Source organism: Ovis canadensis, chromosome 3, assembly GCF_042477335.2.
Source record: "Ovis canadensis isolate MfBH-ARS-UI-01 breed Bighorn chromosome 3, ARS-UI_OviCan_v2, whole genome shotgun sequence".
Taxonomy (NCBI): domain Eukaryota; kingdom Metazoa; phylum Chordata; class Mammalia; order Artiodactyla; family Bovidae; genus Ovis; species Ovis canadensis.
The window spans coordinates 107,985,966-108,055,833 of NC_091247.1; positions in this window are offsets into that span (position 1 = coordinate 107,985,966).

Here is a 69,868-nt window from a genome sequence, read left to right on the forward strand (position 1 = left end):
GGTGGCACGACCCTGGAGTTCCTCTCGCCTTTCCTGTGGAGAGCGCCTCCTCTTGAGATGCGACGAGAACGCCGGGAATTCTTTCCCTACGAAACAGGGAAAGGATCCCCCATCTCGAGCTAGGAGGCGGAAATGGGGCTCCCCTGGATGTGTGCGGGACCCTCGTGCTTCCTCTCGAGTGGAGACGGGTATGTCGGGGAACTTCTTGAGTTGCAGCAAGGGTGTGAAGGACCCTTTGGAAGTTCCAGTGGTTAGATGTGATTAGCCTCGAGAAGCCTCAGCGGAAATGGGCCTCATCTCGCTTGGAGGGCAAAACCTCCTGGATTTTCTCGAGTTGCGGCAGGTGCTCTCGACTTACGACGGGGCCCTCAGGGACCCGCTCAGGTGGCCTCAGGAAAGGCCAGTCCCCATGCGAGTTCCTCGGGGGCCTCTCGGGATTCCTCTCCCGTCGATGCCGGGGCCTAAGACCTTGTGTGGAGTCGGGGCCGGAAACTGAGGATTCCTCTCCAGTGCTGACATGGATCTTGGGGTACTACTGGAGTCTCCCCAGGGGAGTCAGTCCTCGTCTCGAATGCGGGCATGCACTTGCGCTTTCCTCCAGAGCGGTAGCAGCAGTGTCACGCAGTCCGCCGCGTGGATCAAATGATCTATGGTTTTCCCTCGAGTCTTTCCCACGAGGCTTTCCCACGAGGCTTTCCCACAGGGCTGTCCCACTTGCACACGTGGTGGGAGTCGATCCTCAGCTTGAACGACAAGGCAGTGCAGGGAAAACAGGTTCCTCTGGAATGGACTGACATATCCGGGGGACTCTTGGAATGGTGGCACGACCCTGGAGTTCCTCTCGCCTTTCCTGTGGAGAGCGCCTCCTCTTGAGATGCGACGGGAAGGCCGCGAATTCTTTCCCTACGAAACAGGGAAAGGATCCCTCATCTCGAGCTAGGAGGCGGAAACGGGGCTCCCCTGGATGTGTGCGGGACCCTCGTGCTTCCTCTCGAGTGGAGACGGGTATGTCGGGGAACTTCTTGAGTTGCAGCAAGTGTGTGAAGGACCCTTTGGAAGTTCCAGTGGTTAGATGTGATTAGCCTCGAGAAGCCTCAGCGGAAATGGGCCTCATCTCGCCTGGAGGGCAAAACCTCCTGGATTTTCTCGAGTTGCGGCAGGTGCTCTCGACTTACGACGGGGCCCTCAGGGACCCGCTCTGGTGGCCTCAGGAAAGGCCAGTCCCCAAGCGAGTTCCTCGGGGGCCTCTCGGGATTCCTCTCCCATCGATGCCGGGGCTTAAGACCTTGTGTGGAGTCGGGGCCGGAACCTGAGGATTCCTCTCCAGTGCTGACATGGATCTTGGGGTACTTCTGGAGTCTCCCCAGGGGAGTCAGTCCTCGTCTCGAATGCGGGCATGCACTTGCGCTTTCCTCCAGGGCGGTAGCAGCAGTGTCACGCACTCCGCCGCGTGGATCAAAGGATCTATGTTTTTCCCTCGACTATTTCCCACGAGGCTTTCCCACGAGTCTTTCCCACAGGGCTGTCCCACGTGCACACGTAGTGGGAGTCGATCCTCGTCTTGAACGTCAAGGCAGTGCAGGGAAAACAGGTTCCTCTGGAATGGACTGACACATCTGGGGGACCCTTGGAATGGTGACACGACCCTGGAGTTCCTCTCGCCTTTCCTGTGGAGAGCGCCTTCTCTTGAGATGCGACGGGAACGACGGGAATTCTTTGCCTACGAAACAGGGAAAGGGTCTCTCATCTCGAGCTAGGAGGCGGAAACGGGGCTCCCCTGTATGTGTGCAGGACCCTCGTGCTTCCTCTCGAGTGGAGACGGGTATGTCGGGTAACTTCTTGAGTTGCAGCAAGGGTGTGAAGGACCCTTTGGAAGTTCCAGTGGTTAGATGTGATTAGTCTCGAGAAGCCTCAGCGGAAACGGGCCTCATCTCGCCTGGAGGGCAAAACCTCCTGGATTTTCTCGAGTTGCGGCAGGTGCTCTCGACTTACGATGGGGACCTCATTGACCCGCTCTGGTGGCCTCAATAAAGGCCAGTCCCCATGCCAGTTACACGGGGCTGGTCGGGATTCCTCTCCCGTCGATGCCGGGGCCTAAGACCTTGTGTGGAGTCGGGGCCGGTACTTGAGGATTCCTCTCCAGTGCTGACATGGATCTTGGGGTACTTCTGGAGTCTCCCCAGGGGAGTCAGTCCTCGTATCGAATGCGGGCATGCACTTGCACTTTCCTCCAGAGCGGTAGCAGCAGTGTCACGCAGTCTGCCGCGTGGATCAAAGGATCTATGTTTTTCCCTCCAGTCTTTCCCACGAGGCTTTCCCACGAGGCTTTCCCACAGGGCTATCCCACGTGCACACCTGGTGGGAGTCGATCCTCGGCTTGACCGTCAAGGCAGTGCAGGGAAAACAGGTTCCTCTGGAATGGACTGACACATCTGCGGGACTCTTCGAATGGTGGCACCACCCTGGAGTTCCTCTCGCCTTTCCTGTGGAGAGCGCCTCCACTTGAGATGCGACGGGAACGCCGGGAATTTTTTCCCTACGAAACAGGGAAAGGATCCCTCATCTCGAGCTAGGAGGCGGAAACGGGGCTCCCATGGATGTGTGCGGGACCCTCGTGCTTCCTCTCGAGTGGAGACGGGTATGTCGGGGAACTTCTTGAGTTGCAGCAAGGGTGTGAAGGACCCTTTGGAAGTTCCAGTGGTTAGATGTGATTAGCCTCCAGAAGCCTCAGCGGAAATGGGCCTCATCTCGCCTGGAGGGCAAAACCTCCTGGATTTTCTCGAGTTGCGGCAGGTGCTCTCGACTTACGACGGGGCCCTCAGGGACCCGCTCTGGTGGCCTCAGGAAAGGCCAGTCCCCATCCGAGTTCCTCGGGGGCCTCTCGGGATTCCTCTGCCGTCGATGCCGGGGCCTAAGACCTTGTGTGGAGTCGGGGTCGGAACCTGAGGATTCCTCTCCAGTGCTGACTTGGATCTTGGGGTACTTCTGGAGTCTCCCCAGGGGAGTCAGTCCTCGTCTCGAATGCGGGCATGCACTTGCGCTTTCCTCCAGAGCGGTAGCAGCAGTGTCACGCAGTCCACCGCGTGGATCAAAGGATCTATGGTTTTCCCTCGAGTCTTTCCCACGAAGCCTCCCCACGAGGCTTTCCCACAGGGCTGTCCCTCGTGCACTCGTGGTGGGAGTCGATCCTCGGCTTGAACGTCAAGGCAGTGCAGGGAAAACCGGTTCCTCTGGAATGGACTGACACATCTGGGGGACTCTTGGAATGGTGGCACGACCCTGGAGTTCCTCTAGCCTTTCCTGTGGAGAGCGCCTCCTCTTGAGATGCGACGGGAACGCCGCGAATTCTTTCCCTACGAAACAGGGAAAGGATCCCTCATCTCGAGCTAGGAGGCGTGAACGGGGCTCCCCTGGATGTGTGCGGGACCCTCGTGCTTCCTCTCGAGTGGAGACGGGTATGTCGGGGAACTTCTTGAGTTGCAGCAAGGGTGTGAAGGACTCTTTGGAAGTTCCAGTGGTTAGATGTGATTAGCCTCGAGAAGCCTCAGCGGAAATGGGCCTCATCTCGCCTGGAGGGCAAAACCTCCTGGATTTTCTCGAGTTGCGGCAGGTGCTCTCGACTTACAACGGGGCACTCAGGGACCCGCTCTGGTGGCCTCAGGAAAGGCCAGTCCCCATGCGAGTTACTCGGGGGCCTCTCGGGATTCCTCTCCCGTCGATGCCGGGCCTAAGACCTTGTGTGGAGTCGGGGTCGGAACCTGAGGATTCCTCTCCAGTGCTGACACGGATCTTGGGGTACTTCTGGAGTCTCCCCAGGGGAGTCAGTCCTCGTCTCGAATGCGGGCATGCACTTGCGCTTTCCTCCAGAGCGGTAGCAGCAGTGTCACGCTTGGCGCCGCGTGGATCAAAGGTCTATGGTTTTCCCTCGAGTCTTTCCCACGAGGCTTTCCCACGAGGCTTTCCCTCAGGGTTGTCCCACGTGCACACGTGGTGGGAGTCGATCCTCGGCTTGAACTTCAAAGCAGTGCAGGGAAAACAGTTTCCTCTGGAATGGACTGACAAATCTGGGGGACTCTTGGAATGGTGGCACGACCCTGGAGTTCCTCTCGCCTTTACTGTGGAGAGCGCCTCCTCTTGAGATGCGACGGGAACGCCGGGAATTCTTTCCCTAGGAAACAGGGAAAGGATCCGTCATCTCGAGCTAGGAGGCGGAAACGTGGCTCCCCGGGATGTGTGCGGGACCCTCGTGCTTCCTCTCGAGTGCAGACGGGTATGTCGGGGAACTTCTTGAGTTGCATCCAGGGTGTGAAGGACCCTTTGGAAGTTCCAGTGGTTAGATGTGATTAGCCTCGAGAAGCCTCAGCGGAAATGGGCCTCATCTCGCCTGGAGGGCAAAACCTCCTGGATTTTCTCGAGTTGCGGCAGGTGCTCTCGACTTACGACGCGGCCCTCAGGGACCCGCTCTGGTGGCCTCAGGAAAGGCCAGTCCCCATGCGAGTTCCTCGGGGGCCTCTCGGGATTCCTCTGCCGTCGATGCCGGGGCCTAAGACCTTGTGTGGAGTCGGGGTCGGAACCTGAGGATTCCTCTCCAGTGCTGACCTGGATCTTGGGGTACTTCTGGAGTCTCCCCAGGGGAGTCAGTCCTCGTCTCGAATGCGGGCATGCACTTGCGCTTTCCTCCAGAGCGGTAGCAGCAGTGTCACGCAGTCCGCCTCGTGGATCAAAGGATCTATGGTTTTCCCTCGAGACTTTCCCACGAGGCTTTCCCACGAGGCTTTCCCTCAGGGCTGTCCCACGTGCACACGTGGTGGGAGTCGATCCTCGGCTTGAACGTCAAGGCAGTGCAGGGAAAACAGTTTCCTCTGGAATGGACTGACACATCTGGGGGACTCTTGGAATGGTGGCACGACCCTGGAGTTCCTCTCGCCTTTCCTGTGGAGAGCGCCTCCTCTTGAGATGCGACGGGAACGCCGGGAATTCTTTCCCTACGAAACAGGGAAAGGATCCCTCATCTCGAGCTAGGAGGCGGAAACGGGGCTCCCCTGGATGTGTGCGTGACCCTCGTGCTTCCTCTCGAGTGGAGACGGGTATGTCGGGGAACTTCCTGAGTTGCAGCAAGGGTCTGAAGGACCCTTTGGAAGTTCCAGTGGTTAGATGTGATTAGCCTCGAGAAGCCTCAGCGGAAATGGGCCTCATCTCGCCTGGAGGGCATAACCTCCTGGATTTTCTCGAGTTGCGGCAGGTGCTCTCGACTTACGACGGGGCCCTCAGGGACCCGCTCTGGTGGCCTCAGGAAAGGCCAGTCCCCATGCGAGTTCCTCGGGGGCCTCTCGGGATTCATCTGCCGTCAATGCCGGGGCCTAAGACCTTGTGTGGAGTCGGGGTCGGAACCTGAGGATTCCTCTCCAGTGCTGACTTGGATCTTGGGGTACTTCTGGAGTCTCCCCAGGGGAGTCAGTCCTCGTCTCAAATGCGGGCATGCACTTGCGCTTTCCTCCAGAGCGGTAGCAGCAGTGTCACGCAGTCCACCGCGTGGATCAAAGGATCTATGGTTTTCCCTCGAGTCTTTCCCACGAAGCCTCCCCACGAGGCTTTCCCACAGGGCTGTCCCTCGTGCACACGTGGTGGGAGTCGATCCTCGGCTTGAACGTCAAGGCAGTGCAGGGAAAACAGGTTCCTCTGGAATGGACTGACACATCTGGGGGACTCTTGGAATGGTGGCACGACCCTGGAGTTCCTCTCGCCTTTCCTGTGGAGAGCGCCTCCTCTTGAGATGCGACGGGAACGCCGCGAATTCTTTCCCTACGAAACAGGGAAAGGATCCCTCATCTCGAGCTAGGAGGCGGAAACAGGGCTCCCCTGGATGTGTGCGGGACCCTCGTGCTTCCTCTCGAGTGGAGACGGGTATGTCGGGGAACTTCTTGAGTTGCAGCAAGGGTGTGAAGGACCCTTTGGAAGTTCCAGTGGTTAGATGTGATTAGCCTCGAGAAGCCTCAGCGGAAATGGGCCTCATCTCGTCTGGAGGGCATCACCTCCTGGATTTTCTCGAGTTGCGGCAGGTGCTCTTGACTTACGACGGGGACCCCAGGGACCCGCTCTGGTGGCCTCAGGAAAGGCCAGTCCCCATGCGAGTTCCACGGGGGCCTCTCGGGATTCCTCCCCATCGATGCCGGGGCCTAAGACCTTGTGTGGAGTCGGGGCCGGAACCTGAGGATTCCTCTCCAGTGCTGACATGGATCTTGGGGTACTTCTGGAGTCTCCCCAGGGGAGTCAGTCCTCGTCTCGAATGCGGGCATGCACTTGCGCTTTCCTCCAGAGCGGTAGCAGCAGTGTCACGCAGTCCACCGCGTGGATCAAGGGATCTATGGTTTTCCCTCGAGTCTTTCCCTCGAGTCTTTCCCACGAGGCTTTCCCACAGGGCTGTCCCACGTGCACACGTGGTGGGAGTCGATCCTCAGCTTGAACGTCAAGACAGTGCAGGGAGATCAGTTTCCTCTGGAATGGACTGACACATCTGGGGGACTCTTGGAATGGTGGCACGACCCTGGAGTTCCTCTCGCCTTTCCTGTGGAGAGCGCCTCCCCTGAGATGCGACGGGAACCCCGGGAATTCTTTCCCTACGAAACAGGGAAAGGATCCCTCATCTCGAGCTAGGAGGCGGAAACGGGGCTCCCCTGGATGTGTGCGGGACCCTCGTGCTTCCTCTCGAGTGGAGACGGGTATGTCGGGGAACTTCTTGAGTTGCAGCAAGGTTGTGAAGGACCCTTTAGAAGTTCCAGTGTTTAGATGTGATTAGCCTCGAGAAACCTCAGCGGAAATGGGCCTCATCTCGCCTGGAGGGCAAAACCTCCTTGATTTTCACGAGTTGCGGCAGGTGCTCTCGACTTACGATGGGGACCTCACGGACCCACTCTGGTGGCCTCATGAAAGGCCTGTCCCCATGCGAGTTCTTCGGGGGCCTCTGGGGATTGCTCTCCCGTCGATGCCGGGGCCTAAGACCTTGTGTGGAATCGGGGCCGGAACCTGAGGATTCCTCTCCAGTGCTGACATGGATATTGGGGTACTTCTGGAGTCTCCCCAGGGGAGTCAGTCCTCGTCTCGAATGCGGGCATGCACTTGCGCTTTCCTCCAGAGCGGTAGCAGCAGTGTCACGCAGTCCGCCGCGTGGATCAAAGGATCTATGGTTTTCCCTCGAGTCTTTCCCACGAGTCTTTCCCACGAGGCTTTCCCACAGGGCTGTCCCCCGTGCACACGTGGTGGGAGTCGATCCTCGGCTTGAACGTCAAGGCAGTGCAGGGAAAACAGGTTCCTCTGGAATGGACTGACACATCTGGGGGACTCTTGGAATGGTGGCACGACCCTGGAGTTCCTCTCGCCTTTCCTGTGGAGAGCGACTCCTCTTGAGATGCGACGGAAACGCCGGGAATTCTTTCCCTACGAAACAGGGAAAGGATCCCTCATGTCGACCTAGGAGGCGGAAACGGGGCTCCCCTGGATGTGTGCGGGACCCTCGTGCTTCCTCTTGAGTGGAGACGGGTATGTCGGGGAACTTCTTGAGTTGCAGCAAGGGTGTGAAGGACCCTTTGGAAGTTCCAGTGGTTAGATGTGATTAGCCACGAGAAGCCTCAGCGGAAATGGGCCTCATCTCGCCTGGAGGGCAAAACCTCCTGGATTTTCTCGCTTTGCGGCAGGTGCTCTCGACTTACGACGGGGCCCACAGGGACACGCTCTGGTGGCCTCAGGAAAGGCCAGTCCCCATGCGAGTTCCTCGGGGGCCTCTCAGGATTCCTCTGCAGTCGATGCTTGGGTCTAAGACCTTGTGTGGAGTCGGGGCCGGAACCTGAGGATTCCTCTCCAGTGCTGACACGGATCTTGGGGTACTTCTGGAGTCTCCCTAGGGGAGTCAGTCCTCGTCTCGAAAGCGGGCATGCACTTGCGCTTTCCTCCAGAGCGGTAGCAGCAGTGTCACACAGTCCGCCGCGTGGATCAAAGGATCTATGGTTTTCCCTCGAGTCTTTCCCACGAGGCTTTCCCACGAGGCTTTCCCACACGGCTGTCCCACGTGCACACGTGGTGGGAGTCGATCCTCGGCTTGAACGTCAAGGCAGTGCAGGGAAAACAGGTTCCTCTGGAATGGACTGACACATCCGGGGGACTCTTGGAATGGTGGCACGACCCTGGAGTTCCTCTCGCCTTTCCTTTTGAGAGCGCCTCCTCTTGAGATGCGACGGGAACGACGGGAATTCTTTCCCTACGAAACCCGGAAAGGATCCCTCATCTCGAGCTAGGAGGCGGAAACGGGGCTCCCCTGGATGTGTGCGGGACCCTCGTGCTTCCTCTCGAGTGGAGACGGGTATGTCGGGGAACTTCTTGAGTTGCAGCAAGGGTGTGAAGGACCCTTTGGAAGTTCCAGTGGTTAGATGTGATTAGCCACGAGAAGCCTCAGCCGAAATGGGCCTCATCTCGCCTGGAGGGCAAAACATCCTGGATTTTCTCGAGTTGCGGCAGGTGCTCTCGACTTACGACGGGGACCTCAGGGACCCGCTCTGGTGGCCTCAGGAACGGCCAGTCCCCATGCGAGTTCCTCGGGGGCCTCTCGGGATTCCTCTCCCGTCGTTGCCGGGGCCTAAGACCTTGTGTGGAATCGGGGCCGGAACCTGAGGATTCCTCTCCAGTGCTGACATGGATCTTGGGGTACTTCTGGAGTCTCCCAAGGGGAGTCAGTCCTCGTCTCGAATGCGGGCATGCACTTGCGCTTTCCTCCAGTGCGGTAGCAGCAGTGTCACGCAGTCCACCGCGTGGATCAAAGGATCTATGGTTTTCCCTCGAGTCTTTCCCACGAGGCTTTCCCACGAGGCTTTCCCACGAGGCTTTCCCACAGGGCTGTCCCACGTGCACACTTGGTGGGAGTCGATCCTCGGCTTTAACGTCAAGGCAGTGCAGGGAAAACATGTTCCTCTGGAATGGACTGACACATCTGGGGGACTCTTGGAATGGTGGCACGACCCTGGAGATCCTCTCGCCTTTCCTATGGAGAGCGCCTCCTCTTGAGATGCGACGGGAACGCCGGGAATTCTTTCCCTACGAAACAGGGAAAGGATCCCTCATCTCAGCTAGGAGGCGGAAACGGGGCTCCTCTGGATGTGTGCGGGACCCTCGTGCCTCCTCTCGAGTGGAGACGGGTATGTCGGGGAACTTCTTGAGTTGCAGCAAGGGTGTGAAGGACCCTTTGGAAGTTCCAGTGGTTAGATGTGATTAGCCTCGAGAAGCCTCAGCGGAAATGGGCCTCATCTCGCCTGGAGGGCATAACCTCCTGGATTTTCTCGAGTTGCGGCAGGTGCTCTCGACTTACGACGGGGCCCTCAGGGACCCGCTCTGGTGGCCTCAGGAAAGGCCAGTCCCCATGCGAGTTCCTCGGGGGCCTCTCGGGATTCATCTGCCGTCAATGCCGGGGCCTAAGACCTTGTGTGGAGTCGGGGTCGGAACCTGAGGATTCCTCTCCAGTGCTGACTTGGATCTTGGGGTACTTCTGGAGTCTCCCCAGGGGAGTCAGTCCTCGTCTCAAATGCGGGCATGCACTTGCGCTTTCCTCCAGAGCGGTAGCAGCAGTGTCACGCAGTCCACCGCGTGGATCAAAGGATCTATGGTTTTCCCTCGAGTCTTTCCCACGAAGCCTCCCCACGAGGCTTTCCCACAGGGCTGTCCCTCGTGCACACGTGGTGGGAGTCGATCCTCGGCTTGAACGTCAAGGCAGTGCAGGGAAAACAGGTTCCTCTGGAATGGACTGACACATCTGGGGGACTCTTGGAATGGTGGCACGACCCTGGAGTTCCTCTAGCCTTTCCTGTGGAGAGCGCCTCCTCTTGAGATGCGACGGGAACGCCGCGAATTCTTTCCCTACGAAACAGGGAAAGGATCCCTCATCTCGAGCTAGGAGGCGGAAACGGGGCTCCCCTGGATGTGTGCGGGACCCTCGTGCTTCCTCTCGAGTGGAGACGGGTATGTCGGGGAACTTCTTGAGTTGCAGCAAGGGTGTGAAGGACCCTTTGGAAGTTCCAGTGGTTAGATGTGATTAGCCTCGAGAAGCCTCAGCGGAAATGGGCCTCATCTCGTCTGGAGGGCATCACCTCCTGGATTTTCTCGAGTTGCGGCAGGTGCTCTTGACTTACGACGGGGACCCCAGGGACCCGCTCTGGTGGCCTCAGGAAAGGCCAGTCCCCATGCGAGTTCCACGGGGGCCTCTCGGGATTCCTCCCCATCGATGCCGGGGCCTAAGACCTTGTGTGGAGTCGGGGCCGGAACCTGAGGATTCCTCTCCAGTGCTGACATGGATCTTGGGGTACTTCTGGAGTCTCCCCAGGGGAGTCAGTCCTCGTCTCGAATGCGGGCATGCACTTGCGCTTTCCTCCAGAGCGGTAGCAGCAGTGTCACGCAGTCCACCGCGTGGATCAAGGGATCTATGGTTTTCCCTCGAGTCTTTCCCTCGAGTCTTTCCCACGAGGCTTTCCCTCGAGGCTTTCCCACGAGGCTTTCCCACGCGGCTGTCTCCCGTGCACACGTGGTGGGAGTCGATCCTCGGCTTGAACGTCAAGGCATTGCAGGGAAAACAGGTTCCTCTGGAATGGACTGACAAATCTGGGGGACTCTTGGAATGGTGGCACGACCCTGGAGTTCCTCTCGCCTTTCCTGTGGAGAGCGCCTCCTCTTGAGATGGGACGGGAACGCCGGGAATTCTTTCCCTATGAAACAGGGAAAGGATCCCTCATCTCGAGCTAGGAGGCGGAAACGGGGCTCCCCTGGATGTGTGCGTGACCCTCGTGCTTCCTCTCGAGTGGAGACGGGTATGTCGGGGAACTTCCTGAGTTGCAGCAAGGGTCTGAAGGACCCTTTGGAAGTTCCAGTGGTTAGATGTGATTAGCCTCCAGAAGCCTCAGCGGAAATGGGCCTCATCTCGCCTGGAGGGCAAAACCTCCTGGATTTTCTCGAGTTGCGGCAGGTGCTCTCGACTTCCGACGGGGCCCTCAGGGACGCGCTCTGGTGGCCTCAGGAAAGGCCAGTCCCCATGCGAGTTCCTCGGGGGCCTCTCGGGATTCATCTGCCGTCGATGCCGGGGCCTAAGACCTTGTGTGGAGTCGGGGTCGGAACCTGAGGATTCCTCTCCAGTGCTGACTTGGATCTTGGGGTACTTCTGGAGTCTCCCCAGGGGAGTCAGTCCTCGTCTCAAATGCGGGCATGCACTTGCGCTTTCCTCCAGAGCGGTAGCAGCAGTGTCATGCAGTCCGCCGCGTGGATCAAAGGATCTGTGGTTTTCCCTCGAGTCTTTCCCACGAGTCTTTCCCACGAGGCTTTCCCACAGGGCTGTCCCACGTGCACACGTGGTGGGAGTCGATCCTCGGCTTGAACGTCAAGGCAGTGCAGGGAAAACAGGTTCCTCTGGAATGGACTGACACATCCGGGGGACTCTTGGAATGGTGGCACGACCCTGGAGTTCCTCTCGCCTTTCCTGTGGAGAGCGCCTCCTCTTGAGATGCGACGGGAACGCCGGGAATTCTTTCCCTACGAAACCCGGAAAGGATCCCTCATCTCGAGCTAGGAGGCGCAAACGGGGCTCCCCTGGATGTGTCCGGGAACCTCGTGCTTCCTCTCGAGTGGAGACGGGTATGTCGGGGAACTTCTTGAGTTGCAGCAAGGGTGTGAAGGACCCTTTGGAAGTTCCAGTGGTTAGATGTGATTAGCCTCGAGAAGCCTCAGCGGAAATGTGCCTCATCTCGCCTGGAGGGCAAAACCTCATGGATTTTCTCGAGTTGCGGCATGTGCTCTCGACTTACGACGGGGACCTCAGGGACCCGCTCTGTTGGCCTCAGGAAAGGCCAGTCCCCATGCGAGTTCCTCGGGGGCCTCTCGGGATTCCTCTCCCGTCGATGCCGGGGCCTAAGACCTTGTGTGGAGTCGGGGCCGGAACCTGAGGATTCCTCTCCAGTGCTGACATGGATCTTGGGGTACTTCTGGAGCCTCCCCAGGGGAGTCAGTCCTCGTCTCGAATGCGGGCATGCACTTGCGCTTTCCTCCAGAGCGGTAGCAGCAGTGTCACGCAGTCCACCGCGTGGATCAAAGGATCTATGGTTTTCCCTCGAGTCTTTCCCACGAGTCTTTCCCACGAGGCTTTCCCACGAGGCTTTCCCACGCGGCTGTCTCCCGTGCACACGTGGTGGGAGTCGATCCTCGGCTTGAACGTCAAGCAGTCCAGGGAAAACAGGTTCCTCTGGAATGGACTGACACATCTGGGGGACTCTTGGAATGGTGGCACGACCCTGGAGTTCCTCTCGCCTTTCCTGTGGAGAGCGCCTCCTCTTGAGATGCGACGGGAACGCCGGGAATTCTTTCCCTACGAAACCCGGAAAGGATCCCTCATCTCGAGCTAGGAGGCGCAAACGGGGCTCCCCTGGATGTGTGCGGGACCCTCGTGCTTCCTCTCCAGTGGAGACGGGTATGTCGGGGAACTTCTGGAGTTGCAGCAAGGGTGTGAAGGACCCTTTGGAAGTTCCAGTGGTTAGATGTGATTAGCCTCGAGAAGCCTCAGCGGAAATGTGCCTCATCTCGCCTGGAGGGCAAAACCTCATGGATTTTCTCGAGTTGCGGCAGGTGCTCTCGACTTACGACGGGAACCTCAGGGACCCACTCTGGTGGCCACAGGAAATGCCAGTCCCCATGCGAGTTACTCGGGTCCTGTCGGGATTCCTCTCCCGTCGATGCCGGGGCCTAAGATCTTCTGTGGAGTCGGGGCCGGAACCTGAGGATTCCTCTCCAGTGCTCACATGCATCTTGGGGTACTGCTGGAGTCTCCCCAGGGGAGTCAGTCCTCGTCTCGAATGCGGGCATGCACTTGCGCTTTCCTCCAGAGCGGTAGCAGCAGTGTCACGCAGTCCGCCGCGTGGATCAAAGGATCTATGGTTTTCCCTCGAGTCTTTCCCACGAGTCTTTCCCACGAGGCTTTCCCACAGGGCTGTCCCCCGTGCACACGTGGTGGGAGTCGATCCTCGGCTTGAACGTCAAGGCAGTGCAGGGAAAACAGGTTCCTCTGGAATGGACTGACACATCTGGGGGACTCTTGGAATGGTGGCACGACCCTGGAGTTCCTCTCGCCTTTCCTGTGGAGAGCGACTCCTCTTGAGATGCGACGGAAACGCCGGGAATTCTTTCCCTACGAAACAGGGAAAGGATCCCTCATGTCGACCTAGGAGGCGGAAACGGGGCTCCCCTGGATGTGTGCGGGACCCTCGTGCTTCCTCTTCAGTGGAGACGGGTATGTCGGGGAACTTCTTGAGTTGCAGCAAGGGTGTGAAGGACCCTTTGGAAGTTCCAGTGGTTAGATGTGATTAGCCACGAGAAGCCTCAGCCGAAATGGGCCTCATCTCGCCTGGAGGGCAAAACCTCCTGGATTTTCTCGCTTTGCGGCAGGTGCTCTCGACTTACGACGGGGCCCACAGGGACACGCTCTGGTGGCCTCAGGAAAGGCCAGTCCCCATGCGAGTTCCTCGGGGGCCTCTCAGGATTCCTCTGCCGTCGATGCTTGGGTCTAAGACCTTGTGTGGAGTCGGGGCCGGAACCTGAGGATTCCTCTCCAGTGCTGACACGGATCTTGGGGTACTTCTGGAGTCTCCCTAGGGGAGTCAGTCCTCGTCTCGAAAGCGGGCATGCACTTGCGCTTTCCTCCAGAGCGGTAGCAGCAGTGTCACACAGTCCGCCGCGTGGATCAAAGGATCTATGGTTTTCCCTCGAGTCTTTCCCACGAGGCTTTCCCACGAGGCTTTCCCACACGGCTGTCCCACGTGCACACGTGGTGGGAGTCGATCCTCGGCTTGAACGTCAAGGCAGTGCAGGGAAAACAGGTTCCTCTGGAATGGACTGACACATCCGGGGGACTCTTGGAATGGTGGCACGACCCTGGAGTTCCTCTCGCCTTTCCTGTTGAGAGCGCCTCCTCTTGAGATGCGACGGGAACGACGGGAATTCTTTCCCTACGAAACCCGGAAAGGATCCCTCATCTCGAGCTAGGAGGCGGAAACGGGGCTCCCCTGGATGTGTGCGGGACCCTCGTGCTTCCTCTCGAAAGGAGACGGGTATGTCGGGGAACTTCTTGAGTTGCAGCAAGGGTGTGAAGGACCCTTTGGAAGTTCCAGTGGTTAGATGTGATTAGCCTCGAGAAGCCTCAGCGGAAATGGGCCTCATCTCGCCTGGAGGGCAAACCTCCTGGATTTTCTCGAGTTGCGGCAGGTGCTCTCGACTTACGACGGGGACCTCAGGGACCCGTTCTGGTGGCCTCAGGAAAGGCCAGTCCCCATGCGAGTTCCTCGCTTGCCTCTCGGGATTCCTCTCCCGTCGATGCCGGGGCCTAAGACCTTGTGTGGAGTCGGGGCCGGAACCTGATGATTCCTCTCCAGTGCTGACATGGATCTTGGGGTACTTCTGGAGTCTCCCCAGGGGAGTCAGTCCTCGTCTCGGATGCGGGCATGCACTTGCGCTTTCCTCCAGAGAGGTAGCAGCAGTTTCACGCAGTCCGCCGCATGGATCAAAGAATCTATGGTTTTCCCTCGAGTCTTTCCCACGAGGCTTTCCCACGAGGCTTTCCCACAGGGCTGTCCCACGTGCACACGTGGTGGGAGTCGATCCTCGGTTTGAACGTCAAGGCAGTGCAGGGAAAACAGGTTCCTCTGGAATGGACTGACACATCTGGGGGACTCTTGGAATGGTGGCACGACCCTGGAGTTCCTCTCGCCTTTCCTGTGGAGAGCGCCTCCTCTTGAGATGCGACGGGAACGCCGGGAATTCTTTCCCTACGAAACAGGGAAAGGATCCCTCATCTCGAGCTAGGAGGCGGAAACGGGGCTCCCCTGGATGTGTGCGGGACCCTCGTGCTTCCTCTCGAGTGGAGACTTGTATGTCGGGGAACTTCTTGAGTTGCAGCAAGGGTGTGAAGGACCCTTTGGAAGGTCCAGTGGTTAGATGTGATTAGCCTCGAGAAGCCTCAGCGGAAATGGGCGTCATCTTGCTAGGAGGGCAAAACCTCCTGGATTTTCTCGAGTTGCGGCAGGTGCTCCCGTCTTACGACGGGGACCTCAGTGACCCGCTCTGGTGGTGTTAGGAAAGGCCAGTCCCCAAGCGAGTTCCTCGGGGGCCTCTCGGGATTCCTCTCCCGTCAATGCCGGGGCCTAAGACCTTGTGTGGAATCGGGGCCGGAACCTGAGGATTCCTCTCCAGTGCTGACATAGATCTTGGGATACTGCTGGAGTCTCCCCAGGGGAGTCAGTCCTCGTCTCGAATGCGGGAATGCACTTGCGCTTTTCTCCAGAGCGGTAGCAGCAGTGTCACGCAGTCCGCCTCGTGGATCAAAGGATCTATGGTTTTCCCTCGAGTCTTTCCCACGAGGCTTTCACACGAGGCTTTCCCACGAGGCTTTCCCACAGGGCTGTCCCACGTGCACACGTGGTGGGAGTCGATCCTCGGCTTGAACGTCAAGGCAGTGCAGGGAAAACAGGTTCCTCTGGAATGGACTGACACATCTGGGGGACTCTTGGAATGGTGGCACGACCCTGGAGATCCTCTCGCCTTTCGTGTGGAGAGCGCCTCCTCTTGAGATGCGACGGGAACGCCGGGAATTCTTTCCCTACGAAACAGGGAAAGGATCCCTCATCACGAGCTAGGAGGCGGAAACGGGGCTCCTCTGGATGTGTGCGGGACCCTCGTGCCTCCTCTCGAGTGGAGACGGGTATGTCGGGGAACTTCTTGAGTTGCAGCCAGGGTGTGAAGGACCCTTTGGAAGTTCCAGTGGTTAGATGTGATTAGCCTCGAGAAGCCTCAGCGGAAATGGGCCTCATCTCGCCTGGAGGGCAAAATCTCCTGGATTTTCTCGAGTTGCGGCAGGTGCTCTCGACTTACGACGGGGACCTCAGGGACCCGCTCTGGTGGCCTCAGGAAAGGCCAGTCCCCATGCGAGTTCCTCGGGGGCCTCTCGTGATTCCTCTCCCGTCGTTGCCGGGGCCTAAGACCTTCTGTGGAGTGGGGGCCGGAACATGAGGATTCCTCTCCAGTGCTGACATGCATCTTGGGGTACTGCTGGAGTCTCCCCAGGGGAGTCAGTCCTCGTCTCGAATGCGGGCATGCACTTGCGCTTTCCTCCAGAGAGGTAGCAGCAGTGTCACGCAGTCCACCGCGTGGATCAAAGGATCTATGGTTTTCCCTCGAGTCTTTCCCATGAGGCTTTCCCACAGGGCTGTCCCACGTGCACACGTGGTGGGAGTCGATCCTCGGCTTGAACGTCAAGGCAGTGCAGGGAAAACAGGTTCCTCTGGAATGGACTGACACATCTGGGGGACTCTTGGAATGGTGGCACGACACTGGAGTTCCTCTCGCCTTTCCTGTGGAGAGCGCCTCCTCTTGAGATGCGACGGGAACGCCGGGAATTCTTTCCCTACGAAACAGGGAAAGGATCCCTCTTCTCGAGCTAGGAGGCGGAAACGGGGCGCCCCTGGACGTGTGCGGGACCCTCGTGCTTCCTCTCGAGTGGAGACGGGTATGTCGGGCAACTTCTTGAGTTGCAGCAAGGGTGTGAAGGACCCTTTGGAAGTTCCAGTGGTTAGATGTGATTAGCCTCGAGAAGCCTCAGCGGAAATGGGCCTCATCTCGCCTGGAGGGCAAAACCTCCTGGATTTTCTCGAGTTGAGCAGGTGCTCTCGACTTAAGACGGGGACCACAGGAACCCGCTCTGGTGGCCTCAGGAAAGGCCAGTCCCCATGCGAGTTCCTCGGGGGCCTCTCGGGATTCCTCTCCCGTCGATGCCGGGGCCTAAGTCCTTGTGTGGAGTCGGGGCCGGAATCTGAGGATTCCTCTCCAGTGCTGACATGGATCTTGGGGTACTTCTGGAGTCTCCCCAGGGGAGTCAGTCCTCGTCTCGAATGCGGGCATGCAGTTGCGCTTTCCTCCAGAGCGGTAGTAGCAGTGTCACGCATTCCGCCGCTTGGATCAAAGGATCTATGGTTTTCCCTCGAGTCTTTCCCACGAGGCTTTCCCACAGGGCTGTCCCACGTGCACTCGTGGTGGGAGTCGATCCTCGGCTTGAACGTCAAGGCAGTGCAGGGAAAACAGGTTCCTCTGGAATGGACTGACACATCTGGGGGACTCTTGGAATGGTGGCACGACCCTGGAGTTCCTCTCGCCTTTCCTGTGGAGAGCGCCTCCTCTTGAGATGCGACGAGAACGCCGGGAATTCTTTCCCTACGAAACAGGGAAAGGATCCCTCATCTCGAGATAGGAGGCGGAAACGGGCCTCCCCTGGATGTGTGTGGGACCCTATTGCTTCCTCTCGAGTGGAGACGGGTATGTCGGGGAACTTCTTGAGTTGCAGCAAGGGTGTGAAGGACCCTTTGGAAGTTCCAGTGGTTAGATCTGATTAGTCTCGAGAAGCCTCAGCGGAAATGGGCCTCATCTCGCCTGGAGGGCAAAACATCCTGGATTTTCTCGAGTGCGGCAGGTGCTCTCGACGTAGGATGGGGTCCTCAGGGACCCGCTCTGGTGGCCTCAGGAAAGGCCAGTCCCCATGCGAGTTACTCGGGGCCTGTCGGGATTCCTCTCCCGTCGATGCCGGGGCCTAAGACCTTGTGTGGAGTCGGGGCCGGAACCTGAGGATTCCTCTCCAGTGCTGACATGCATCTTGGGGTACTGCTGGAGTCGCCCCAGGGGAGTCAGTCCTCGTCTCGAATGCGGGCATGCACTTGCGCTTTCCTCCAGAGCGGTAGCAGCAGTGTCACGCAGTCCGCCGCGTGGATCAAAGGATCTATGGTTTTCCCTCGAGTCTTTCCCACGAGACTTTCCCACGAGGCTTTCCCACAGGGCTGTCCCACGTGCACACGTGGTGGGAGTCGATCCTCGGCTTGAACGTCAAGGCAGTGCAGGGAAAACAGGTTCCTCTGGAATGGACTGACACATCTGGGGGACTCTTGGAATGGTGGCACGACCCTGGAGTTCCTCTCGCCTTTCCTGTGGAGAGCGCCTCCTCTTGAGATGCGACGGGAACGCCGGGAATTCTTTCCCTACGAAACAGGGAAAGGATCCCTCATCTCGAGCTAGGAGGCGGAAACGGGGCTCCCCTGGATGTGTGCGGGACCCTCGTGCTTCCTCTCGAGTGGAGACGGGTATGTCGGGGAACTTCTTGAGTTGCAGCAAGGGTGTGAAAGACCCTTTGGAAGTTCCAGTGGTTAAATGTGATTAGCCTCGAGAAGCCTCAGTGGAAATGGGCCTCATCTCGCCTGGAGGGCAAAACCTCCTGGATTTTCTCGAGTTGAGCAGGTGCTCTCGACTTAAGACGGGGACCTCAGGGACCCGCTCTGGTGGCCACAGGAAAGGCCAGTCCCCATGCGAGTTCCTCGGGGGCCTCTCCGGATTCATCTGCCGTCGATGCTGGGGCCTAAGACCTTGTGTGGAGTCGGGGTCGGAACCTGAGGATTCCTCTCCAGTGCTGACTTGGATCTTGGGGTACTTCTGGAGTCTCCCCAGGGGAGTCAGTCCTCGTCTCGAATGCGGGCATGCACTTGCACTTTCCTCCAGAGCGGTAGCAGCAGTGTCACGCAGTCCACCGCGTGGATCAAAGAATCTATTGTTTTCCCTCGAGTCTTTCCCACGAGGCCTCCCCACGAGGCTTTCCCACAGGGCTGTCCCACGTGCACACGTGGTGGGAGTCGATCCTCGGCTTGAATGTCAAGGCAGTGCAGGGAAAACAGGTTCCTCTGGAAAGGAGTGACACATCTGGGGGACTCTTGGAATGGTGGCACGACCCTGGAGTTCCTCTCGCCTTTCCTGTGGAGAGCGCCTACTCTTGAGATGCGACGGGAACTCCGGGAATTCTTTCCCTACGAAACAGGGAAAGGATCCCTCATCTCGAGCTAGGAGGCGGAAACGGGTCTCCCCTGGATGTGTGCGGGACCCTCGTGCTTCCTCTCGAGTGGAGACGGGTGTGTCGGGGAACTTCTTGAGTTGCAGCAAGGGTGTGAAGGACCCTTTGGAAGTTCCAGTGGTTAGATGTGATTAGCCTCGAGAAGCCTCAGCGGAAATGGGCCTCATCTCGCCTGGAGGGCAAAACCTCCTGGATTTTCTCGAGTTGCGGCAGGTGCTCTCGACTTACGACGGGGCCCTCAGGGACCCGCTCTGGTGGCCTCAGGAAAGGCCAGTCCCCATGCGAGTTCCTCGGGGGCCTCTCGGGATTCCTCTGCCGTCGATGCTGGGGCCTAAGACCTTGTGTGGAGTCGGGGCCGGAACCTGAGGATTCCTCTCCAGTGCTGACATGGATCTTGGGGTACTTCTGGAGGCTCCCCAGGGGAGTCAGTCCTCGTCTCGAATGCGGGCATGCACTTGCGCTTTCCTCCAGAGCGGTAGCAGCAGTGTCACGCAGTCCGCTTCGTGGATCAAAGGATCTATGGTTTTCCCTCGAGTCTTTCCCACGAGGCTTTCCCACGAGGCTTTCCCACAGGGCTGTCCCACGTGCACACGTGATGGGAGTCGATCCTCGGCTTGAACGTCAAGGCAGTGCAGGGAAAACAGGTTCCTCTGGAATGGACTGACACATCTGGGGGACTCTTGGAATGGTGGCACGACCCTGGAGTTCCTCTCGCCTTTCGTGTGGAGAGCGCCTCCTCTTGAGATGCGACGGGAACGCCGGGAATTCTTTCCCTTCGAAACAGGGAAAGGATCCCTCATCTCGAGCTAGGAGGCGGAAACGGGGCTCCCCTGGATGTGTGCGGGACCCTCGTGCTTCCTCTCGAGTGTAGACGGGTATGTCGGGGAACCTCTTGAGTTGCAGAAAGGGTGTGAAAGACCCTTTGGAAGTTCCAGTGGTTAGATGTGATTAGCCTCGAGAAGCCTCAGCGGAAATGGGCCTCATCTCGCCTGGAGGGCAAAACCTCCTTGATTTTCTCGAGTTGCGGCAGGAGCTCTCGACTTACGACGGGGCCCACAGAGACCCGCTCTGGTGGCCTCAGGAAAGGCCAGTCCCCATGCGAGTTCCTTGGGGGCCTCTCAGGATTCCTCTCCCGTCGATGCCGGGGCCTAAGACCTTGTGTGGAGTCGGGGCCGGAACCTGAGGATTCCTCTCCAGTGCTGACATGGATCTTGGGGTACTTCTGGAGTCTCCCCAGGGGAGTCAACCTCGTCTCGAATGCGGGCATGCACTTGCGCTTTCCTCCAGAGCGGTAGCAGCAGTGTCACGCAGTCCGCTTCGTGGATCAAAGGATCTATGTTTTTCCCTCGAGTCTTTCCCACGAGGCTTTCCCACGAGGCTTTCCCACAGGGCTGTCCTACGTGCACACGTGATGGGAGTCGATCCTCGGCTTGAACGTCAAGGCAGTGCAGGGAAAACAGGTTCCTCTGGAATGGACTGACACATCTGGGGGACTCTTGGAATGGTGGCACGACCCTGGAGTTCCTCTCGCCTTTCGTGTGGAGAGCGCCTCCTCTTGAGATGCGACGGGAACGCCGGGAATTCTTTCCCTTCGAAACAGGGAAAGGATCCCTCATCTCGAGCTAGGAGGCGGAAACGGGGCTCCCCTGGATGTGTGCGGGACCCTCGTGCTTCCTCTCGAGTGTAGACGGGTATGTCGGGGAACCTCTTGAGTTGCAGAAAGGGTGTGAAAGACCCTTTGGAAGTTCCAGTGGTTAGATGTGATTAGCCTCGAGAAGCCTCAGCGGAAATGGGCCTCATCTCGCCTGGAGGGCAAAACCTCCTTGATTTTCTCGAGTTGCGGCAGGAGCTCTCGACTTACGACGGGGCCCACAGAGACCCGCTCTGGTGGCCTCAGGAAAGGCCAGTCCCCATGCGAGTTCCTTGGGGGCCTCTCAGGATTCCTCTCCCGTCGATGCCGGGGCCTAAGACCTTGTGTGGAGTCGGGGCCGGAACCTGAGGATTCCTCTCCAGTGCTGACATGGATCTTGGGGTACTTCTGGAGTCTCCCCAGGGGAGTCAACCTCGTCTCGAATGCGGGCATGCACTTGCGCTTTCCTCCAGAGCGGTAGCAGCAGTGTCACGCATTCCGCAGCGTGGATCAAAGGATCTATGGTTTTCCCTCGAGTCTTTCCCACGAGGCTTTCCCAGGAGGCTTTCCCACAGGGCTGTCCCACGTGCACACGTGGTGGGAGTCGATCCTCGGCTTGAACGTCAAGGCAGTGCAGGGAAAACAGGTTCCTCTGGAATGGACTGACACATCTGGGGGACTCTTGGAATGGTGGCACGACCCTGGAGTTCCTCTCGCCTTTCCTGTGTTGAGCGCCTCCTCTTGAGATGCGACGGGAACGCCGGGAATTCTTTCCCTACGAAACAGGGAAAGGATCCCTCATCTCGAGCTAGGAGGCGGAAACGGGGCTCCCCTGGATGTGTGCGGGACCCTCGTGCTTCCTCTCGAGTGGAGACGGGTATGTCGGGGAACTTCTTGAGTTGCAGCAAGGGTGTGAAGGACCCTTTGGAAGTTCCAGTGGTTAGATGTGATTAGCCTCGAGAAGCCTCAGCGGAAATGGGCCTCATCTCCCCTGGAGGGCAAAACCTCCTGGATTTTCTCGAGTTGAGGCAGGTGCTCTCAACTTATGACGGGGACCTCAGGGACCCGCTCTGGTGGCCTCAGGAAAGGCCAGTCCCCATGCGAGTTCCTCGGGGGCCTCTCGGGATTCCTCTGCCGTCGATGCCGCGGCCTAAGACCTTGTGTGGAGTCAGGGCCGGAACCTGAGGATACCTCTCCAGTGCTGGCATGGATCTTGGGGTACGTCTGGAGTCTCCCCAGGGGAGTCAGTCCTCGTCTCCCATGCGGGCATGCACTTGCTCTTTCCTACAGAGCGGTAGCAGCAATGTCACGCAGTCCACCGCGTGGATCAAAGAATCTATGGTTTTCCGTCAAGTCTTTCCCCGAGGCTTTCCCACGAGGCTTTCCCACAGGGCTGTCCCACGTGCACACGTGGTGGGAGTCGATCCTCGGCATGAACGTCAAGGCAGTGCAGGGAAAACAGGTTCCTCTGGAATGGACTGACACATCTGGGGGACTCTTGGAATGGTGGCACGACCCTGGAGTTCCTCTCGCCTTTCCTGTGGAGAGCGCCTCCTCTTGAGATGCGACGGGAACGCCGGGAATTCTTTCCCTACGAAACAGGGAAAGGATTCCTCATCTCGAGCTAGGAGGCGGAAACGGGCCTCCCCTGGATGTGTGCGGGACCCTCGTGCTTCCTCTCGAGTGGAGACGGGTATGTCGGGGAACTTCTTGAGTTGCAGCAAGGGTGTGAAGGACCCTTTGGAAGTTCCAGTGGTTAGATGTGATTAGCCTCGAGAAGCCTCAGCGGAAATGGGCCTCATCTCGCCTGGAGGGCAAAACCTACTGGATTTTCTCGAGTTGCGGCAGGTGCTCTCGACGTACGACGGGGACCCGCTCTGGTGGCCTAAGGAAAGGCCAGTCCCCATGCGAGTTCCTCGGGAGCCTCTCAGGATTCCTCTCCCGTCGATCCCGGGGCCTAAGACCTTGTGTGGAATCGGGGCGGAAACATGAGGATTCCTCTCCAGTGCTGACATGGATCTTGGGGTACTTCTGGAGTCTCCCCAGGGTAGTCAGTCCTCGTCTCGAATGCAGGCATGCACTTGCGCTTTCCTCCAGAGCGGTAGCAGCAGTGTCACGCAGTCCGCCGCGTGGATCAAAGGATCTATGGTTTTCCCTCGAGTCTTTCCCACGAGTCTTTCCCACGAGGCTTTCCCACAGGGCTGTCCCACGTGCACACGTGGTGGGAGTCGATCCTCGGCTTGAACGTCAAGGCAGTGCAGGGAAAACAGGTTCCTCTGGAATGGACTGACACATCTGGGGGACTCTTGGAATGGTGGCACGACCCTGGAGTTCCTCTCGCCTTTCCTGTGGAGAGGGCCTCCTCTTGAGATGCAACGGGAACGCCGGGAATTCTTTCCCTACGAAACAGGGAAAGGATCCCTCATCTCGAGTTAGGAGGCGGAAACGGGGCTCCCCTGGATGTGTGCGGGACCCTCGTGCTTCCTCTCGAGTGGAGACGGGTATGTCGGGGAACTTCTTGAGTTGCAGCAAGGTTGTGAAGGACCCTTTGGAAGTTCCAGTGGTTAGATGTGATTAGCCTCGAGAAGCCTCAGCGGAAATGGGCCTCATCTCGCCTGGAGGGCAAAACCTACTGCATTTTCTCGAGTTGCAGCGGGTGCTCTCGACGTACGACGGGGACCTCAGGGACCCGCTCTGGTCGCCTCAGGAAAGGCCAGTGCCCATGCGAGTTCCTCGGGGGCCTCTCAGGATTCCTCTCCCGTCGATGCCGGGGCCTAAGACCTTGTGTGGAATCGGGGCCGGAACCTGAGGATTCCTCTCCAGTGCTGACATGCATCTTGGGGTACTTCTGGAGTCTCCCCTGGGGAGTCAGTCCTCGTCTCGAATGCGGGCATGCACTTGCGCTTTCCTCCAGAGCGGTAGCAGCAGTGTCACGCAGTCCGCCGCGTGGATCAAAGGATCTATGGTTTTCCCTCGAGTCTTTCCCACGAGGCTTTCCCACGAGGCTTTCCCACAGGGCTGTCCCACGTGCACACGTGGTGGGAGTCGATCCTCGGCTTGAACGTCAAGGCAGTGCAGGGAAAACAGATTCCTCTGGAATGGACTGACACATCTGGGGGACCCTTGGAATGGTGGCATGACCCTGGAGTTCCTCTCGCCTTTCCTGTGGAGAGCGCCTCCTCTTGAGATGCGACGGGAACGCCGGGAATTCTTTCCCTACGAAACCCGGAATGGATCCCTCATCTCGAGCTAGGAGGCGGAAACGGGGCTCCCCTGGATGTGTGCGTGACCATCGTGCTTCCTCTCGAGTGGAGACGGGTATGTCGGGGAACTTCCTGAGTTGCAGCAAGGGTCTGAAGGACCCTTTGGAAGTTCCAGTGGTTAGATGTGATGAGCCTCCAGAAGCCTCAGCGGAAATGGGCCTCATCTCGCCTGGAGGGCAAAACCTCCTGGATTTTCTCGAGTTGCGGCAGGTGCTCTCGACTTCCGACGGGGCCCTCAGGGACGCGCTCTGGTGGCCTCAGGAAAGGCCAGTCCCCATGCGAGTTCCTCGGGGGCCTCTCGGGATTCATCTGCCGTCGATGCCGGGGCCTAAGACCTTGTGTGGAGTCGGGGTCGGAACCTGAGGATTCCTCTCCAGTGCTGACTTGGATCTTGGGGTACTTCTGGAGTCTCCCCAGGGGAGTCAGTCCTCGTCTCAAATGCGGGCATGCACTTGCGCTTTCCTCCAGAGCGGTAGCAGCAGTGTCACGCAGTCCGCCGCGTGGATCAAAGGATCTATGGTTTTCCCTCGAGTCTTTCCCACGAGTCTTTCCCACGAGGCTTTCCCACAGGGCTGTCCCCCGTGCACACGTGGTGGGAGTCGATCCTCGGCTTGAACGTCAAGGCAGTGCAGGGAAAACAGGTTCCTCTGGAATGGACTGACACATCTGGGGGACTCTTGGAATGGTGGCACGACCCTGGAGTTCCTCTCGCCTTTCCTGTGGAGAGCGACTCCTCTTGAGATGCGACGGAAACGCCGGGAATTCTTTCCCTACGAAACAGGGAAAGGATCCCTCATGTCGACCTAGGAGGCGGAAACGGGGCTCCCCTGGATGTGTGCGGGACCCTCGTGCTTCCTCTTGAGTGGAGACGGGTATGTCGGGGAACTTCTTGAGTTGCAGCAAGGGTGTGAAGGACCCTTTGGAAGTTCCAGTGGTTAGATGTGATTAGCCACGAGAAGCCTCAGCCGAAATAGGCCTCATCTCGCCTGGAGGGCAAAACCTCCTGGATTTTCTCGCTTTGCGGCAGGTGCTCTCGACTTACGACGGGGCCCACAGGGACACGCTCTGGTGGCCTCAGGAAAGGCCAGTCCCCATGCGAGTTCCTCGGGGGCCTCTCAGGATTCCTCTGCCGTCGATGCTTGGGTCTAAGACCTTGTGTGGAGTCGGGGCCGGAACCTGAGGATTCCTCTCCAGTGCTGACACTGATCTTGGGGTACTTCTGGAGTCTCCCTAGGGGAGTCAGTCCTCGTCTCGAAAGCGGGCATGCACTTGCGCTTTCCTCCAGAGCGGTAGCAGCAGTGTCACACAGTCCGCCGCGTGGATCAAAGTATCTATGGTTTTCCCTCGAGTCTTTCCCACGAGGCTTTCCCACGAGGCTTTCCCACACGGCTGTCCCACGTGCACACGTGGTGGGAGTCGATCCTCGGCTTGAACGTCAAGGCAGTGCAGGGAAAACAGGTTCCTCTGGAATGGACTGACACATCCGGGGGACTCTTGGAATGGTGGCATGACCCTGGAGTTCCTCTCGCCTTTCCTGTTGAGAGCGCCTCCTCTTGAGATGCGACGGGAACGACGGGAATTCTTTCCCTACGAAACCCGGAAAGAATACCTCATCTCGAGCTAGGAGGCGGAAACGGGGCTCCCCTGGATGTGTGCGGGACCCTCGTGCTTCCTCTCGAGTGGAGACGGGTATGTCGGGGAACTTCTTGAGTTGCAGCAAGGGTGTGAAGGACCCTTTGGAAGTTCCAGTGGTTAGATGTGATTAGCCACGAGAAGCCTCAGCCGAAATGGGCCTCATCTCGCCTGGAGGGCAAAACATCCTGGATTTTCTCGAGTTGCGGCAGGTGCTCTCGACTTACGACGGGGACCTCAGGGACCCGCTCTGGTGGCCTCAGGAACGGCCAGTCCCCATGCGAGTTCCTCGGGGGCCTCTCGGGATTCCTCTCCCGTCGTTGCCGGGGCCTAAGACCTTGTGTGGAATCGGGGCTGGAACCTGAGGATTCCTCTCCAGTGCTGACATGGATCTTGGGGTACTTCTGGAGTCTCCCAAGGGGAGTCAGTCCTCGTCTCGAATGCGGGCATGCACTTGCGCTTTCCTCCAGTGCGGTAGCAGCAGTGTCACGCAGTCCACCGCGTGGATCAAAGGATCTATGGTTTTCCCTCGAGTCTTTCCCACGAGGCTTTCCCACGAGGCTTTCCCACGAGGCTTTCCCACAGGGCTGTCCCACGTGCACACTTGGTGGGAGTCGATCCTCGGCTTTAACGTCAAGGCAGTGCAGGGAAAACATGTTCCTCTGGAATGGACTGACACATCTGGGGGACTCTTGGAATGGTGGCACGACCCTGGAGATCCTCTCGCCTTTCCTATGGAGAGCGCCTCCTCTTGAGATGCGACGGGAACGCCGGGAATTCTTTCCCTACGAAACAGGGAAAGGATCCCTCATCTCAGCTAGGAGGCGGAAACGGGGCTCCTCTGGATGTGTGCGGGACCCTCGTGCCTCCTCTCGAGTGGAGACGGGTATGTCGGGGAACTTCCTGAGTTGCAGCAAGGGTGTGAAGGACCCTTTGGAAGTTCCAGTGGTTAGATGTGATTAGCCTCGAGAAGCCTCAGCGGAAATGGGCCTCATCTCGCCTGGAGGGCAAAACCTCCTGGATTTTCTCGAGTTGCGGCAGGTGCTCTCGACTTACGACGGGGCCCACAGGGACCCACTCTGGTGGCCTCAAGAAAGGCCAGTCCCCATGCGAGTTCCTCGGGGGCCTCTCAGGATTCCTCTGCCGTCGATGCTTGGGTCTAAGACCTTGTGTGGAGTCGGGGCCGGAACCTGAGGATTCCTCTCCAGTGCTGACTCGGAACTTGGGGTACTTCTGGAGTCTCCCTTCAGGAGTCAGTCCTCGTCTCGAATGCGGGCAAGCACTTGCGCTTTCCTCCAGAGCGGTAGCAGCAGTGTCACGCAGTCCGCCGCGTGGATCAAAGGATCTATGGTTTTCCCTCGAGTCTTTCCCACGAGGCTTTCCCACGAGGCTTTCCCACACGGCTGTCCCACGTGCACACGTGGTGGGAGTCGATCCTCGGCTTGAACGTAAAGGCAGTGCAGGGAAAACAGGTTCCTCTGGAATGGACTGACACATCCGGGGGACTCTTGGAATGGTGGCACGACCCTGGAGTTCCTCTCGCCTTTCCTGTTGAGAGCGCCTCCTCTTGAGATGCGACGGGAACGACGGGAATTCTTTCCCTACGAAACCCGGAAAGGATACCTCATCTCGAGCTAGGAGGCGGAAACGGGGCTCCCCTGGATGTGTGCGGGACCCTCGTGCTTCCTCTCGAGTGGAGACGGGTATGTCGGGGAACTTCTTGAGTTGCAGCAAGGGTGTGAAGGACCCTTTGGAAGTTCCAGTGGTTAGATGTGATTAGCCACGAGAAGCCTCAGCCGAAATGGGCCTCATCTCGCCTGGAGGGCAAAACATCCTGGATTTTCTCGAGTTGCGGCAGGTGCTCTCGACTTACGACGGGGACCTCAGGGACCCGCTCTGGTGGCCTCAGGAACGGCCAGTCCCCATGCGAGTTCCTCGGGGGCCTCTCGGGATTCCTCTCCCGTCGTTGCCGGGGCCTAAGACCTTGTGTGGAATCGGGGCTGGAACCTGAGGATTCCTCTCCAGTGCTGACATGGATCTTGGGGTAATTCTGGAGTCTCCCAAGGGGAGTCAGTCCTCGTCTCGAATGCGGGCATGCACTTGCGCTTTCCTCCAGTGCGGTAGCAGCAGTGTCACGCAGTCCACCGCGTGGATCAAAGGATCTATGGTTTTCCCTCGAGTCTTTCCCACGAGGCTTTCCCACGAGGCTTTCCCACGAGGCTTTCCCACAGGGCTGTCCCACGTGCACACTTGGTGGGAGTCGATCCTCGGCTTTAACGTCAAGGCAGTGCAGGGAAAACATGTTCCTCTGGAATGGACTGACACATCTGGGGGACTCTTGGAATGGTGGCACGACCCTGGAGATCCTCTCGCCTTTCCTATGGAGAGCGCCTCCTCTTGAGATGCGACGGGAACGCCGGGAATTCTTTCCCTACGAAACAGGGAAAGGATCCCTCATCTCAGCTAGGAGGCGGAAACGGGGCTCCTCTGGATGTGTGCGGGACCCTCGTGCCTCCTCTCGAGTGGAGACGGGTATGTCGGGGAACTTCTTGAGTTGCAGCAAGGGTGTGAAGGACCCTTTGGAAGTTCCAGTGGTTAGATGTGATTAGCCTCGAGAAGCCTCAGCGGAAATGGGCCTCATCTCGCCTGGAGGGCAAAACCTCCTGGATTTTCTCGAGTTGCGGCAGGTGCTCTCGACTTACGACGGGGCCCACAGGGACCCACTCTGGTGGCCTCAGGAAAGGCCAGTCCCCATGCGAGTTCCTCGGGGGCCTCTCAGGATTCCTCTGCCGTCGATGCTTGGGTCTAAGACCTTGTGTGGAGTCGGGGCCGGAACCTGAGGATTCCTCTCCAGTGCTGACTCGGAACTTGGGGTACTTCTGGAGTCTCCCTTCGGGAGTCAGTCCTCGTCTCGAATGCGGGCATGCACTTGCGCTTTCCTCCAGAGCGGTAGCAGCAGTGTGACACAGTCCGCCGCGTGGATCAAAGGATCTATGGTTTTCCCTCGAGTCTTTCCCACGAGGCTTTCCCACGAGGCTTTCCCACACGGCTGTCCCACGTGCACACGTGGTGGGAGTCGATCCTCGGCTTGAACGTCAAGGCAGTGCAGGGAAAACAGGTTCCTCTGGAATGGACTGACACATCTGGGGGACTCTTGGAATGGTGGCACGACCCTGGAGTTCCTCTCGCCTTTCCTGTGGAGAGCGACTCCTCTTGAGATGCGACGGGAACGCCGGGAATTCTTTCCCTACGAAACAGGGAAAGGATCCCTCATCTCGAGCTAGGAGGCGGAAACGGGGCTCCCCTGGATGTGTGCGGGACCCTCGTGCTTCCTCTCGAGTGGAGACGGGTAGTCGGGGAACTGCTTGAGTTGCAGCAAGGGTGTGAAGGACCCTTTGGAAGTTTCAGTGGTTTGATGTGATTAGCCTCGAGAAGCCTCAGCGGAAATGGGCCTCATCTCGCCTGGAGGGCAAAACATCCTGGATTTTCTCGAGTTGCGGCAGGTGCTCTCGACTTACGACGGGGACCTCAGGGACCCGCTCTGGTGGCCTCAGGAACGGCCAGTCCCCATGCGAGTTCCTCGGGGGCCTCTCGGGATTCCTCTCCCGTCGTTGCCGGGGCCTAAGACCTTGTGTGGAATCGGGGCCGGAACCTGAGGATTCCTCTCCAGTGCTGACATGGATCTTGGGGTACTTCTGGAGTCTCCCAAGGGGAGTCAGTCCTCGTCTCGAATGCGGGCATGCACTTGCGCTTTCCTCCAGAGCGGTAGCAGCAGTGTCACGCAGTCCACCGCGTGGATCAAAGGATCTATGGTTTTCCCTCGAGTCTTTCCCACGAGGCTTTCCCACGAGGCTTTCCCACGAGGCTTTCCCACAGGGCTGTCCCACGTGCACACTTGGTGGGAGTCGATCCTCGGCTTTAACGTCAAGGCAGTGCAGGGAAAACATGTTCCTCTGGAATGGACTGACACATCTGGGGGACTCTTGGAATGGTGGAACGACCCTGGAGATCCTCTCGCCTTTCCTATGGAGAGCGCCTCCTCTTGAGATGCGACGGGAACGCCGGGAATTCTTTCCCTACGAAACAGGGAAAGGATCCCTCATCTCGAGCTAGGAGGCGGAAACGGGGCTCCTCTGGATGTGTGAGGGACCCTCGTGCCTCCTCTCGAGTGGAGACGGGTATGTCGGGGAACTTCTTGAGTTGCAGCAAGGGTGTGAAGGACCCTTTGGAAGTTCCAGTGGTTAGATGTGATTAGCCTGGAGAAGCCTCAGCGGAAATGGGCCTCATCTCGCCTGGAGGGCAAAATCTCCTGGATTTTCTCGAGTTGCGGCAGGTGCTCTCGACTTACGACGGGGACCTCAGGGACCCGCTCTGGTGGCCTCAGGAAAGGCCAGTCCCCATGAGAGTTCCTCGGGGGCCTCTCGGGAATCCTCTCCCGTCGTTGCCGGGGCCTAAGACCTTCTGTGGAGTCTGGGCCGGAACCTGAGGATTCCTCTCCATTGCTGACATGGATCTTGGGGTACTGCTGGAGTCTCCCCAGGGGAGTCAGTCCTCGTCTCGAATGCGGGCATGCACTTGCGCTTTCCTCCAGAGCGGTAGCAGCAGTGTCACGCAGTCCGCCGCGTGGATCAAAGGATCTATGGTTTTCCCTCGAGTCTTTCCCACGAGGCTTTCCCTCGAGGCTTTCCCACGAGGCTTTCCCACGCGGCTGTCTCCCGTGCACACGTGGTGGGAGTCGATCCTCGGCTTGAACGTCAAGGCATTGCAGGGAAAACAGGTTCCTCTGGAATGGACTGACAAATCTGGGGGACTCTTGGAATGGTGGCACGACCCTGGAGTTCCTCTCGCCTTTCCTGTGGAGAGCGCCTCCTCTTTAGATGCGACGGGAACGCCGGGAATTCTTTCCCTATGAAACAGGGAAAGGATCCCTCATCTCGAGCTAGGAGGCGGAAACGGGGCTCCCCTGGATGTGTGCGTGACCCTCGTGCTTCCTCTCGAGTGGAGACAGGTATGTCGGGGAACTTCCTGAGTTGCAGCAAGGGTCTGAAGGACCCTTTGGAAGTTCCAGTGGTTAGATGTGATTAGCCTCCAGAAGCCTCAGCGGAAATGGGCCTCATCTCGCCTGGAGGGCAAAACCTCCTGGATTTTCTCGAGTTGCGGCAGGTGCTCTCGACTTCCGACGGGGCCCTCAGGGACGCGCTCTGGTGGCCTCAGGAAAGGCCAGTCCCCATGCGAGTTCCTCGGGGGCCTCTCGGGATTCATCTGCCGTCGATGCCGGGGCCTAAGACCTTGTGTGGAGTCGGGGTCGGAACCTGAGGATTCCTCTCCAGTGCTGACTTGGATCTTGGGGTACTTCTGGAGTCTCCCCAGGGGAGTCAGTCCTCGTCTCAAATGCGGGCATGCACTTGCGCTTTCCTCCATAGCGGTAGCAGCAGTGTCATGCAGTCCGCCGCGTGGATCAAAGGATCTGTGGTTTTCCCTCGAGTCTTTCCCACGAGTCTTTCCCACGAGGCTTTCCCACAGGGCTGTCCCACGTGCACACGTGGTGGGAGTCGATCCTCGGCTTGAACGTCAAGGCAGTGCAGGGAAAACAGGTTCCTCTGGAATGGACTGACACATCCGGGGGACTCTTGGAATGGTGGCACGACCCTGGAGTTCCTCTCGCCTTTCCTGTGGAGAGCGCCTCCTCTTGAGATGCGACGGGAACGCCGGGAATTCTTTCCCTACGAAACCCGGAAAGGATCCCTCATCTCGAGCTAGGAGGCGCAAACGGGGCTCCCCTGGATGTGTCCGGGAACCTCGTGCTTCCTCTCGAGTGGAGACGGGTATGTCGGGGAACTTCTTGAGTTGCAGCAAGGGTGTGAAGGACCCTTTGGAAGTTCCAGTGGTTAGATGTGATTAGCCTCGAGAAGCCTCAGCGGAAATGTGCCTCATCTCGCCTGGAGGGCAAAACCTCATGGATTTTCTCGAGTTGCGGCAGGTGCTCTCGACTTACGACGGGGACCTCAGGGACCCGCTCTGTTGGCCTCAGGAAAGGCCAGTCCCCATGCGAGTTCCTCGGGGGCCTCTCGGGATTCCACTCCCGTCGATGCCGGGGCCTAAGACCTTGTGTGGAGTCGGGGCCGGAACCTGAGGATTCCTCTCCAGTGCTGACATGGATCTTGGGGTACTTCTGGAGTCTCCCCAGGGGAGTCAGTCCTCGTCTCGAATGCGGGCATGCACTTGCGCTTTCCTCCAGAGCGGTAGCAGCAGTGTCACGCAGTCCACCACGTGGATCAAAGGATCTATGGTTTTCCCTCGAGTCTTTCCCACGAGTCTTTCCCACGAGGCTTTCCCACGAGGCTTTCCCACGCGGCTGTCTCCCGTGCACACGTGGTGGGAGTCGATCCTCGGCTTGAACGTCAAGCAGTCCAGGGAAAACAGGTTCCTCTGGAATGGACTGACACATCTGGGGGACTCTTGGAATGGTGGCACGACCCTGGAGTTCCTCTCGCCTTTCCTGTGGAGAGCGCCTCCTCTTGAGATGCGACGGGAACGCCGGGAATTCTTTCCCTACGAAACCCGGAAAGGATCCCTCATCTCGAGCTAGGAGGCGCAAACGGGGCTCCCCTGGATGTGTGCGGGACCCTCGTGCTTCCTCTCCAGTGGAGACGGGTATGTCGGGGAACTTCTTGAGTTGCAGCAAGGGTGTGAAGGACCCTTTGGAAGTTCCAGTGGTTAGATGTGATTAGCCTCGAGAAGCCTCAGCGGAAATGTGCCTCATCTCGCCTGGAGGGCAAAACCTCATGGATTTTCTCGAGTTGTGGCAGGTGCTCTCGACTTACGACGGGGACCTCAGGGACCCACTCTGGTGGCCACAGGAAATGCCAGTCCCCATGCGAGTTACTCGGGTCCTGTCGGGATTCCTCTCCCGTCGATGCCGGGGCCTAAGATCTTCTGTGGAGTCGGGGCCGGAACCTGAGGATTCCTCTCCAGTGCTCACATGCATCTTGGGGTACTGCTGGAGTCTCCCCAGGGGAGTCAGTCCTCGTCTCGAATGCGGGCATGCACTTGCGCTTTCCTCCAGAGCGTTAGCAGCAGTGTCACGCAGTCCGCCGCGTGGATCAAAGGATCTATGGTTTTCCCTCGAGTCTTTCCCACGAGTCTTTCCCACGAGGCTTTCCCACAGGGCTGTCCCCCGTGCACACGTGGTGGGAGTCGATCCTCGGCTTGAACGTCAAGGCAGTGCAGGGAAAACAGGTTCCTCTGGAATGGACTGACACATCTGGGGGACTCTTGGAATGGTGGCACGACCCTGGAGTTCCTCTCGCCTTTCCTGTGGAGAGCGACTCCTCTTGAGATGCGACGGAAACGCCGGGAATTCTTTCCCTACGAAACAGGGAAAGGATCCCTCATGTCGACCTAGGAGGCGGAAACGGGGCTCCCCTGGATGTGTGCGGGACCCTCGTGCTTCCTCTTGAGTGGAGACGGGTATGTCGGGGAACTTCTTGAGTTGCAGCAAGGGTGTGAAGGACCCTTTGGAAGTTCCAGTGGTTAGATGTGATTAGCCACGAGAAGCCTCAGCCGAAATGGGCCTCATCTCGCCTGGAGGGCAAAACCTCCTGGATTTTCTCGCTTTGCGGCAGGTGCTCTCGACTTACGACGGGGCCCACAGGGACACGCTCTGGTGGCCTCAGGAAAGGCCAGTCCCCATGCGAGTTCCTCGGGGGCCTCTCAGGATTCCTCTGCCGTCGATGCTTGGGTCTAAGACCTTGTGTGGAGTCGGGGCCGGAACCTGAGGATTCCTCTCCAGTGCTGACACGGATCTTGGGGTACTTCTGGAGTCTCCCTAGGGGAGTCAGTCCTCGTCCCGAAAGCGGGCATGCACTTGCGCTTTCCTCCAGAGCGGTAGCAGCAGTGTCACACAGTCCGCCGCGTGGATCAAAGGATCTATGGTTTTCCCTCGAGTCTTTCCCACGAGGCTTTCCCACGAGGCTTTCCCACACGGCTGTCCCACGTGCACACGTGGTGGGAGTCGATCCTCGGCTTGAACGTCAAGGCAGTGCAGGGAAAACAGGTTCCTCTGGAATGGACTGACACATCCGGGGGACTCTTGGAATGGTGGCACGACCCTGGAGTTCCTCTCGCCTTTCCTGTTGAGAGCGCCTCCTCTTGAGATGCGACGGGAACGACGGGAATTCTTTCCCTACGAAACCCGGAAAGGATCCCTCATCTCGAGCTAGGAGGCGGAAACGGGGCTCCCCTGGATGTGTGCGGGACCCTCGTGCTTCCTCTCGAGTGGAGACGGGTATGTCGGGGAACTTCTTGAGTTGCAGCAAGGGTGTGAAGGACCCTTTGGAAGTTCCAGTGGTTAGATGTGATTAGCCTCGAGAAGCCTCAGCGGAAATGGGCCTCATCTCGCCTGGAGGGCAAACCTCCTGGATTTTCTCGAGTTGCGGCAGGTGCTCTCGACTTACGACGGGGACCTCAGGGACCCGTTCTGGTGGCCTCAGGAAAGGCCAGTCCCCATGCGAGTTCCTCGCTTGCCTCTCGGGATTCCTCTCCCGTCGATGCCGGGGCCTAAGACCTTGTGTGGAGTCGGGGCCGGAACCTGATGATTCCTCTCCAGTGCTGACATGGATCTTGGGGTACTTCTGGAGTCTCCCCAGGGGAGTCAGTCCTCGTCTCGGATGCGGGCATGCACTTGCGCTTTCCTCCAGAGAGGTAGCAGCAGTTTCACGCAGTCCGCCGCATGGATCAAAGAATCTATGGTTTTCCCTCGAGTCTTTCCCACGAGGCTTTCCCACGAGGCTTTCACACAGGGCTGTCCCACGTGCACACGTGGTGGGAGTCGATCCTCGGTTTGAACGTCAAGGCAGTGCAGGGAAAACAGGTTCCTCTGGAATGGACTGACACATCTGGGGGACTCTTGGAATGGTGGCACGACCCTGGAGTTCCTCTCGCCTTTCCTGTGGAGAGCGCCTCCTCTTGAGATGCGACGGGAACGCCGGGAATTCTTTCCCTACGAAACAGGGAAAGGATCCCTCATCTCGAGCTAGGAGGCGGAAACGGGGCTCCCCTGGATGTGTGCGGGACCCTCGTGCTTCCTCTCGAGTGGAGACTTGTATGTCGGGGAACTTCTTGAGTTGCAGCAAGGGTGTGAAGGACCCTTTGGAAGTTCCAGTGGTTAGATGTGATTAGCCTCGAGAAGCCTCAGCGGAAATGGGCGTCATCTTGCTAGGAGGGCAAAACCTCCTGGATTTTCTCGAGTTGCGGCAGGTGCTCCCGTCTTACGCCGGGGACCTCAGTGACCCGCTCTGGTGGTGTTAGGAAAGGCCAGTCCCCAAGCGAGTTCCTCGGGGGCCTCTCGGGATTCCTCTCCCGTCAATGCCGGGGCCTAAGACCTTGTGTGGAATCGGGGCCGGAACCTGAGGATTCCTCTCCAGTGCTGACATAGATCTTGGGGTACTGCTGGAGTCTCCCCAGGGGAGTCAGTCCTCGTCTCGAATGCGGGAATGCACTTGCGCTTTCCTCCAGAGCGGTAGCAGCAGTGTCACGCAGTCCGCCTCGTGGATCAAAGGATCTATGGTTTTCCCTCGAGTCTTTCCCACGAGGCTTTCACACGAGGCTTTCCCACGAGGCTTTCCCACAGGGCTGTCCCACGTGCACACGTGGTGGGAGTCGATCCTCGGCTTGAACGTCAAGGCAGTGCAGGGAAAACAGGTTCCTCTGGAATGGACTGACACATCTGGGGGACTCTTGGAATGGTGGCACGACCCTGGAGATCCTCTCGCCTTTCGTGTGGAGAGCGCCTCCTCTTGAGATGCGACGGGAACGCCGGGAATTCTTTCCCTACGAAACAGGGAAAGGATCCCTCATCTCGAGCTAGGAGGCGGAAACGGGGCTCCTCTGGATGTGTGCGGGACCCTCGTGCCTCCTCTCGAGTGGAGACGGGTATGTCGGGGAACTTCTTGAGTTGCAGCCAGGGTGTGAAGGACCCTTTGGAAGTTCCAGTGGTTAGATGTGATTAGCCTCGAGAAGCCTCAGCGGAAATGGGCCTCATCTCGCCTGGAGGGCAAAATCTCCTGGATTTTCTCGAGTTGCGGCAGGTGCTCTCGACTTACGACGGGGACCTCAGGGACCCGCTCTGGTGGCCTCAGGAAAGGCCAGTCCCCATGCGAGTTCCTCGGGGGCCTCTCGTGATTCCTCTCCCGTCGTTGCCGGGGCCTAAGACCTTCTGTGGAGTGGGGGCCGGAACATGAGGATTCCTCTCCAGTGCTGACATGCATCTTGGGGTACTGCTGGAGTCTCCCCAGGGGAGTCAGTCCTCGTCTCGAATGCGGGCATGCACTTGCGCTTTCCTCCAGAGAGGTAGCAGCAGTGTCACGCAGTCCACCGCGTGGATCAAAGGATCTATGGTTTTCCCTCGAGTCTTTCCCATGAGGCTTTCCCACAGGGCTGTCCCACGTGCACACGTGGTGGGAGTCGATCCTCGGCTTGAACGTCAAGGCAGTGCAGGGAAAACAGGTTCCTCTGGAATGGACTGACACATCTGGGGGACTCTTGGAATGGTGGCACGACACTGGAGTTCCTCTCGCCTTTCCTGTGGAGAGCGCCTCCTCTTGAGATGCGACGGGAACGCCGGGAATTCTTTCCCTACGAAACAGGGAAAGGATCCCTCTTCTCGAGCTAGGAGGCGGAAACGGGGCGCCCCTGGACGTGTGCGGGACCCTCGTACTTCCTCTCGAGTGGAGACGGGTATGTCGGGCAACTTCTTGAGTTGCAGCAAGGGTGTGAAGGACCCTTTGGAAGTTCCAGTGGTTAGATGTGATTAGCCTCGAGAAGCCTCAGCGGAAATGGGCCTCATCTCGCCTGGAGGGCAAAACCTCCTGGATTTTCTCGAGTTGAGCAGGTGCTCTCGACTTAAGACGGGGACCACAGGAACCCGCTCTGGTGGCCTCAGGAAAGGCCAGTCCCCATGCGAGTTCCTCGGGGGCCTCTCGGGATTCCTCTCCCGTCGATGCCGGGGCCTAAGTCCTTGTGTGGAGTCGGGGCCGGAATCTGAGGATTCCTCTCCAGTGCTGACATGGATCTTGGGGTACTTCTGGAGTCTCCCCAGGGGAGTCAGTCCTCGTCTCGAATGCGGGCATGCAGTTGCGCTTTCCTCCAGAGCGGTAGTAGCAGTGTCACGCATTCCGCCGCTTGGATCAAAGGATCTATGGTTTTCCCTCGAGTCTTTCCCACGAGGCTTTCCCACAGGGCTGTCCCACGTGCACTCGTGGTGGGAGTCGATCCTCGGCTTGAACGTCAAGGCAGTGCAGGGAAAACAGGTTCCTCTGGAATGGACTGACACATCTGGGGGACTCTTGGAATGGTGGCACGACCCTGGAGTTCCTCTCGCCTTTCCTGTGGAGAGCGCCTCCTCTTGAGATGCGACGGGAACGCCGGGAATTCTTTCCCTACGAAACAGGGAAAGGATCCCTCATCTCGAGATAGGAGGCGGAAACGGGCCTCCCCTGGATGTGTGTGGGACCCTATTGCTTCCTCTCGAGTGGAGACGGGTATGTCGGGGAACTTCTTGAGTTGCAGCAAGGGTGTGAAGGACCCTTTGGAAGTTCCAGTGGTTAGATGTGATTAGTCTCGAGAAGCCTCAGCGGAAATGGGCCTCATCTCGCCTGGAGGGCAAAACCTCCTGGATTTTCTCGAGTTGCGGCAGGTGCTCTCGACGTACGATGGGGTCCTCAGGGACCCGCTCTGGTGGCCTCAGGAAAGGCCAGTCCCCATGCGAGTTACTCGGGGCCTGTCGGGATTCCTCTCCCGTCGATGCCAGGGCCTAAGACCTTGTGTGGAGTCGGGGCCGGAACCTGAGGATTCCTCTCCAGTGCTGACATGCATCTTGGGGTACTGCTGGAGTCGCCCCAGGGGAGTCAGTCCTCGTCTCGAATGCGGGCATGCACTTGCGCTTTCCTCCAGAGCGGTAGCAGCAGTGTCACGCAGTCCGCCGCGTGGATCAAAGGATCTATGGTTTTCCCTCGAGTCTTTCCCACGAGACTTTCCCACGAGGCTTTCCCACAGGGCTGTCCCCCGTGCACACGTGGTGGGAGTCGATCCTCGGCTTGAACGTCAAGGCAGTGCAGGGAAAACAGGTTCCTCTGGAATGGACTGACACATCTGGGGGACTCTTGGAATGGTGGCACGACCCTGGAGTTCCTCTCGCCTTTCCTGTGGAGAGCGCCTCCTCTTGAGATGCGACGGGAACGCCGGGAATTCTTTCCCTACGAAACAGGGAAAGGATCCCTCATCTCGAGCTAGGAGGCGGAAACGGGTCTCCCCTGGATGTGTGCGGGACCCTCGTGCTTCCTCTCGAGTGGAGACGGGTATGTCGGGGAACTTCTTGAGTTGCAGCAAGGGTGTGAAGGACCCTTTGGAAGTTCCAGTGGTTAGATGTGATTAGCCTCGAGAAGCCTCAGCGGAAATGGGCCTCATCTCGCCTGGAGGGCAAAACCTCCTGGATTTTCTCGAGTTGCGGCAGGTGCTCTCGACTTACGACGGGGCCCTCAGGGACCCGCTCTGGTGGCCTCAGGAAAGGCCAGTCCCCATGCGAGTTCCTCGGGGGCCTCTCGGGATTCCTCTGCCGTCGATGCTGGGGCCTAAGACCTTGTGTGGAGTCGGGGCCGGAACCTGAGGATTCCTCTCCAGTGCTGACATGGATCTTGGGGTACTTCTGGAGGCTCCCCAGGGGAGTCAGTCCTCGTCTCGAATGCGGGCATGCACTTGCGCTTTCCTCCAGAGCGGTAGCAGCAGTGTCACGCAGTCCGCTTCGTGGATCAAAGGATCTATGTTTTTCCCTCGAGTCGTTCCCACGAGGCTTTCCCACGAGGCTTTCCCACAGGGCTGTCCTACGTGCACACGTGATGGGAGTCGATCCTCGGCTTGAACGTCAAGGCAGTGCAGGGAAAACAGGTTCCTCTGGAATGGACTGACACATCTGGGGGACTCTTGGAATGGTGGCACGACCCTGGAGTTCCTCTCGCCTTTCGTGTGGAGAGCGCCTCCTCTTGAGATGCGACGGGAACGCCGGGAATTCTTTCCCTTCGAAACAGGGAAAGGATCCCTCATCTCGAGCTAGGAGGCGGAAACGGGGCTCCCCTGGATGTGTGCGGGACCCTCGTGCTTCCTCTCGAGTGTAGACGGGTATGTCGGGGAACCTCTTGAGTTGCAGAAAGGGTGTGAAAGACCCTTTGGAAGTTCCAGTGGTTAGATGTGATTAGCCTCGAGAAGCCTCAGCGGAAATGGGCCTCATCTCGCCTGGAGGGCAAAACCTCCTTGATTTTCTCGAGTTGCGGCAGGAGCTCTCGACTTACGACGGGGCCCACAGAGACCCGCTCTGGTGGCCTCAGGAAAGGCCAGTCCCCATGCGAGTTCCTTGGGGGCCTCTCAGGATTCCTCTCCCGTCGATGCCGGGGCCTAAGACCTTGTGTGGAGTCGGGGCCGGAACCTGAGGATTCCTCTCCAGTGCTGACATGGATCTTGGGGTACTTCTGGAGTCTCCCCAGGGGAGTCAGTCCTCGTCTCGAATGCGGGCATGCACTTGCGCTTTCCTCCAGAGCGGTAGCAGCAGTGTCACGCAGTCCGCTTCGTGGATCAAAGGATCTATGTTTTTCCCTCGAGTCTTTCCCACGAGGCTTTCCCACGAGGCTTTCCCACAGGGCTGTCCTACGTGCACACGTGATGGGAGTCGATCCTCGGCTTGAACGTCAAGGCAGTGCAGGGAAAACAGGTTCCTCTGGAATGGACTGACACATCTGGGGGACTCTTGGAATGGTGGCACGACCCTGGAGTTCCTCTCGCCTTTCGTGTGGAGAGCGCCTCCTCTTGAGATGCGACGGGAACGCCGGGAATTCTTTCCCTTCGAAACAGGGAAAGGATCCCTCATCTCGAGCTAGGAGGCGGAAACGGGGCTCCCCTGGATGTGTGCGGGACCCTCGTGCTTCCTCTCGAGTGTAGACGGGTATGTCGGGGAACCTCTTGAGTTGCAGAAAGGGTGTGAAAGACCCTTTGGAAGTTCCAGTGGTTAGATGTGATTAGCCTCGAGAAGCCTCAGCGGAAATGGGCCTCATCTCGCCTGGAGGGCAAAACCTCCTTGATTTTCTCGAGTTGCGGCAGGAGCTCTCGACTTACGACGGGGCCCACAGAGACCCGCTCTGGTGGCCTCAGGAAAGGCCAGTCCCCATGCGAGTTCCTTGGGGGCCTCTCAGGATTCCTCTCCCGTCGATGCCGGGGCCTAAGACCTTGTGTGGAGTCGGGGCCGGAACCTGAGGATTCCTCTCCAGTGCTGACATGGATCTTGGGGTACTTCTGGAGTCTCCCCAGGGGAGTCAACCTCGTCTCGAATGCGGGCATGCACTTGCGCTTTCCTCCAGAGCGGTAGCAGCAGTGTCACGCATTCCACAGCGTGGATCAAAGGATCTATGGTTTTCCCTCGAGTCTTTCCCACGAGGCTTTCCCAGGAGGCTTTCCCACAGGGCTGTCCCACGTGCACACGTGGTGGGAGTCGATCCTCGGCTTGAACTTCAAGGCAGTGCAGGGAAAACAGGTTCCTCTGGAATGGACTGACACATCTGGGGGACTCTTGGAATGGTGGCACGACCCTGGAGTTCCTCTCGCCTTTCCTGTGGTGAGCGCCTCCTCTTGAGATGCGACGGGAACGCCGGGAATTCTTTCCCTACGAAACAGGGAAAGGATCCCTCATTTCGAGCTAGGAGGCGGAAACGGGGCTCCCCTGGATGTGTGCGGGACCCTCGTGCTTCCTCTCGAGTGGAGACGGGTATGTCGGGGAACTTCTTGAGTTGCAGCAAGGGTGTGAAGGACCCTTTGGAAATTCCAGTGGTTAGATGTGATTAGCCTCGAGAAGCCTCAGCGGAAATGGGCCTCATCTCCCCTGGAGGGCAAAACCTCCTGGATTTTCTCGAGTTGAGGCAGGTGCTCTCAACTTATGACGGGGACCTCAGGGACCCGCTCTGGTGGCCTCAGGAAAGGCCAGTCCCCATGCGAGTTCCTCGGGGGCCTCTCGGGATTCCTCTGCCGTCGATGCCGCGGCCTAAGACCTTGTGTGGAGTCAGGGCCGGAACCTGAGGATACCTCTCCAGTGCTGGCATGGATCTTGGGGTACGTCTGGAGTCTCCCCAGGGGAGTCAGTCCTCGTCTCCCATGCGGGCATGCACTTGCGCTTTCCTACAGAGCGGTAGCAGCAATGTCACGCAGTCCACCGCGTGGATCAAAGAATCTATGGTTTTCCGTCAAGTCTTTCCCCGAGGCTTTCCCACGAGGCTTTCCCACAGGGCTGTCCCACGTGCACACGTGGTGGGAGTCGATCCTCGGCATGAACGTCAAGGCAGTGCAGGGAAAACAGGTTCCTCTGGAATGGACTGACACATCTGGGGGACTCTTGGAATGGTGGCACGACCCTGGAGTTCCTCTCGCCTTTCCTGTGGAGAGCGCCTCCTCTTGAGATGCGACGGGAACGCCGGGAATTCTTTCCCTACGAAACAGGGAAAGGATTCCTCATCTCGAGCTAGGTGGCGGAAACGGGCCTCCCCTGGATGTGTGCGGGACCCTCGTGCTTCCTCTCGAGTGGAGACGGGTATGTCGGGGAACTTCTTGAGTTGCAGCAAGGGTGTGAAGGACCCTTTGGAAGTTCCAGTGGTTAGATGTGATTAGCCTCGAGAAGCCTCAGCGGAAATGGGCCTCATCTCGCCTGGAGGGCAAAACCTACTGGATTTTCTCGAGTTGCGGCAGGTGCTCTCGACGTACGACGGGGACCCGCTCTGGTGGCCTAAGGAAAGGCCAGTCCCCATGCGAGTTCCTCGGGAGCCTCTCAGGATTCCTCTCCCGTCGATCCCGGGGCCTAAGACCTTGTGTGGAATCGGGGCGGAAACATGAGGATTCCTCTCCAGTGCTGACATGGATCTTGGGGTACTTCTGGAGTCTCCCCAGGGTAGTCAGTCCTCGTCTCGAATGCAGGCATGCACTTGCGCTTTCCTCCAGAGCGGTAGCAGCAGTGTCACGCAGTCCGCCGCGTGGATCAAAGGATCTATGGTTTTCCCTCGAGTCTTTCCCACGAGTCTTTCCCACGAGGCTTTCCCACAGGGCTGTCCCACGTGCACACGTGGTGGGAGTCGATCCTCGGCTTGAACGTCAAGGCAGTGCAGGGAAAACAGGTTCCTCTGGAATGGACTGACACATCTGGGGGACTCTTGGAATGGTGGCACGACCCTGGAGTTCCTCTCGCCTTTCCTGTGGAGAGGGCCTCCTCTTGAGATGCAACGGGAACGCCGGGAATTCTTTCCCTACGAAACAGGGAAAGGATCCCTCATCTCGAGTTAGGAGGCGGAAACGGGGCTCCCCTGGATGTGTGCGGGACCCTCGTGCTTCCTCTCGAGTGGAGACGGGTATGTCGGGGAACTTCTTGAGTTGCAGCAAGGGTGTGAAGGACCCTTTGGAAGTTCCAGTGGTTAGATGTGATTAGCCTCGAGAAGCCTCAGCGGAAATGGGCCTCATCTCGCCTGGAGGGCAAAACCTCCTGGATTTTCTCGAGTTGAGCAGGTGCTCTCGACTTAAGACGGGGACCACAGGAACCCGCTCTGGTGGCCTCAGGAAAGGCCAGTCCCCATGCGAGTTCCTCGGGGGCCTCTCGGGATTCCTCTCCCGTCGATGCCGGGGCCTAAGTCCTTGTGTGGAGTCGGGGCCGGAATCTGAGGATTCCTCTCCAGTGCTGACATGGATCTTGGGGTACTTCTGGAGTCTCCCCAGGGGAGTCAGTCCTCGTCTCGAATGCGGGCATGCAGTTGCGCTTTCCTCCAGAGCGGTAGTAGCAGTGTCACGCATTCCGCCGCTTGGATCAAAGGATCTATGGTTTTCCCTCGAGTCTTTCCCACGAGGCTTTCCCACAGGGCTGTCCCACGTGCACTCGTGGTGGGAGTCGATCCTCGGCTTGAACGTCAAGGCAGTGCAGGGAAAACAGGTTCCTCTGGAATGGACTGACACATCTGGGGGACTCTTGGAATGGTGGCACGACCCTGGAGTTCCTCTCGCCTTTCCTGTGGAGAGCGCCTCCTCTTGAGATGCGACGGGAACGCCGGGAATTCTTTCCCTACGAAACAGGGAAAGGATCCCTCATCTCGAGATAGGAGGCGGAAACGGGCCTCCCCTGGATGTGTGTGGGACCCTATTGCTTCCTCTCGAGTGGAGACGGGTATGTCGGGGAACTTCTTGAGTTGCAGCAAGGGTGTGAAGGACCCTTTGGAAGTTCCAGTGGTTAGATGTGATTAGTCTCGAGAAGCCTCAGCGGAAATGGGCCTCATCTCACCTGGAGGGCAAAACCTCCTGGATTTTCTCGAGTGCGGCAGGTGCTCTCGACGTACGATGGGGTCCTCAGGGACCCGCTCTGGTGGCCTCAGGAAAGGCCAGTCCCCATGCGAGTTACTCGGGGCCTGTCGGGATTCCTCTCCCGTCGATGCCAGGGCCTAAGACCTTGTGTGGAGTCGGGGCCGGAACCTGAGGATTCCTCTCCAGTGCTGACATGCATCTTGGGGTATTGCTGGAGTCGCCCCAGGGGAGTCAGTCCTCGTCTCGAATGCGGGCATGCACTTGCGCTTTCCTCCAGAGCGGTAGCAGCAGTGTCACGCAGTCCGCCGCGTGGATCAAAGGATCTATGGTTTTCCCTCGAGTCTTTCCCACGAGACTTTCCCACGAGGCTTTCCCACAGGGCTGTCCCACGTGCACACGTGGTGGGAGTCGATCCTCGGCTTGAACGTCAAGGCAGTGCAGGGAAAACAGGTTCCTCTGGAATGGACTGACACATCTGGGGGACTCTTGGAATGGTGGCACGACCCTGGAGTTCCTCTCGCCTTTCCTGTGGAGAGCGCCTCCTCTTGAGATGCGACGGGAACGCCGGGAATTCTTTCCCTACGAAACAGGGAAAGGATCCCTCATCTCGAGCTAGGAGGCGGAAACGGGGCTCCCCTGGATGTGTGCGGGACCCTCGTGCTTCCTCTCGAGTGGAGACGGGTATGTCAGGGAACTTCTTGAGTTGCAGCAAGGGTGTGAAAGACCCTTTGGAAGTTCCAGTGGTTAAATGTGATTAGCCTCGAGAAGCCTCAGTGGAAATGGGCCTCATCTCGCCTGGAGGGCAAAACCTCCTGGATTTTCTCGAGTTGAGCAGGTGCTCTCGACTTAAGACGGGGACCTCAGGGACCCGCTCTGGTGGCCTCAGGAAAGGCCAGTCCCCATGCGAGTTCCTCGGGGGCCTCTCGGGATTCATCTGCCGTCGATGCTGGGGCCTAAGACCTTGTGTGGAGTCGGGGTCGGAACCTGAGGATTCCTCTCCAGTGCTGACTTGGATCTTGGGGTACTTCTGGAGTCTCCCCAGGGGAGTCAGTCCTCGTCTCGAATGCGGGCATGCACTTGCACTTTCCTCCAGAGCGGTAGCAGCAGTGTCACGCAGTCCACCGCGTGGATCAAAGAATCTATTGTTTTCCCTCGAGTCTTTCCCACGAGGCCTCCCCACGAGGCTTTCCCACAGGGCTGTCCCACGTGCACACGTGGTGGGAGTCGATCCTCGGCTTGAATGTCAAGGCAGTGCAGGGAAAACAGGTTCCTCTGGAAAGGAGTGACACATCTGGGGGACTCTTGGAATGGTGGCACGACCCTGGAGTTCCTCTCGCCTTTCCTGTGGAGAGCGCCTACTCTTGAGATGCGACGGGAACTCCGGGAATTCTTTCCCTACGAAACAGGGAAAGGATCCCTCATCTCGAGCTAGGAGGCGGAAACGGGTCTCCCCTGGATGTGTGCGGGACCCACGTGCTTCCTCTCGAGTGGAGACGGGTATGTCGGGGAACTTCTTGAGTTGCAGCAAGGGTGTGAAGGACCCTTTGGAAGTTCCAGTGGTTAGATGTGATTAGCCTCGAGAAGCCTCAGCGGAAATGGGCCTCATCTCGCCTGGAGGGCAAAACCTCCTGGATTTTCTCGAGTTGCGGCAGGTGCTCTCGACTTACGACGGGGCCCTCAGGGACCCGCTCTGGTGGCCTCAGGAAAGGCCAGTCCCCATGCGAGTTCCTCGGGGGCCTCTCGGGATTCCTCTGCCGTCGATGCTGGGGCCTAAGACCTTGTGTGGAGTCGGGGCCGGAACCTGAGGATTCCTCTCCAGTGCTGACATGGATCTTGGGGTACTTCTGGAGGCTCCCCAGGGGAGTCAGTCCTCGTCTCGAATGCGGGCATGCACTTGCGCTTTCCTCCAGAGCGGTAGCAGCAGTGTCACGCAGTCCGCTTCGTGGATCAAAGGATCTATGTTTTTCCCTCGAGTCGTTCCCACGAGGCTTTCCCACGAGGCTTTCCCACAGGGCTGTCCTACGTGCACACGTGATGGGAGTCGATCCTCGGCTTGAACGTCAAGGCAGTGCAGGGAAAACAGGTTCCTCTGGCATGGACTGACACATCTGGGGGACTCTTGGAATGGTGGCACGACCCTGGAGTTCCTCTCGCCTTTCGTGTGGAGAGCGCCTCCTCTTGAGATGCGACGGGAACGCCGGGAATTCTTTCCCTTCGAAACAGGGAAAGGATCCCTCATCTCGAGCTAGGAGGCGGAAACGGGGCTCCCCTGGATGTGTGCGGGACCCTCGTGCTTCCTCTCGAGTGTAGACGGGTATGTCGGGGAACCTCTTGAGTTGCAGAAAGGGTGTGAAAGACCCTTTGGAAGTTCCAGTGGTTAGATGTGATTAGCCTCGAGAAGCCTCAGCGGAAATGGGCCTCATCTCGCCTGGAGGGCAAAACCTCCTTGATTTTCTCGAGTTGCGGCAGGAGCTCTCGACTTACGACGGGGCCCACAGAGACCCGCTCTGGTGGCCTCAGGAAAGGCCAGTCCCCATGCGAGTTCCTTGGGGGCCTCTCAGGATTCCTCTCCCGTCGATGCCGGGGCCTAAGACCTTGTGTGGAGTCGGGGCCGGAACCTGAGGATTCCTCTCCAGTGCTGACATGGATCTTGGGGTACTTCTGGAGTCTCCCCAGGGGAGTCAACCTCGTCTCGAATGCGGGCATGCACTTGCGCTTTCCTCCAGAGCGGTAGCAGCAGTGTCACGCAGTCCGCTTCGTGGATCAAAGGATCTATGTTTTTCCCTCGAGTCTTTCCCACGAGGCTTTCCCACGAGGCTTTCCCACAGGGCTGTCCTACGTGCACACGTGATGGGAGTCGATCCTCGGCTTGAACGTCAAGGCAGTGCAGGGAAAACAGGTTCCTCTGGAATGGACTGACACATCTGGGGGACTCTTGGAATGGTGGCACGACCCTGGAGTTCCTCTCGCCTTTCGTGTGGAGAGCGCCTCCTCTTGAGATGCGACGGGAACGCCGGGAATTCTTTCCCTTCGAAACAGGGAAAGGATCCCTCATCTCGAGCTAGGAGGCGGAAACGGGGCTCCCCTGGATGTGTGCGGGACCCTCGTGCTTCCTCTCGAGTGTAGACGGGTATGTCGGGGAACCTCTTGAGTTGCAGAAAGGGTGTGAAAGACCCTTTGGAAGTTCCAGTGGTTAGATGTGATTAGCCTCGAGAAGCCTCAGCGGAAATGGGCCTCATCTCGCCTGGAGGGCAAAACCTCCTTGATTTTCTCGAGTTGCGGCAGGAGCTCTCGACTTACGACGGGGCCCACAGAGACCCGCTCTGGTGGCCTCAGGAAAGGCCAGTCCCCATGCGAGTTCCTTGGGGGCCTCTCAGGATTCCTCTCCCGTCGATGCCGGGGCCTAAGACCTTGTGTGGAGTCGGGGCCGGAACCTGAGGATTCCTCTCCAGTGCTGACATGGATCTTGGGGTACTTCTGGAGTCTCCCCAGGGGAGTCAACCTCGTCTCGAATGCGGGCATGCACTTGCGCTTTCCTCCAGAGCGGTAGCAGCAGTGTCACGCATTCCACAGCGTGGATCAAAGGATCTATGGTTTTCCCTCGAGTCTTTCCCACGAGGCTTTCCCAGGAGGCTTTCCCACAGGGCTGTCCCACGTGCACACGTGGTGGGAGTCGATCCTCGGCTTGAACGTCAAGGCAGTGCAGGGAAAACAGGTTCCTCTGGAATGGACTGACACATCTGGGGGACTCTTGGAATGGTGGCACGACCCTGGAGTTCCTCTCGCCTTTCCTGTGGTGAGCGCCTCCTCTTGAGATGCGACGGGAACGCCGGGAATTCTTTCCCTACGAAACAGGGAAAGGATCCCTCATCTCGAGCTAGGAGGCGGAAACGGGGCTCCCCTGGATGTGTGCGGGACCCTCGTGCTTCCTCTCGAGTGGAGACGGGTATGTCGGGGAACTTCTTGAGTTGCAGCAAGGGTGTGAAGGACCCTTTGGAAATTCCAGTGGTTAGATGTGATTAGCCTCGAGAAGCCTCAGCGGAAATGGGCCTCATCTCCCCTGGAGGGCAAAACCTCCTGGATTTTCTCGAGTTGAGGCAGGTGCTCTCAACTTATGACGGGGACCTCAGGGACCCGCTCTGGTGGCCTCAGGAAAGGCCAGTCCCCATGCGAGTTCCTCGGGGGCCTCTCGGGATTCCTCTGCCGTCGATGCCGGGGCCTAAGACCTTGTGTGGAGTCAGGGCCGGAACCTGAGGATACCTCTCCAGTGCTGGCATGGATCTTGGGGTACGTCTGGAGTCTCCCCAGGGGAGTCAGTCCTCGTCTCCCATGCGGGCATGCACTTGCGCTTTCCTACAGAGCGGTAGCAGCAATGTCACGCAGTCCACCGCGTGGATCAAAGAATCTATGGTTTTCCGTCAAGTCTTTCCCCGAGGCTTTCCCACGAGGCTTTCCCACAGGGCTGTCCCACGTGCACACGTGGTGGGAGTCGATCCTCGGCATGAACGTCAAGGCAGTGCAGGGAAAACAGGTTCCTCTGGAATGGACTGACACATCTGGGGGACTCTTGGAATGGTGGCACGACCCTGGAGTTCCTCTCGCCTTTCCTGTGGAGAGCGCCTCCTCTTGAGATGCGACGGGAACGCCGGGAATTCTTTCCCTACGAAACAGGGAAAGGATTCCTCATCTCGAGCTAGGAGGCGGAAACGGGCCTCCCCTGGATGTGTGCGGGACCCTCGTGCTTCCTCTCGAGTGGAGACGGGTATGTCGGGGAACTTCTTGAGTTGCAGCAAGGGTGTGAAGGACCCTTTGGAAGTTCCAGTGGTTAGATGTGATTAGCCTCGAGAAGCCTCAGCGGAAATGGGCCTCATCTCGCCTGGAGGGCAAAACCTACTGGATTTTCTCGAGTTGCGGAAGGTGCTCTCGACGTACGACGGGGACCCGCTCTGGTGGCCTAAGGAAAGGCCAGTCCCCATGCGAGTTCCTCGGGAGCCTCTCAGGATTCCTCTCCCGTCGATCCCGGGGCCTAAGACCTTGTGTGGAATCGGGGCGGAAACATGAGGATTCCTCTCCAGTGCTGACATGGATCTTGGGGTACTTCTGGAGTCTCCCCAGGGTAGTCAGTCCTCGTCTCGAATGCAGGCATGCACTTGCGCTTTCCTCCAGAGCGGTAGCAGCAGTGTCACGCAGTCCGCCGCGTGGATCAAAGGATCTATGGTTTTCCCTCGAGTCTTTCCCACGAGTCTTTCCCACGAGGCTTTCCCACAGGGCTGTCCCACGTGCACACGTGGTGGGAGTCGATCCTCGGCTTGAACGTCAAGGCAGTGCAGGGAAAACAGGTTCCTCTGGAATGGACTGACACATCTGGGGGACTCTTGGAATGGTGGCACGACCCTGGAGTTCCTCTCGCCTTTCCTGTGGAGAGGGCCTCCTCTTGAGATGCAACGGGAACGCCGGGAATTCTTTCCCTACGAAACAGGGAAAGGATCCCTCATCTCGAGTTAGGAGGCGGAAACGGGGCTCCCCTGGATGTGTGCGGGACCCTCGTGCTTCCTCTCGAGTGGAGACGGGTATGTCGGGGAACTTCTTGAGTTGCAGCAAGGGTGTGAAGGACCCTTTGGAAGTTCCAGTGGTTAGATGTGATTAGCCTCGAGAAGCCTCAGCGGAAATGGGCCTCATCTCGCCTGGAGGGCAAAACCTCCTGGATTTTCTCGAGTTGAGCAGGTGCTCTCGACTTAAGACGGGGACCACAGGAACCCGCTCTGGTGGCCTCAGGAAAGGCCAGTCCCCATGCGAGTTCCTCGGGGGCCTCTCGGGATTCCTCTCCCGTCGATGCCGGGGCCTAAGTCCTTGTGTGGAGTCGGGGCCGGAATCTGAGGATTCCTCTCCAGTGCTGACATGGATCTTGGGGTACTTCTGGAGTCTCCCCAGGGGAGTCAGTCCTCGTCTCGAATGCGGGCATGCAGTTGCGCTTTCCTCCAGAGCGGTAGTAGCAGTGTCACGCATTCCGCCGCTTGGATCAAAGGATCTATGGTTTTCCCTCGAGTCTTTCCCACGAGGCTTTCCCACAGGGCTGTCCCACGTGCACTCGTGGTGGGAGTCGATCCTCGGCTTGAACGTCAAGGCAGTGCAGGGAAAACAGGTTCCTCTGGAATGGACTGACACATCTGGGGGACTCTTGGAATGGTGGCACGACCCTGGAGTTCCTCTCGCCTTTCCTGTGGAGAGCGCCTCCTCTTGAGATGCGACGGGAACGCCGGGAATTCTTTCCCTACGAAACAGGGAAAGGATCCCTCATCTCGAGATAGGAGGCGGAAACGGGCCTCCCCTGGATGTGTGTGGGACCCTATTGCTTCCTCTCGAGTGGAGACGGGTATGTCGGGGAACTTCTTGAGTTGCAGCAAGGGTGTGAAGGACCCTTTGGAAGTTCCAGTGGTTAGATGTGATTAGTCTCGAGAAGCCTCAGCGGAAATGGGCCTCATCTCGCCTGGAGGGCAAAACCTCCTGGATTTTCTCGAGTGCGGCAGGTGCTCTCAACGTACGATGGGGTCCTCAGGGACCCGCTCTGGTGGCCTCAGGAAAGGCCAGTCCCCATGCGAGTTACTCGGGGCCTGTCGGGATTCCTCTCCCGTCGATGCCAGGGCCTAAGACCTTGTGTGGAGTCGGGGCCGGAACCTGAGGATTCCTCTCCAGTGCTGACATGCATCTTGGGGTATTGCTGGAGTCGCCCCAGGGGAGTCAGTCCTCGTCTCGAATGCGGGCATGCACTTGCGCTTTCCTCCAGAGCGGTAGCAGCAGTGTCACGCAGTCCGCCGCGTGGATCAAAGGATCTATGGTTTTCCCTCGAGTCTTTCCCACGAGACTTTCCCACGAGGCTTTCCCACAGGGCTGTCCCCCGTGCACACGTGGTGGGAGTCGATCCTCGGCTTGAACGTCAAGGCAGTGCAGGGAAAACAGGTTCCTCTGGAATGGACTGACACATCTGGGGGACTCTTGGAATGGTGGCACGACCCTGGAGTTCCTCTCGCCTTTCGTGTGGAGAGCGCCTCCTCTTGAGATGCGACGGGAACGCCGGGAATTCTTTCCCTACGAAACAGGGAAAGGATCCCTCATCTCGAGCTAGGAGGCGGAAACGGGGCTCCCCTGGATGTGTGCGGGACCCTCGTGCTTCCTCTCGAGTGGAGACGGGTATGTCGGGGAACTTCTTGAGTTGCAGCAAGGGTGTGAAAGACCCTTTGGAAGTTCCAGTGGTTAAATGTGATTAGCCTCGAGAAGCCTCAGTGGAAATGGGCCTCATCTCGCCTGGAGGGCAAAACCTCCTGGATTTTCTCGAGTTGAGCAGGTGCTCTCGACTTAAGACGGGGACCTCAGGGACCCGCTCTGGTGGCCTCAGGAAAGGCCAGTCCCCATGCGAGTTCCTCGGGGGCCTCTCGGGATTCATCTGCCGTCGATGCTGGGGCCTAAGACCTTGTGTGGAGTCGGGGTCGGAACCTGAGGATTCCTCTCCAGTGCTGACTTGGATCTTGGGGTACTTCTGGAGTCTCCCCAGGGGAGTCAGTCCTCGTCTCGAATGCGGGCATGCACTTGCACTTTCCTCCAGAGCGGTAGCAGCAGTGTCACGCAGTCCACCGCGTGGATCAAAGAATCTATTGTTTTCCCTCGAGTCTTTCCCACGAGGCCTCCCCACGAGGCTTTCCCACAGGGCTGTCCCACGTGCACACGTGGTGGGAGTCGATCCTCGGCTTGAATGTCAAGGCAGTGCAGGGAAAACAGGTTCCTCTGGAAAGGAGTGACACATCTGGGGGACTCTTGGAATGGTGGCACGACCCTGGAGTTCCTCTCGCCTTTCCTGTGGAGAGCGCCTACTCTTGAGATGCGACGGGAACTCCGGGAATTCTTTCCCTACGAAACAGGGAAAGGATCCCTCATCTCGAGCTAGGAGGCGGAAACGGGTCTCCCCTGGATGTGTGCGGGACCCTCGTGCTTCCTCTCGAGTGGAGACGGGTATGTCGGGGAACTTCTTGAGTTGCAGCAAGGGTGTGAAGGACCCTTTGGAAGTTTCAGTGGTTAGATGTGATTAGCCTCGAGAAGCCTCAGCGGAAATGGGCCTCATCTCGCCTGGAGGGCAAAACCTCCTGGATTTTCTCGAGTTGCGGCAGGTGCTCTCGACTTACGACGGGGCCCTCAGGGACCCGCTCTGGTGGCCTCAGGAAAGGCCAGTCCCCATGCGAGTTCCTCGGGGGCCTCTCGGGATTCCTCTGCCGTCGATGCTGGGGCCTAAGACCTTGTGTGGAGTCGGGGCCGGAACCTGAGGATTCCTCTCCAGTGCTGACATGGATCTTGGGGTACTTCTGGAGGCTCCCCAGGGGAGTCAGTCCTCGTCTCGAATGCGGGCATGCACTTGCGCTTTCCTCCAGAGCGGTAGCAGCAGTGTCACGCAGTCCGCTTCGTGGATCAAAGGATCTATGTTTTTCCCTCGAGTCGTTCCCACGAGGCTTTCCCACGAGGCTTTCCCACAGGGCTGTCCTACGTGCACACGTGATGGGAGTCGATCCTCGGCTTGAACGTCAAGGCAGTGCAGGGAAAACAGGTTCCTCTGGAATGGACTGACACATCTGGGGGACTCTTGGAATGGTGGCACGACCCTGGAGTTCCTCTCGCCTTTCGTGTGGAGAGCGCCTCCTCTTGAGATGCGACGGGAACGCCGGGAATTCTTTCCCTTCGAAACAGGGAAAGGATCCCTCATCTCGAGCTAGGAGGCGGAAACGGGGCTCCCCTGGATGTGTGCGGGACCCTCGTGCTTCCTCTCGAGTGTAGACGGGTATGTCGGGGAACCTCTTGAGTTGCAGAAAGGGTGTGAAAGACCCTTTGGAAGTTCCAGTGGTTAGATGTGATTAGCCTCGAGAAGCCTCAGCGGAAATGGGCCTCATCTCGCCTGGAGGGCAAAACCTCCTTGATTTTCTCGAGTTGCGGCAGGAGCTCTCGACTTACGACGGGGCCCACAGAGACCCGCTCTGGTGGCCTCAGGAAAGGCCAGTCCCCATGCGAGTTCCTTGGGGGCCTCTCAGGATTCCTCTCCCGTCGATGCCGGGGCCTAAGACCTTGTGTGGAGTCGGGGCCGGAACCTGAGGATTCCTCTCCAGTGCTGACATGGATCTTGGGGTACTTCTGGAGTCTCCCCAGGGGAGTCAACCTCGTCTCGAATGCGGGCATGCACTTGCGCTTTCCTCCAGAGCGGTAGCAGCAGTGTCACGCAGTCCGCTTCGTGGATCAAAGGATCTATGTTTTTCCCTCGAGTCTTTCCCACGAGGCTTTCCCACGAGGCTTTCCCACAGGGCTGTCCTACGTGCACACGTGATGGGAGTCGATCCTCGGCTTGAACGTCAAGGCAGTGCAGGGAAAACAGGTTCCTCTGGAATGGACTGACACATCTGGGGGACTCTTGGAATGGTGGCACGACCCTGGAGTTCCTCTCGCCTTTCGTGTGGAGAGCGCCTCCTCTTGAGATGCGACGGGAACGCCGGGAATTCTTTCCCTTCGAAACAGGGAAAGGATCCCTCATCTCGAGCTAGGAGGCGGAAACGGGGCTCCCCTGGATGTGTGCGGGACCCTCGTGCTTCCTCTCGAGTGTAGACGGGTATGTCGGGGAACCTCTTGAGTTGCAGAAAGGGTGTGAAAGACCCTTTGGAAGTTCCAGTGGTTAGATGTGATTAGCCTCGAGAAGCCTCAGCGGAAATGGGCCTCATCTCGCCTGGAGGGCAAAACCTCCTTGATTTTCTCGAGTTGCGGCAGGAGCTCTCGACTTACGACGGGGCCCACAGAGACCCGCTCTGGTGGCCTCAGGAAAGGCCAGTCCCCATGCGAGTTCCTTGGGGGCCTCTCAGGATTCCTCTCCCGTCGATGCCGGGGCCTAAGACCTTGTGTGGAGTCGGGGCCGGAACCTGAGGATTCCTCTCCAGTGCTGACATGGATCTTGGGGTACTTCTGGAGTCTCCCCAGGGGAGTCAACCTCGTCTCGAATGCGGGCATGCACTTGCGCTTTCCTCCAGAGCGGTAGCAGCAGTGTCACGCATTCCACAGCGTGGATCAAAGGATCTATGGTTTTCCCTCGAGTCTTTCCCACGAGGCTTTCCCAGGAGGCTTTCCCACAGGGCTGTCCCACGTGCACACGTGGTGGGAGTCGATCCTCGGCTTGAACGTCAAGGCAGTGCAGGGAAAACAGGTTCCTCTGGAATGGACTGACACATCTGGGGGACTCTTGGAATGGTGGCACGACCCTGGAGTTCCTCTCGCCTTTCCTGTGGTGAGCGCCTCCTCTTGAGATGCGACGGGAACGCCGGGAATTCTTTCCCTACGAAACAGGGAAAGGATCCCTCATCTCGAGCTAGGAGGCGGAAACGGGGCTCCCCTGGATGTGTGCGGGACCCTCGTGCTTCCTCTCGAGTGGAGACGGGTATGTCGGGGAACTTCTTGAGTTGCAGCAAGGGTGTGAAGGACCCTTTGGAAATTCCAGTGGTTAGATGTGATTAGCCTCGAGAAGCCTCAGCGGAAATGGGCCTCATCTCCCCTGGAGGGCAAAACCTCCTGGATTTTCTCGAGTTGAGGCAGGTGCTCTCAACTTATGACGGGGACCTCAGGGACCCGCTCTGGTGGCCTCAGGAAAGGCCAGTCCCCATGCGAGTTCCTCGGGGGCCTCTCGGGATTCCTCTGCCGTCGATGCCGCGGCCTAAGACCTTGTGTGGAGTCAGGGCCGGAACCTGAGGATACCTCTCCAGTGCTGGCATGGATCTTGGGGTACGTCTGGAGTCTCCCCAGGGGAGTCAGTCCTCGTCTCCCATGCGGGCATGCACTTGCGCTTTCCTACAGAGCGGTAGCAGCAATGTCACGCAGTCCACCGCGTGGATCAAAGAATCTATGGTTTTCCGTCAAGTCTTTCCCCGAGGCTTTCCCACGAGGCTTTCCCACAGGGCTGTCCCACGTGCACACCTGGTGGGAGTCGATCCTCGGCATGAACGTCAAGGCAGTGCAGGGAAAACAGGTTCCTCTGGAATGGACTGACACATCTGGGGGACTCTTGGAATGGTGGCACGACCCTGGAGTTCCTCTCGCCTTTCCTGTGGAGAGCGCCTCCTCTTGAGATGCGACGGGAACGCCGGGAATTCTTTCCCTACGAAACAGGGAAAGGATTCCTCATCTCGAGCTAGGAGGCGGAAACGGGCCTCCCCTGGATGTGTGCGGGACCCTCGTGCTTCCTCTCGAGTGGAGACGGGTATGTCGGGGAACTTCTTGAGTTGCAGCAAGGGTGTGAAGGACCCTTTGGAAGTTCCAGTGGTTAGATGTGATTAGACTCGAGAAGCCTCAGCGGAAATGGGCCTCATCTCGCCTGGAGGGCAAAACCTACTGGATTTTCTCGAGTTGCGGCAGGTGCTCTCGACGTACGACGGGGACCCGCTCTGGTGGCCTAAGGAAAGGCCAGTCCCCATGCGAGTTCCTCGGGAGCCTCTCAGGATTCCTCTCCCGTCGATCCCGGGGCCTAAGACCTTGTGTGGAATCGGGGCGGAAACATGAGGATTCCTCTCCAGTGCTGACATGGATCTTGGGGTACTTCTGGAGTCTCCCCAGGGTAGTCAGTCCTCGTCTCGAATGCAGGCATGCACTTGCGCTTTCCTCCAGAGCGGTAGCAGCAGTGTCACGCAGTCCGCCGCGTGGATCAAAGGATCTATGGTTTTCCCTCGAGTCTTTCCCACGAGTCTTTCCCACGAGGCTTTCCCTCAGGGCTGTCCCACGTGCACACGTGGTGGGAGTCGATCCTCGGCTTGAACGTCAAGGCAGTGCAGGGAAAACAGGTTCCTCTGGAATGGACTGACACATCTGGGGGACTCTTGGAATGGTGGCACGACCCTGGAGTTCCTCTCGCCTTTCCTGTGGAGAGGGCCTCCTCTTGAGATGCAACGGGAACGCCGGGAATTCTTTCCCTACGAAACAGGGAAAGGATCCCTCATCTCGAGTTAGGAGGCGGAAACGGGGCTCCCCTGGATGTGTGCGGGACCCTCGTGCTTCCTCTCGAGTGGAGACGGGTATGTCGGGGAACTTCTTGAGTTGCAGCAAGGGTGTGAAGGACCCTTTGGAAATTCCAGTGGTTAGATGTGATTAGCCTCGAGAAGCATCAGCGGAAATGGGCCTCATCTCGCCTGGAGGGCAAAACCTCCTGGATTTTCTCGAGTTGCGGCAGGTTCTCTCGACGTACGACGGGGACCTCAGGGACCCGCTCTGGTGGCCTCAGGAAAGGCCAGTCCCCATGCGAGTTACTCGGGGCCTGTCGGGATTCGTCTCCCGTCGATCCCGGGGCCTAAGACCTTGTGTTGAGTCGGGGCCGGAACCTGAGGATTCCTCCCCAGTGCTGACATGGATCTTGGGGTACTTCTGGAGTCTCCCCAGGGGAGTCAGTCCTCGTCTCGAATGCGGGCATGCACTTGCGCTTTCCTCCAGAGCGGTAGCAGCAGTGTCACGCAGTCCGCCGTGTGGATGAAAGGATCTATGGTTTTCCCTCGAGTCTTTCCCACGAGGCTTTCCCACGAGGCTTTCCCACAGGGCTGTCCCACGTGCACACGTGGTGGGAGTCGATCCTCGGCTTGAACGTCAAGGCAGTGCAGGGAAAACAGGTTCCTCTGGAATGGACTGACACATCTGGGGGACTCTTGGAATGGTGGCACGACCCTGGAGTTCCTCTCGCCTTTCCTGTGGAGAGCGCCTCCTCTTGAGATGCGACGGGAACGCCGGGAATTCTTTCCCTACGAAACAGGGAAAGGATCCCTCATCTCGAGCTAGGAGGCGGAAACGGGCCTCCCCTGGATGTGTGCGGGACCCTCGTGCTTCCTCTCGAGTGGAGACGGGTATGTCGGGGAACTTCTTGAGTTGCAGCAAGGTTGTGAAGGACCCTTTGGAAGTTCCAGTGGTTAGATGTGATTAGCCTCGAGAAGCCTCAGCGGAAATGGGCCTCATCTCGCCTGGAGGGCAAAACCTACTGCATTTTCTCGAGTTGCAGCGGGTGCTCTCGACGTACGACGGGGACCTCAGGGACCCGCTCTGGTCGCCTCAGGAAAGGCCAGTGCCCATGCGAGTTCCTCGGGGGCCTCTCAGGATTCCTCTCCCGTCGATGCCGGGGCCTAAGACCTTGTGTGGAATCGGGGCCGGAACCTGAGGATTCCTCTCCAGTGCTGACATGCATCTTGGGGTACTTCTGGAGTCTCCCCTGGGGAGTCAGTCCTCGTCTCGAATGCGGGCATGCACTTGCGCTTTCCTCCAGAGCGGTAGCAGCAGTTTCACGCAATCCGCCGCGTGGATCAAAGGATCTATGGTTTTCCCTCGAGTCTTTCCCACGAGGCTTTCCCACGAGGCTTTCCCACAGGGCTGTCCCACGTGCACACGTGGTGGGAGTCGATCCTCGGCTTGAACGTCAAGGCAGTGCAGGGAAAACAGATTCCTCTGGAATGGACTGACACATCTGGGGGACCCTTGGAATGGTGGCATGACCCTGGAGTTCCTCTCGCCTTTCCTGTGGAGAGCGCCTCCTCTTGAGATGCGACGGGAACGCCGGGAATTCTTTCCCTACGAAACCCGGAATGGATCCCTCATCTCGAGCTAGGAGGCGGAAACGGGGCTCCCCTGGATGTGTGAGGGACCCTCGTGCTTCCTCTCGAGTGGAGACGGGTATGTCGGGGAACTTCTTGAGTTGCAGCAAGGGTGTGAAGGAACCTTTGGAAGTTCCAGTGGTTACATGTGATTAGCCTCGAGAAGCCTCAGCGGAAATGGGCCTCATCTCGCCTGGAGGGCAAAATCTCCTGGATTTTCTCGAGTTGCGGCAGGTGCTCTCGACTTACGACGGGGCCCTCAGGGACCCGCTCTGGTGGCCTCAGGAAAGGCCAGTCCCCATGCGAGTTACACAGGGCAGGTCGGGATTCCTCTCCCGTCGAAGCCGGGGCCTAAGACCTTGTGTGGAGTCGGGGCCGGAACCTGAGGATTCCTCTCCAGTGCTGACATGGATCTTGGGGTACTTCTGGAGTCTCCCCAGGGGAGTCAGTCCTCGTCTCGAATGCGGGCATGCACTTGCACTTTCCTCCAGAGCGGTAGAAGCAGTGTCACACAGTCTGCCGCGTAGATAAAAGGATCTATGTTTTTCCCTCGAGTCTTTCCCACGAGGCTTTCCCACGAGGCTTTCCCACAGGGCTGTCCCACGTGCACACGTGGTGGGAGTCGATCCTCGGCTTGAACGTCAAGGCAGTGCAGGGAATACAGGTTCCTCTGGAATGGACTGACACATCTTGGGGACTCTTGGAATGGTGGAACGACCCTGGAGTTCCTCTCGCCTTTCCTGTGGAGAGCGCCTCCTCTTGAGATGCGACAGGAACGCCGGGAATTCTTTCCCTACGAAAGAGTAAACGGATCTCTCATCTCGAGCTAGGAGGCGGAAACGGGGCTTCCCTGAATGTGTGCGTGACCCTCGTGCTTCCTCTCGAGTGGAGACGGGTATGTCGGGGAACTTCTTGAGTTGCAGCAAGGGTGTGAAGGACCCTTTGGAAGTTCCAGTGGTTAGATGTGATTAGCCTGGAGAAGCCTCAGCGGAAATGGCCCTCATCTTGCCTGGAGGGCAAAACCTCCTGGATTTTCTCGAGTTGCGGCAGGTCCTCTCGTCTTACGACGGGGACCTCAGTGACCCGCTCTGGTGGCCTCAGGAAAGGCCAGTCCCCAAGCGAGTTCCCCGGGGGCCTCTCGGGATTCCTCTCCCGTCAATGCCGGGGCCTAAGACCTTGTGTGGAATCGGGGCCGGAACATGAGGATTGCTCTCCAGTGCTGACATAGATCTTGGGGTACTTCTGGAGTCTCCCCAGGGGAGTCAGTCCTCGTCTCGAATGCGGGCATGCACTTGCGTTTTCCTCCAGAGCGGTAGCAGCAGTGTCACGCAGTCTGCCGCGTGGATCAAAGAATCTATGGTTTTCCCTCGAGTCTTTCCCCGAGGCTTTCCCACGAGGCTTTCCCACAGGGCTGTCCCACGTGCACACGTGGTGGGAGTCGATCCTCGGCTTGAACGTCAAGGCAGTGCAGGGAAAACAGGTTCCTCTGGAATGGACTGACACATCTGCGGGACTCATGGAATGGTGGCACGACCCTGGATTTCCACTCGCTTTTCCAGTGGAGAGCTCCTCCTCTTGAGATGCGACGGGAACGCCGGGAATTCTTTCCCTATGAAACAGGGAAAGGATCTCTCATCTCGAGCTAGGAGGCGGAAACGGGGTTCCCCTGGATGTGTGCGTGACCCTCGTGCTTCCTCTCGAGTGGAGACGGGTATTTCGGGGAACTTCTTGAGTTGCAGCAAGGGTGTGAAGGACCCTTTGGAAGTTCCAGTGGTTAGAAGTGATTAGCCTCGAGAAGCCTCAGCGGAAACGGGCCTCACCTCGCCTGGAGGGCAAAACCTCCTGGATTTTCTCGAGTTGTGGCAGGTGCTCTCGACTTACGACGGGGACCTCATTGACACGCTCTGGTGGCCTCAGGAAAGGCCAGTCCCCATGCGAGTTACTCGGGGCCTGTCGGGATTCGTCTCCCGTCGATGCCGGGGCCTAAGACCTTGTGTGGAGTCGGGGCCGGAACCTGAGGATTCCTCCCCAGTGCTGACATGGATCTTGGGGTACTGCTGGAGTCTCCCCAGGGGAGTCAGTCCTCGTCTCGAATGCGGGCATGCACTTGCGGTTTCCTCCAGAGCGGTAGCAGCAGTGTCACGCAGTCCGCCGCGTGGATCAAAGGATCTATGGTTTTCCCTCGAGTTTTTCCCACGAGGCTTTCCCACGAGGCTTTCCCACAGGGCTGTCCCACGTGCACACGTGGTGGGAGTCGATCCTCGGCTTGAACGTCAAGGCAGTGCAGGGAAAACAGGTTCCTCTGGAATGGACTGACACATCTGGGGGACTCTTGGAATGGTGGCACGACCCTGGAGTTCCTCTCGCCTTTCCTGTGGAGAGCGCCTCCTCTTGAGATGCGACGGGATCGCCGGGAATTCTTTCCCTACGAAACAGGGAAAGGATCCCTAATCTCGAGCTAGAAGGCGGAAACGGGGTTCCCCTGGATGTGTGCGGGACCCTCGTGCTTCCTCTCGAGTGTAGACGGGTATGTCGGGGAACTTCTTGAGTTGCAGAAAGGGTGTGAAGGACCCTTTGGAAGTTCCAGTGGTTAGATGTGGTTAGCCTCGAGAAGCCTCAGCGGAAATGGGCCTCATCTCGCCTGGAGGGCAAAACCTCCTGGATTTTCTCGATTTGCGGCAGGTGCTCTCGACTTACGACGGGGACCTCAGGGACCCGCTCTGGTGGCCTCAGGAAAGGCCAGTCACCAAGCGAGTTCCTCGGGGGCCTCTCGGGATTCCTCTCCCGTCGATGTCGGGGCCTAAGACCTTGTGTGGAATCGGGGCCGGAACCTGAGGATTCATCTCCAGTGCTGACATGCATCTTGGGGTAATTCTCGAGTCTCCCCAGGGGAATCAGTCCTCGTCTCGAATGCGGGCATGCACTTGTGCTTTCCTCCTGAGCGGTAGCAGCAGTGTCACGCAGTCCCCCGCGTGGATCAAAGAATCTATGGTTTTCCCTCGAGTCTTTCCCACGAGGCTTTCCCACGAGGCTTTCCCACAGGGCTGTCCCACGTGCACACGTGGTGGGAGTCGATCCTCGGCTTGAACGTCAAGGCAGTGCAGGGAAAACAGGTTCCTCTGGAATGGACTGACACATCTGGGGGACTCTTGGAATGGTGGCACGACCCTGGAGTTCCTCTCGCCTTTCCTGTGGAGAGCGCCTCCTCTTGAGATGCGACGGGAACGCCGGGAATTCTTTCCCTACGAAACAGGGAAAGGATCCCTCATCTCGAGCTAGGAGGCGGAAACGGGGCTCCCCTGGATGTGTGCGGGACCCTCGTGCTTCCTCTCGAGTGGAGACGGGTATGTCGGGGAACTTCTTGAGTTGCAGCAAGGCTGTGAAGGACCCTTTGGAAGTTCCAGTGGTTAGATGTGATTAGCCTCGAGAAGCCTCAGCGGAAATGGGCCTCATCTCGCCTGGAGGGCAAAACCTCCTGGAATTTCTCGAGTTGCGGAAGGTGCTCTCGACTTACGACGGGGACCTCAGGGACCCGCTCTGGTGGCCTCAGGAAAGGCCAGTCCCCATGCGAGTTCCTCGGGGGCCTCTCGGGATTCCTCTGCCGTCGATGCCGGGGCCTAAGACCTTGTGTGGAGTCGGGGCCGGAACCTGAGGATTCCTCTCCAGTGCTGTCATGGATCTTGGAGTACTTCTGGAGTCTCCCCAGGGGAGTCAGTCCTCGTCTCGAGTGCGGTCATGCACTTGCGCTTTCCGCCAGGGCGGTAGCAACAGTGTCACGCAGTCCACGGCGTGGATCAAAGGATCTATGGTTTTCCCTCGAGTCTTTCCCACGAGGCTTTCCCACTAAGCTTTCCACAGGGCTGTCCCACGTGCACACGTGGTGGGAGTCGATCCTCGGCTTGAACGTCAAGGCAGTGCAGGGAAAACAGGTTCTTCTGGAATGGACTGACACATCTGGGGGTCTCTTGGAATGGTGGCACGACCCTGGAGTTCCTCTCGCCTTTCCTGTGGAGAGCGCCTCCTCCTGAGATGCGACGGGAACGCCGGGAATTCTTTCCCTACGAAAAAGGGAAAGGATCCCTCATCTCGAGCTAGTAGGCGGAAACGGGGCTCCCCTGGATGTGTGCGGGACCCTCGTGCTTCCTCTCGAGTGGAGACGGGTATGTCTGGAACTTCTTGAGTTGCAGCAAGGGTGTGAAGGACCCTTTGGAAGTTCCAGTGGTTAGATGTGATTAGCCTCGAGAAGCCTCAGCGGAAATGGGCCTCATCTCGCCTGGAGGGCAAAACCTCCTGGATTTTCTCGAGTTCCGGCAGGTGCTCTCGACTTACGACGGCGACCTCAGAGACCCGCTCTGGTGGCCTCAGGAAAGGCCAGTCCCCATGCGAGTTCCTCGGGGTCCTCTCGGGATTCCTCTCCCGTCGATGCCGGGGCCTAAGACCTTGTGTGGAGTCGGGGCCGGAACCTTAGGATTCCTCTCCAGTGTTGACATGGATCTTGGGGTACTTCTGGAGTCTCCCCAGGGGAGTCAGTCCTCGTCTCGAATGCGGGCATGCACATGCGCTTTCCTCCAGAGCGGTAGCAGCAGTGTCACGCATTCCGCCCCGTGGATCTAAGGATCTATGGTTTTCCCTCGAGTCTTTCCCACGAGGCTTTCCCACGAGGCTTTCCCACCAGTCTTTCCCACAGGGCTGTCCCACGTGAACACGTGGTGGGAGTCGATCCTCGGCTTGAACGTCAAGGCAGTGCAGGGAAAACAGGTTCCTCTGGAATAGACTGACACATCTGGGGGACTCTTGGAATGGTGGCACGACCCTGGAGTTCCTCTCGCCTTTCCTGTGGAGAGCGCCTCTTCTTGAAATGCGACGGAAATGCCGGGAATTCTTTCCCTACGAAACAGGGAAAGGATTCCTCATCTCGAGCTAGGAGGCGGAAACGGGGCTCCCCTGGATGTGTGCGGGACCCTTGTGCTTCCTCTCGAGTGGAGACGGGTATGTCAGGGAACTTCTTGAGTTGCAGCAAAGGTGTGAATGAACCTTTGGAAGTTCCAGTGGTTAGATGTGATTAGCCTCGAGAAGCCTCAGTTTAAATGGGCCTCATCTCGCCTGGAGGGCAAAACCTCCTGGATTTTCTCGAGTTGCGGCAGGTGCTCTCGACTTACGACGGGGACCTCAGGGACCCGCTCTGGTGGCCTCAGGAAAGGCCAGTCCCCATGCGAGTTCCTCGGGGGCCTCTCGGGATCCTCTGCCGTGGATGCCGGGGCCTAAGACCTTGTGTGGAGTCGGGGCCGGAACATGAGGATTCCTCTCCAGTGCTGTCATGGATCTTGGGGTACTTCTGGAGTCTCCCCAGGGGAGTCAGTCCTCGTCTCGAATGCGGGCATGCACTTGCGCTTTCCTCCCGAGCGGTAGCAGCAGTGTCACGCATTCTGCCGCGTTGATGAAAGGATCTATGGTTTTCCCTCGAGTCTTTCCCACGACGCTTTCCCACGAGGCTTTCCCACAGGGCTGTCCCACGTGCACACGTGGTGGGAGTCGATCCTCGGCTTGAACGTCAAGGCAGTGCAGGGAAAACAGGTTCCTCTGGAATGGACTGACACATCTGGGGGACTCTTGGAATGGTGGCACCACCCTGGAGTTCCTCTGGCCTTTCCTGTGGAGAGCGCCTCCTCTTGAGAAGCGACGGGAACGCCGGGATTTCTTTCCCTACGAAACAGGGAAAGGATCCCTCATCTCGAGCTAGGAGGCGGAAACGGGGCTCCCCTGGATGTGTGCGGGACCCTCGTGCTTCCTCTCGAGTGGAGACGGGTATGTCGGGGAACTTCTTCAGTTGCAGCAAGGGTGTGAAGGACCCTTTGGAAGTTCCAGTGGTTAGATGTGATTAGCCTCAAGAAGCCTCAGCGGAAATGGGCCTCATCTCGCCTGGAGGGCAAAACCTCCTGGATTTTCTCGAGTTGCGGCAGGTGATCTCGACTTACGACGGGGCCCTCAGGGACCCGCTCTGGGGGCCTCAGGAAAGGCCAGTCCCCATGCGAGTTCCTCCGGGGCCTCTCGGGATTCCTCTGCCGTCGATGCCGGGGCCTAAGACCTTGTGTGTAGTTGGGGCCGGAACCTGAGGATTCCTCTCCAGTGCTGACATGGATCTTGGGGTACTTCTGGAGTCTCCCAAGGGGATCAGTGCTCGTCTCGAATGCGGGCATGCATTTGCGCTTTCCTCCAGAGCGGTAGCAGCAGTGTCACACAGTCCGTCGCGTGGATCAAAGGATATATGTTTTTCCCTCGAGTCTTTCCCACGAGGCTTTCCCACGAGCCTTTCCCACAGGGCTGTCCCACGTGCACACGTCGTGGGAGTCGATCCTCGGCTTGAACGTCAAGGCAGTGCAGGGTAAACAGGTTCCTCTGGAATGGACTGACACATCTGGGGGACCCTTGGAATGGTGGCACGACCCTGGAATTCCTCTCGCCTTTCCTGTGGAGATGCAACGGGAACGCCGGGAATTCTTTCCCTACGAAACAGGGAAAGGATTCCTCATCTCGAGCTAGGAGGCGGAAACCGGGCTCCCCTGGATGTGTGCGGGACCCTCGTGCTTCCTCTCGAGTGGAGACGGGTATGTCGGGGAACTTCTTGGGTTGCAGCAAGGGTGTGAAGGACCCTTTGGTATGTCTAGTGGTTAGATGTGATTAGCACGAGAAGCCTCAGCGGAAATAGGCCTCATCTTGCCGGGAGGGCAAAACCTCCTGAATTTTCTCGAGTTGCGGCAGGTGCTCTCGACTTATGACGGGGACCTCAGGGACCCACTCTGGTGGCCTCAGGAAAGGCCAGTCCCCATGCGAGTTCCTCGGGGGCCTCTCGGGAATCCTCTCCCGTCGATGCCGGGGCCTAACACCTTGTGTGGAGTCGGGGCCGGAACCTGAGGATTCCTCTCCAGTGCTGACATGGATCTTGGCGTACTTCTGGAGTCTCCCCAGGGGAGTCAGTCCTCGTCTCGAATGCGGGCATGCACTTGCGCTTTCCTCCAGAGCGGCAGCAGCAGTGTCACGCAGTCCGCCGCGTGGATCAAAGGATCTATGGTTTTCCCTCAAGTCTTTCCAACGAGGCTTTCTCACGAGGCTTTCCCACAGGGCTTTCCCACAGGGCTGTCCCACGTGCACACGTGGTGGGAGTCGATCCTCGGCTTGAACGTCAAGGCAGTGCAGGGAAACCAGGTTCCTCTGGAATGGACTGACACATCTGGGGGACTCTTGGAATGGTGGCACGACCCTGGAGTTCCTCTCGCCTTTCCTGTGGAGAGCGCCTCCTCTTGAGATGCGACGTGAACGCCGGGAATTCTTTCCCTACGAAACAGGGAAAGGATCCCTCATCTCGAGCTAGGAGGCAGAAACGGGGCTCCCCTGGATGTGTGCGGGACCCTCGTGCTTCCTCTCGAGTGTAGACGGGTATGTCGGGGAACTTCTTGAGTTGCAGCAAGGGTGTGAAGGACCCTTTGGAAGTTCCAGTGGTTAGATGTGATTAGCCTCGAGAAGCCTCAGCGGAAATGGGCCTCATCTCGCCTGGAGGGCAAAACCTCCTGGATTTTCTCGAGTTGCGGCAGGTGTTCTCGACTTAGGACGGGGCCCTCAGGGACCCGCTCTGGTGGCCTCAGCAAAGGCCAGTCCCCATGCGAGTTCCTCCGGGGCCTCTCGGGATTCCTCTGCCGTCGATGCCGGGGCCTAAGACCTTGTGTGTAGTCGGGGCCGGAACCTGAGGATTCCTCTCCAGTGCTGACATGGATCTTGGGGTACTTCTGGAGTCTCCCAAGGGGATCAGTGCTCGTCTCGAATGCGGGCATGCATTTGCGCTTTCCTCCAGAGCGGTAGCAGCAGTGTCACACAGTCCGTCGCGTGGATCAAAGGATATATGGTTTTCCCTCGAGTCTTTCCCACGAGGATTTCCCACGAGGCTTTTCCACAGGGCTGTCCCACGTGCACACGGCGTGGGAGTCGATCCTCGGCTTGAACGTCAAGGCAGTGCAGGGAAAACAGGTTCCTCTGGAATGGACTGACACATCTGGGGTCTCTTGGAATGGTGGCACGACCCTGGAGTTCCTCTCGCCTTTCCTGTGGAGAGCGCCTCCTCTTGAGATGCGACGGGAATGCCGGGAATTCTTTCCCTACGAAAGAGGGAAAGGATCCCTCATCTCGAGCTAGGAGGCGGAAACGGGGCTCCCCTGGATGTGTGCGTGACCCTCGTGCTTCCTCTCGAGTGGAGACGTGTATGTCGGGGAACTTCTTGAGTTGCAGCAAGGGTGTGAAGGACCCTTTGGAAGTTCCAGTGGTTAGATGTGATTAGCCTCGAGAAGCCTCAGCGGAAATGGGCCTCATCTCGCCTGGAGGGCAAAACCTCCTGGATTTTCTCGAGTTGCGGCAGGTGCTCTCGACTTACGACGGGGACCTCAGGGACCCGCTCTGGAGGCCTCAGGAAAGGCCAGTCCCCATGCCAGTTCCTCGGGGGCCTCTAGGGATTCCTCTGCCGTCGATGCCTGGGCCTAAGACCTTGTGTGGAGTCGGGGCCGAAACCTGAGGATTCCTCTCCAGTGCTGACATGGATCTTGGGGTACTTCTGGAGTCTCCCCAGGGGAGTCAGTCCTCGTCTCGAATGCGGGCATGCACTTGCGCTTTCCTTCAGGGCGGTAGCAGCAGTGTCACGCAGTCCGCCGCGTGGATCAAAGGATCTATGGTTTTCCCTCGAGTCTTTCCCACGTGGTTTTCCCACGAGCCTTTCCCACAGGGCTGTCCCACGTGCACACGTTGTGGGAGTCGATCCTTGGCTTGAACGTCAAGGCAGTGCAGGGAAAACAGGTTCCTCTGGAATGGACTGACACATCTGGGGGACTCTTGGAATGGTGGCACGACCCTGGACTTCCTCTCGCCTTTCCTGTGGAGATGCAACGGGAACGCCGGGAATTCTTTCCCTACGAAACAGGGAAAGGATCCCTCATCTCGAGCTAGGAGGCGGAAACCGGGCTCCCCTGGATGTGTGCGGGACCCTCGTGCTTCCTCTCGAGTGGAGACAGGTATGTCGGGGAACTTCTTGAGTTGCAGCAAGGGTGTGAAGACCCTTTGGTATGTCTAGTGGTTAGATGTGATTAGCACGAGAAGCCTCAGCGGAAATAGGCCTCATCTTGCCGGGAGGGCAAAACCTCCTGGATTTTCTCGAGTTGCGGCAGGTGCTCTCGACTTATGACGGGGACCTCAGGGACCCACTCTGGTGGCCTCAGGAAAGTCCAGTCCCCATGCGAGTTCCTCGGGGGCCTCTCGGGAATCCTCTCCCGTCGATGCCGGGGCCTAACACCTTGTGTGGAGTCGGGGCCGGAACCTGAGGATTCCTCTCCAGTGCTGACATGGATCTTGGGGTACTTCTGGAGTCTCCCCAGGGGAGTCAGTCCTCGTCTCGAATGCGGGCATGCACTTGCGCTTTCCTCCAGAGCGGTAGCAGCAGTGTCACGCAGTCCGCCGCGTGGATCAAGGGATCTATGGTTTTCCCTCGAGTCTTTCCCACGAGGCTTTCGCACGAGGCTTTCCCCCAGGGCTGTCCCACGTGCACATGTGGTGGGAGTCGATCCTCGCCTTGAACGTCAAGGCAGTGCAGGGAAACAGGTTCCTCTGGAATGGACTGTCACATCTGTGGGACACTTGGAATGGTGGCACGACCCTGGAGTTCCTCTCGCCTTTCCTGTGGAGAGCGCCTCCTCTTGAGATGCGGCGGGAACGCCGGGAATTCTTTCCCTACGAAACAGGGAAAGGATCCCTCATCTCGAGCTAGGAGGCGGAAACGGGGCTCCCGTGGATGTATGCGGGACCCTCGTGCTTCCTCTCGAGTGGAGACGTGAATGTCTGGGAACTTCTTGAGTTGCAGCAAGGGTGTGAAGCACCCTTTGGAAGTTCCAGTGGTTAGATGTGATTAGCCACGAGAAGCCTCAGCGGAAATGGGCCTCATCTCGCCTGGAGGGCAAAACCACCTGGATTTTCTCGAGTTGCGGCAGGTGCTCTCGACTTACGACGGGGACCACAGGGACCCTCTCTGTTGGCCTCAGGAAAGGCCAGTCCCCATGCGAGTTGCTCGGGGCCTCTCGGGATTCCTCTCCCATCGATGCCGGGGCCTAAGACCTTGCGTGGAGTCGGGGCCGGAACCTGAGGATTCCTCTCCAGTGCTGACATGGATCTTGGGGTACTTCTGGAGTCTCCCCAGGGGAGTCAGTCCTCGTCTCGTATGCGGGCATGCACTTGCGCTTTCCTCCAGAGCGGTAGCAGCAGTGTCACGCAGTCCGCCGCATGGATCAAAGGATCTATGGTTTTCCCTCGAATCTTTCCCACGAGGCTTTCCAACGAGGCTTTCCCACAGGGCTGTCCCACGTGCACATATGGTGGGAGTCGATCCTCGACTTGAACGTCAATGCAGTGCAGGGAAAACAGGTTCCTCTGGAATGGATTGACACATCTGGGGGACTCTTGGAATGGTGGCACGACCCTGGAGTTCCTCTCGCCTTTCCTGTGGAGAGCGCCTCCTCTTGAGATGCGACGGGAACGCCGGGAATTCTTTCCCTACAAAACAGGGAAAGGATCCCTCATCTCGAGCTAGGAGGCGGAAACGAGGCTCCCCTGGATGTGTGCGGGACCCTCGTGCTTCCTCTAGAGTGGAGACGGGTATGTCGGGGAACTTCTTGAGTTGCAGCAAGGGTGTGAAGGACCCTTTGGAAGTTCCAGTGGTTAAATGTGATTAGCCTCGAGAAGCCTCAGCGGAAATGGGCCTCATCTCGCCTGGAGGGCAAAACCTCCTGGATTTTCTCGAGTTGCGGCAGGTGCTCTCGACTTACGACGGGGACCTCAGGGACCCGCTCTGGTGGCCTCAGGAATGGCCAGTCCCCATGCGAGTTCCTCGGGGGCCTCTCTGGATTCCTCTCCCGTCGATGCCGGGGCCTAAGACCTTGTGTGGATTCCGGGCCGGAACCTGAGGATCCCTCTCCAGTGCTGACATGGATCTTGGGGTACTTCTGGAGTCTCCCCAGGGGAGTCAGTCCTCGTCTCGTATGCGGGCATGCACTTGCGCTTTCTTCCAAAGCGGCAGCAGCAGTGTCACACATTCCGCCACTTGGATCAAGGGATCTATGTCTTTCCCACGAGGCTTTCTCACGAGGCTTTCCCAAGTGGCTTTCCCACAGGGCTGTCCCACGGGCACACGTGGTGGGAGTCGATCTTCGGCTTGAACGTCAAGGCAGTTTAGGGAAAACAGATTCTTCTGGAATGGACTGACATCTGGGGGACTCTTGGAATGGTGGCACGACCCTAGAGTTCCTCTCGCCTTTCCTGTGGAGAGCGCCTCCTCTTGAGATGCGACGGGAACGCCGGGAATTCTTTCCCTACGAAACAGGGAAAGGATCGTCATCTCGAGCTAAGAGGCGGAAACGGGGCTCCCCTGGATGTGTGCGGGACCCTCGTGCTTCCTCTCGAGTGGAGACGGGTATGTCGGGGAACTTCTTGAGTTGCAGCAAGGGTGTGAAGGACCCTTTGGAAATTCCAGTGGTTAGATGTGATTAGCCTCGAGAAGCCTCAGCGGAAATGGGCCTCATCTCGCCTGGAGGGCAAAACCTCCTGGATTTTCTCGAGTTGCGGCAGGTGCTCTCGACTTACGACGGGGACCTCAGGGACCCGCTCTGGTGGCCTCAGGAGAGGCCAGTCCCCATGCGAGTTCCTCGGGGGCCTCTCGGGATTCTTTTGCCGTCGATGCCGGGGCCTAAGACCTTGTGTGGAGTCAGGGCCGGAACCTGAGGATTCCTCTCCAGTGCTGACGTGGATCTTGGGGTACTTCTGGAGTCTTCCCAGGGGAGTCAGACCTCGTCTCGAAAGCGGGCGTGCACTTGCGCTTTCCTCCAGAGCGGTAGCAGCTGTGTCACGCATTCCGCCGCGTGGATCAAGGGATCTATGGCTTTCCCTCGAGGCTTTCCCACGAGGCTTTCCCACGAGGCTTTCCCACAGGGCTGTCCCACGTGCACACGTGGTGGGAGTCGATCCTCGGCTTGAACGTCAAGGCAGTGCAGGGAAAACATGTTCCTCTGGAATGGACTGACACATCTGACGGACACTTTGAATGGTTACACGACCCTGGAGTTCCTCTCGCCTTTCCTGTGGAGAGCGCCTCCTCTTGAGATGCGACGGGAACGCCGGGAATTCTTTCCCTATGAAACAGGGAAAGGATCCCTCATCTCGAGCTAGGAGGCGGAAAGGGGGCTCCCCTGGATGTGTTCGGGTCCCTCGTGCTTCCTCTCGAGTGGAGACGGGTATGACGGGGAACTTCTTGAGTTGCAGCAAGGGTGTGAAGCACCCTTTGGAAGTTCCAGTGGTTAGATGTGATTAGCCTCGAGAAGCCTCAGCGTAAATGGGCCTCATCTGGCCTGGAGGGCAAAACATCCTGGATTTTCTCGAGTTGCGGCAGGTGCTCTCGACTTACGATGGGGCCCTCAGGGACCCGCTCTGGTGGCCTCAGGAAAGGCCAGTCCCCATGCGAGTTCCTCGGTGGCCTCTCGGGATTCCTCTGCGATCGATGCCGGGGCCTAAGACCTTGTGTGGAGTCGGGGCCGGAACCGGAGGATTCCTCTCCAGTGCTGACATGGATCTTGGGGTACTTTTGGAGTCTCCCCAGGGGAGTCAGTCCTCGTCTCGAATGCGGGCATGCACTTGCGCTTTCCTCCAGAGCGGTAGCAGCAGTGTCACGCATTCCGCCACGTGGATCAAAGGATCCGTGGTTTTCCCTCGAGTCTTTCCCACGAGGCTTTCCCATGAGGCTTTCCCACAGGGCTGTCCCTCGTGCACACGTGGTGGGAGTCGATCCTCGGCTTGAACGTCAAGGCAGTGCAGGGAAACCAGGTTCCTCTGGAATGGACTGACACATCTGGGGGACTCTTGGAATGGTGGCACGACCCTGGAGTTCCTCTCGCCTTTCCTGTGGAGAGCGCCTCCTCTTGAAATGCGACGTGAACGCCGGGAATTCTTTCCCTACGAAACAGGGAAAGGATCCCTCATCTCGAGCTAGGAGGCAGAAACGGGGCTCCCCTGGATGTGTGCGGGACCCTCGTGCTTCCTCTCGAGTGGAGACGGGTATGTCGGGGAACTTCTTGAGTTGCAGCAAGGGTGTGAAGGACCCTTTGGAAGTTCCAGTGGTTAGATGTGATTAGCCTCGAGAAGCCTCAGCGGAAATGGGCCTCATCTCGCCTGGAGGGCAAAACCTCCTGGATTTTCTCGAGTTGCGGCAGGTGATCTCGACTTACGACGGGGCCCTCAGGGACCCGCTCTGGGGGCCTCAGGAAAGGCCAGTCCCCATGCGAGTTCCTCCGGGGCCTCTCGGGATTCCTCTGCCGTCGATGCCGGG